Genomic DNA, 51,949 nt, shown 5'->3' on the forward strand with positions numbered 1-51,949 from the left:
CAATTCCCATGCTTCTCCTTTCTCAGCTTCCTATCTCTCTCTTTTAGCATCGTCACCATCTAATGCCCTTCCTACTTCCCATCATCCAAACCCAAAGCTGAGAGATGTTTTGATTTCTTCCTCTTTTTCACTCCTTATATCTAATAAATTCCTTCACATTTATTAAGTCCTTTCTACCCCCAAATGTCTAAATTATAGCCCCCCACCTTTATTTCTAGTCTTTAATTCAGGTCTAGTTCCTTGTTTACTCCTACTATCTCACTTGTTTTCTAAACTATTAATTGTAATTTCTTTCTTCCCTACTCAGTTCACCTCCAATGATTCTCTAATGCTTATGGATTAAAGTCCAGATGCCATGGGCATTTAAGACCCTGCATAGAGTGGTTCCAGCCTTTGTCTGTTGCCTTAAGTTAATTACACCCTGATTTAACCATGATCCATCTAGGCTATTCTGATTGGCTGTGAACACAACTAGAATGTTTCTGTTTCATCCTGTATAGGTATTGTTCCTCCTACCTGGAATGTTCTTTTTCTCTTATTATATAATTTCTACTTATTCTCTAAGATTCAACTCAAATCCCTTCTATTCCATGAGATTTCCTTATAATATCCTAGCCTTCATTGAGCTCGTTCCTATAATACTATGGAGCAATTATTTTGTGCTAGGCATTAGAGCCTTTTACTGATATTTAGTCCTTCCTGGCTATCTTATGTCACTTATCATCTCTTTTTAAATTATTTTTATTGGAATATAATTCACACATCTTTTAAAGTTTTTTTTTTAAAGACACCAATTGTACTTGAACATTTGTTACTTTTTTTTTAAATTAATTAATTAATTTATTTATTTTTGGCTGTGTTGGGTCTTCGTTTCTGTGCATGGGCTTTCTCTCGTTGTGACAAGTGGGGGCCACTCTTCATCGTGGTGCGCGGGCCTCTCACTATCACGGCCTCTCTTGTTGCGGAGCACAGGCTCCAGACGCGCAGGCTCAGTAGTTGTGGCTTATGGGCCTAGTTGCTCCGCGGCATGTGGGATCTTCCCAGACCAGGGCTCGAACCCGTGTCCCCTGCATTGGCAGGCAGATTCTCAAACACTGTGCCACCAGGGAATCCCTTAAAGTTTTTTTTAATATATTCACAAAATTATGCAACCATCATTGCACCATTATATAATTACAGAATATTTTCATCATGCCAAAGGAAACCTAATTAACAGTCACTTTCTGTTTCTCCTGCCCCCCCTGTCTCCTGCCTGTATCTATTTTTTGTTTTTATGGATTTACCTATTATGGGCATTTCATATAGATGGAATCATATAATAAACAGTTTCTTATATCTGACTTCTTGTACTTAAAATATTTTTAAGGCTCATGTATGTTATGACATGTACCGGTACATCATTCCTTTCATGGCTGAAGAATGTTTCATTATATAGATATACCACATTTTCTTTATCTATTCATCAGTTGATAGACTTCTGGATTGTTTCCACTTTTTGCCTATTATGAATAACGCTCCTATGAACATTTGTATAAAAGTTTATGTGTGATCCTGTGTTTTCACTTTTCATAGGTATATACCTAGTAGTGGACTACTGAGCCTTACCTTTTTTTTGTTTGTTTGTTTATAGCAGCTTTATTCATAATTGGTAAAACTTGGTTACAACCAAGATGGCCTTCAGTAGGTGAATGGATACATAAACAGTGGTACATCCAGACAGTGGAATACTATTCAGCACTGAAAAGAAATCCTGTATGATTTCAATTATATGACAGTTCTGGAAAAGACAAAACTATGGGGACAGGAAAAAGATCAGTGGTGGCCAGGGGTTGAGGGAAGGAAGGATGAGTAGGCAGAACATAGAGGATTTTTAGTGCGGTGAACTATTTATTCTGTGTGATATTATAATTGGTGGGTGCGTGTCATTATGCATTTATACATTTGTCAAAACCCAAAGAATGTACAACACCAAGAGTAAACGCTAATGTAATCTATGGACTTTGGGTGATTATGATGTGTCAGTTTAGGTTCATCAATTGTAACAAATGTTCCACTCTGGCAGGGGATGTTGATAATGGTGTGTGTGTGGGCACAGGGGGTTAATGGAAAATCTGTGTACCTTCTGTTCGATTTTGCTATGAAACTAAAACTGCTCTGAAAAATAAAGCCCACTGAAAAATAAATAAATAAAAGAGAAAATAGAGATGGGTACAACCCCTGCCCTAATGAAGTATAGTTGCTAGCATGTATTACATTTGAAGAGAAGAAAAAAAAATCATAAGTACTTTTAAGACATTTTTTAAAAAGTCGATTCTAGAATGAGCCTTACCTTATAGTAACTCTATGTTTAGCTTTTTGAGGAACTGCCAAACAGTTTTTCAAAGCAGCTACACCATTTTACATTACCACTAGCAATGTATGAGGGTTCTAATTTTTCCAAATCCTCACCAAGCTTGTTACTTTCGTTTTGATTATAAGCATCCCCATGGGTGTGAAGTCATATCTCATTGTGGTTTTGATTTGCATTTCCCTAGTGACTAGTGATGAGCGTCTTTTCATATGCTTATTGACCATTTGTATATTTTCTTTGGACAAATATATATTCAAATCCTTTGCCCAAGTTTAAATGTGTTATTTGTCTTTTTATTGCTGAGCTGTAAGCTTTCTTTATACGTTCTGGATACTAGACCCTTATCAGATATATAATTTGCAGATATTTTCTCCCCTTTTGTAGGTTGTTTTCACTTTCTTTACAGTGCCCTTTGAAGCACAAAAGTTTTTAATTTTGATGATGTTCACTTTTTAATTTGTTTATGCTATTGTTGAAACCATTGTCTAACCCAAGGTTATGAAGTTTATACCTATGTTTTCTTCTAAGAGTTTTGTAGTTTTAGCTCTTATATTTAGGCCTCTGATCCATTTTGAGTTAACTTTTGTATGTGATATGAGGTAAGTGTCCAATTTCATTCTTTTTTGCATGTGGCTACCCAGTTTTCCCACCACAGTTTTTTGAAAGATTATTCTTTTCCCATTGAATTTTCTTGGATCCCTACTGCTTATCTTTTAACACATATGGTTTTTATCACCTCTAGTTAGGCAGTAAGATTTTTGAGGGCAGGGGTGTTTTCTCATATTTAGGTATACCCTCTGTACTTAACAGGATGCCATACCCATAGTAGGTGCCTGATGGATATATTACTAATGTCTGTCTTTCCAACCAGATAGTAAGCTCTAAAATGAGAGGACTTTGCTTATTTTTGCTTACCGGTAGGCTGGGATCAGTAAGTACTTTTGGATGATTGAATTAATGATTTCCCAATGATGAGTTTGTGTCTTACTTTAGGATTTTTGTTCTCCCTTGCAGCAGGATGCATACTAGGTAAGAGTAATTTTCTTACAGTAAGTCACCAAGGGAAGAGGTGAGCAAGGGGCAAACATGACTCCATGGGAAAATCCTAGCTTAGCTTTGATTTTGCCACCATATGATTCTTCCATATTCATTTTATATTGCTTGGTCCTCTTTAGCTCAGAACATATAACCAGGTTTTGAATGAAAGGAAACCCCTTTAAGGTTTACAGACTTAGGAAAATTTCCGATTTGTGTTTTAGGTTATGTACCAAGAATTTAAAACAAATCAAATCCAAGCTACCATTTCTGTGTATTGGATTTTGCTCTTCTCAAAGTGTAATAAAAATGAATTCCCTGGTTTTTAACAAGTGCCAGTACTTCCTATTGGTGGACTTCGACAAGGCCTAATGTGTGAAACCACATTTTGAATAATGAGAACAGGAAATATGTTTCTTTCTTGCTCATGGTTTCTGCAGCTATATAAGTGATTTGCAAAAAAAAAAAAAAGATAAAAAGGAAATACGCTAAGTATCCAATTATAGAGGAAGGGTGAATTATTCTATATTGATTCAGTAAAGTGCTAAGTTGCAACTAAAAATAATACTTAAGAAAATTATATACCAGTAAAGAAACATATTTATGATATAAATTTAAGTATAAAAAGATTACATTGTGCAGTGATTGCAACTGGATAAAATTATATACTGTTGTGAACTAAGGTGATCAACCATCCTGGTTTGCCTCGGACTATCTGGTTTTTAGCACTAAAAGTTCTGTATCCCAGGAAATCTCTCAGTCCTGAGCAGAGTGGGGTGGTCTGTCACCCTACTATGAACAAATTGCCAAAGAGATAATTGGGAAGAAGGTCATAGCAAGGATTTTCATTCTTTTTCAACAGTAGACATCAGTGGTGTCTCGTTATAAGGAGTTAATGTGAGGTCAGAAAAAACTAATTATTTGAGATCATAAAAATGAATAAAATAAACTAAAATTCTTAAGGAAACCATGGGTTTGGAGAAGGATCCTCATATATATTTCAGAAGTGGAGAAAATGAGATAGAAATAAGATCGTCTCTTCTGAAGGTTTTTCTCAACTGAATTTTGCCTTGAGTCTGCCATTGCCACAACCTCTTCCCTTTCCCCTAGTCCAAGGCAGGCACTGGTCCTATTCTACCACCATATTTTCCAGTAACATTCTGGACCGCAGACAGCAAGGAGTGTGTTATTAATGACCTGTTCCAGGAAAATTTTCCACGGGAATATGCGTGTGTGTTAGAATATATTGACGTGAATAGTCGATGTCTTGACATCTTACAGTTCAAACCCAGATTGGGATTATGTGAATATGAGTTTAAGGCTGCTGGAGCCTCCCATGGTCAAAATGATACAAGAGTAAAGAAGATTAGGGAAACACCATGTTGGAATCATCTGCTGCAGACGAGAACACACATATAGTTTTATTCATTTAAAGCCATTTTCGAGGACATAAACAGAAATGTCCCACCTCCTTTATTTTTTTTCCTAATCACAGGAAATACCTTCCATTGGTGGTCAAAGTGGAAATAGCACTGAGAGTGGAAATTACATTGTCTATGTACCTGCCAGAGTCTGGCAGCACTCAGCATGTAGCAAATGCTCAAATGTAGTTGATAGATTATAGTGACGTCTTCCTAGTTTAACATTCTTTCTATGTAGGGTAGTAACGTCTCTGAATATGAAAAAGAATCGAGAAATAGGGTAAATATTCCCCGAGGTTTGGCATCGTAAGTAATTATGTTATTTTCAAGCATGATCTTCTTTCTCAGAATGTCTATAGCACTTAGTGTCTGCATTCTATAATCTGACAGCTAATTGTATATTAATGATTTTTCAAAGGTTGTGAATGTCTAAGTCTTTTTGTTCCCAAGGGGTAAAATCTGATTTCTGACTCTTTTGTGTCTTTCTCAACTCCTGTTTCATGCTGATCGGAGAGCAGGTGCTGATAAAACCTGTTGACTTGGCTCTAGTAGTTTATGCAGACATTGGATAGGCAATTTGGTTATTTCAAGCATTATAGCATTTGAATAAGAAGATCTAGGTATGAAACAGGCTCTCAAAATTACTTGCTGTGACCATTGACAAATTACCTTTACTTATTTATTTGCTTATTTTCTCTTTGAACATTTGTAAAATAGGGATAGGGATTTTTTTTCCCTTGATCATGGAAGCTCAATTGCAATTATTTGATCAAATACTTTGTGAACTGGAAAATATTCTACAAATACAAGTATTGATTATCCTTTGTAATTTGGGTACTCCTCGTGGCACTTTTTCTTTCATTCTTTCTTGCTTTGCCTAAAGGCTAAAAGTAGGTAGACAGTGCAACCAAGAGCCTAGAAGAGGAGTTAGGGGAAGTTAAGACAGACGGAGATGTGTAAGCGGTGCTGTTTGTACAAAGACAGGGCTGAGAACTGGCCACTTAGAGCTGCCCCAGTGGGGTGTGGAGGCCACAGTGTCAGCCTCATAGAAAGATAGATGGAATGGGTTCTTTATTGTACCTCATTATTATTTTTTGCTTTCCTGAAAACAGTGGTGCAAAAGAGACTCCACGAAAACTGTAGATGTGGAAGAAATTAAAGATAGCTTAGGGACGGCATGGAACAGTCACTTACATTTTTCATCTGGTGCGGATTCTCCCTATTGCAGAGGGAAAAAATGAAAAAACAAACGAACTACTACTGCTGTGACTACTACTACACCTTATCCAAGGAACAGGCCAGTGAGAAACCGCATTCTGCAGCCCTTATTCAGCCTATTTTTTTAACGTAAGAAAGCTGTCCTAAACAAGAAACATGATGATACAGTCTACTACAATGGCCTATGTTCATCCTCTGAATGAGGACGGGGCGAAGGGAGCTATGGTCACTCCATGCAAAGACCAGAGAGACATGGAGGCTGCATGCAGAGTGCCTTCAGAAATGGGGGTAAATAAGTCTCTTGGAAGCTGTGAACGTTAATGTCTAAAAAAAAAGAAAACAGAAAACAGAAAAAAAATAGTTTAAGGGACACTATCATTTTCTATTGGTGAGGCTTCCTGATCTTGGGGAGGTTCTGGAAAGTTTATTTCTGTTTCTTCTTCTTCTTCTTCTTCTTCTTGGACTGGAATAATTTCAATGTCCTCTTCGTTCTTTGGTTGGGAAGATATTTCAATCTGCTCAACCACTTCTTCTTTTATTTCAATTGCCTGTTCCTTTTTTTCTTCTGCTGACAGGAGAACTACATTCTGGAATACAAAATTGAACCAACTTTTCTTGACCTTTATCACTGGCACATTTCTCAACAATCTGTATGAATATCAAATGCCTCCTGGTTTTTAGTCTATTTATGTTATTTTCTATATGCTTCCCAATACCAGGATTGATTTCCCAGGTGCTCAAATCCTTATCAAATCACTTATCAAGGCTTGTCCTCAAGGCCAGCAGATACTTGCCACTTTGCCTGGAATGATCACACAGTGTTTGGGAGATAACACTGCAATAATAGGGGAATTTAGATTTTAGTTTTGATTGGCCTTTACTGGAGATAACCTTGGGAAAGTTAACTTTCTCTCTCCAATCCTGTCTTCCTCATCTGCAAAATGAAGGAATTGATGATGATTTCTAAATTCTATTCCAAAGCTAACATCCTATGGTTCTGAAGCAGTTGATAATAGATCTGTCACTGGGATATTCATATCTCCCAATTGTGGAGCCTCTTTGAACCTATTGTTTTGGAAGAGGGATTAGAAGGAAAGAGGGGAGGAGAAGGGAATACTGAGAAATGAGGTGGAAGAAATAGTGGCTTTAATCAGCCTTCAGCCATCCTGTTTTTATGCATTAAGTATGGAATTCTGAAGTCAAGAGGGATGACTTGAAGTCCAGCAAGGTTAGTAAGAGGATGCACACAGCATAGGACTGTACCCTCTGTCTAACCTTTAAACTTATTTCAGATTTCAAGACATTTTTCTCCATTACTGGTATTTTCTGCTTTCCAGAAATATGCTAGGATAACTTTTCATGATGTTCCCAGGCTCATCAGATTACACTCTCCATAAATGACTCTTTGTAGATGTGATTTTCCTACAGGGAGTTTGTGAACAGCATGGCTTCTACTTACAGCTTTGGGTCTGGAGCATATTTTTTTCCATTCATTCTCAACAGTGCCAGCTGTCACAAGTTTTTGGAGGAAGGCAAAGAGGAGCATCACTGCAAAATTGCCCTGAAGAACAGAAAAATGAGGGTGAAAATGTAATAATGAAAATATAAGAATATGGTTGGTGCTCAGTAAATGACTGTTGACTAAAAGTAAATGATTAAAAGATCAATTCTTTAGGGAAATAATGACTGACTGTGAGAACTGCTAGTATCTGCATAACCCTAACCCTTAGCACAACTCCTGGCACATAACAGATAGTGCATGTTGCTGACAGAAAGTAAAACAGTAGGGCTTCCCTGGTGGCGCAGTGGTTGAGAATCTGCCTGCCAATGCAGGGGACACGGGTTCGAGCCCTGGTCTGGGAAGATCCCACATGCCGCGTGAGCCACAACTACTGAGCCTGTGCGTCTGGAGCTTGTGGTCCACAACAAGAGAGGCCGTGATAGCGAGAGGCCCGCGCACCGCGATGAAGAGTGGCCCCCGCTTGCCGCAACTGGAGAAAGCTCTTGCACAGAAACGAAGACCCAACACAGCCAAAAATAAATAAATAAATAAAAATAAAGGAATTCCTTTAAAAAAAAAAAGAAAGTAAAGCAGTAATGATTAGGTGAAGAATCAATTCTGTGTAGGCAAGAACAATTATTGAGTCCCCAATTGAACTGTATCCAGCTTTAGGTGGTATGGTATTGCACTAAGGAAATCTCTCCACATTTGGGAGATGCATGTTTTTCCCCTTCAAACTCTACACTAAAAACTCCTTGAGGCAAATGATGTTTATTACAACTTAGGTTCTTCAATGTTCATCTTAATAATAATAATAATAATAAATATTCTGTTAATAATATAATAATAATAAATGTTAAAGCAAACACTTAAATAGCACTTTCTATGTACCAGACACTGTTCTAAGTGCTTTCCATGTATTAACTCATCCCTCAAAACAGCCCTATAAATACTGTAAACAGTAAATACTATTACCTTCCCCATTTTACAGTTGAAAAAAATGAGACAGTGTGATCAGAATTCTTTCTCAACGCCATATAGGCACTAAGTAGCAGACACAGACAGTCTGGATCTAGAGTTGATGGTCATAAGAAAAATGCCATACTTCCTCCCTGAAAATACATCCAGTTTCACACTTACCAAGAACAAAAACCGTATGCTGTCACAATATTGCATAGATAGAGAGTTTTTCTCAGTGGGGTTAGCTGGTTCACAGTTGTATATGTTAATATGTGGTGTGGGAGCCTTAGTAAGGTTCAGACTCTCCATTTTAAAAAAATGGGAAATTGTCAGATTAAATATGTCCATGATCAAAAAAATTATTCCAGAAATAGCAGCAAAGAGGCTCAATGAGTTCATTATTATTCTCCCTCTGACCTGAAATAGAGACATAAAGATTTATTAATTGAGTTTAATTACCAATTGAAGAATATAAGCTAGGAAGGAATTCCAGATTCCATTCCCCTGACTCAGAAACGTACTACACCTAAATCATACTAAGCTCTATTTCTCTCAGTTGTTTTTAGTCTCTTTGTCACTATAAAATGAAAACCTTCATGTCTGAACCTTGTCCCTTTCTCAGATTTCCCCTTCTCATTTATGCCACCACCATCCAATCAGTTCATCAAGAAAACATCCTAGGAGTGATCCTTGTACTTCCTTTCACTGCCACTGCCACCAGAACACTAGTAGGCATTCAATACACAATTGTTGAGTAAATGAAATGAATAGTATTCAGATTATATCACAGTGAAGCAGGATGGTATTGTGGGTATAGGTAGGGAAAGAGCAGCTAGACCCCTCTAGGTCTGTACCATCAAGTGGAAACAAGCAAATAGTAACACCTATTCCCTCCCTGTTGACACAGGTTGCGGTCAGCCCCAGGCAATCATCTTTCAAAATACAATTAAGGCTGATGTCTCCGGGTAACACAGGTAAGAGGATGTCAGTGTGAATGTGCTACCTTGCCGGGATGATAAAAGTTCGAAACAGGAAGATATGTGCAAAAAGTACCATAATGGTGTGGGGTTATTGATGATTATCTTAAGACACACATATTTCATCCCTGGTTGTATGACCTACAGATGGCAAGTCAGTAGGACTGACTGTATTTGGAGAATAAATACAACTTGATCTTCATAAACAGTTTTTCTTTTCCCCCAAACTGAGTTTGTCAGACCACCTCTAAAGAGGAGCCATCTCAATCTCCTCAATCTCCCATTGACTTCGGAAGTGACTCAAATTAGTAATAGCTTAGTAAGTGGAGAAAAGTTGAAGAAGGAAGCTTGCTGGTAAGCTCTTGACCTGTACAGAATCAGGGGTTCTTCCTGGGTGTAAATGTGTCCTGAGGGGTTATATGAACAGGACCACTCTAGCTCTTTATAGCCTCTGAAGCACCCTCATATATATTACTCCATTTTATCCTCAGGAGAGTTTCATACGGTAGCAAGGACTATTATCTCCATTTTATAGGTTAAAATTCAGAAGTACATAGGGGTAAACTGACTTGCTCAGGGTTATAGCTGAAGGTTAACTAGGACTTGAGTCAGTCATAGCATTGATTAGACAGTGTTCTTAAGTGCTGGTCTGAGAGAAATGACAAGATTTTCAAAGAGATCTCAGTCTCACACAGCATCTCACATTCCTAAGACCATAAGCATGCTCTTCAACGATCTGCCTTTAATTCTGTTTCCATGAATATCTCATTTCCATGTTTTTTATGAATAAAATCACAACAGCATCATAGAGGATCTTTTGCTTTTTAGGATTGAGCGATAACTCAGTGCTACTGTAACTCCAAAGGTCTTCAAGGGTCCTTGTTTTCAACTGAGAAAATAGCTACTTCTCTGATGTGTGGGAAAGAAGGACATACGATTACTTGCCAAACTCTTCATGGAGTTGTTCTCTACTGCTGCCAGGAGTGATCCAGAAATGATATACTGTAAAAAGAGAGGTGGTGGGTGGGGAAAGGCGGGGGCGAGATGGGAGAAGCAGCAGAGAGAGAGAGAGGGGCAGAGAAGGAGATCACTTTTTAACATTGAGAACTGGTTGTAAAAAAGCTATCCACACTTGCCACCACTTTCACTAAACTATTCAGTCCTTTTTAATGGACTTATTCATTTTTCAGCATATTTCTCCTTTATTCAGGCTCAATCACATTCAGTCCGTGCCTTTTATTCAATCAAATGGGGAGCTGTGACTAGGAATATAGTAAGACCAGAGGCAGAATTCACATTTCCATGTCAATTAGTACTCACACTGTGAATTTAAAAGTTTTATTTTCAGTTTTCCTTTTTTTAATTTGGGGAATTGCTCTTTGGAGTTCACAGTGTTTTAAATGGCGTTGCTGGCAATGATGAGTGAATTGATGTAGAAGAAGTACTTGGCCTGAATGTCGTAGGCACTTCATTAAAACGTGGGCTGCTACAGGAAGTGGTCATTCTTTCTCATCTTCCTTTTCTACTATTCAAGCTGTAAGATGGAGGAAACTCTTGCACTAATCCATCTCTCCTTGTTCTGAAAATTTCAATCCTGGACCTGTCTTCATAGTCGCATCTATGAAGGTGTAATGGTGGTGAAAACATCTCTGTCCCATACCACATCCAGACAGGGTTACAAGCTTGGAAAAACATGCACATGAAATAGCCATAAGGAGTACTGCTCTGCTGACAAGTGAGAGGAGATTTGTTTGGGATGGGACTAATTTCATCACGTGAGATAGTAACTAAAGAGAATTGTAGGGCAGAAGGACCAGGTGGGAGGAAGTGGGATGCTCCTGCACCCTCTTGCTTTCTGAAACACCATGCTCTGCAGTCTTAATGTCTAGTACCCAGCCCACCTCGTGCCGGACATTGACTTTGGAGAGGTCCTGCTTTGAGAATCTTTCCTCCCTGTGTAGATCCATGTCGGGCAGCTTTCTCTGAATTCCCATGAAGCATGACCACTGACTCTCAACCATGGGATTCATGCTCGGTGTAGTCAACCTCTCTTTCCACTAAATCACATCAACCAGATAACCTATTCCCTACTCCTATGCCTTCCTCAACACAGAAATAATCTGGTATATTCCTGTGGAGCTTTTTAACCTTTTTGTCTGTATCACTCCCCAAATGGTTGTTAATTTTTACTCACCATAATGCCTCCCCATAGAGGGTACCACAAAGTTACACAGATGGGTGCATAGACCTCCGCGTGGATCAACAGGAGGCCGCCCAGGGCAATGTGGAAGAGCCCATTCATAATCTGGACAGCCTGAGGAGAGAACAGGGGCACTGATGGATGAACTGAAGTCATCGTCAAGTCAGAAAGTGAAGGTGAGGCCGGAAGCCCTGGTTCCTGACCTGGATGGGGCTGTGTAAGATGTCCAAAGCAAGCGGTGAAGGTGCCAAGACCTTTGTCTCGTTCCGATTCATTTTCCCCACCACCTGGGGCATTTCCAAGGCAGGTATATGTGGTGTGCTGGTGATGAACTGGGATGGGAGACCCCTAACTATGCAAGCCTCAAGATCAAGTGGGGGCATAAGATCACCATGACAATCTCTCTGTACGTCCCTGATTTGGCCCACTGTGCCAGACATAAAGATCACCTCAGGTGGGATCAAATACCTTCCAGTCGGATTGAATTTTGTACCTGGCCTACAGCATCTGCTTCTGTAGGCCAGAGAGTCCCTAGGATGTGGAATGGAAGGCAACTGACTTACCCCCAAAGCCTTAGATTCCCTCATGAAGAAGCTCTGTGTGGCGCCCACCACTGAAGGCACCCTCCTGGGAATTAGTTTCTGAACAGGCTGCGTGGCAGTAGGGCCTGCTGGGAAAGCCCCACTCATGGAATTCCTGGGCGTCGTCATTTCACCCTCAAAGGTCCTAAAAATAAAACAAATAATAAAATGAGGAGAGAGAGAACAGGATTCTTGGCGGTCTTTTATCTCGTGTTGTGCACCTGAATACTTTCCTCTGTATTCTCTCTGTGGGTGTCACTGATGGCAGGCACGGCCTCTTCCTAGTGACTTTGGATCTACAGCAAGGCCTCCTGCCATGTTCTAAGACAGGATCCGGAGGGGGCATCTCATGCAAGGGTTTATGGGCCCGGGGACTCCCTGCCAGTATTCTTGACAGCCACATTGGGGACATGTTTTCTCTTTGTAGAGAACATCATACTCATATTCTGTATGTTCTGTGTGTCTGTCATTTCTGGATGCTTTTCTTGTGCTTCAATATTGGAAAATGTGTTTTGTGTGGGCTCGTCCTTGTCCCTTCGCTTACCTGCTTTTGTCGATTGGGATGGGCCAGAGTCACCATGATGGAGGATGGTGAAGACTGTTGGAGTCGAGAGGGGCCGACTCAGTCTCCCCCCTCCCACTAACTCTGCCACCTTGAGTAAATCACTTCAAGGAGGCTCTTGAAGGTTCTGTGGAAGACTGTGGCCTCTGAATCAGACTGCCTACGTTTAGATCATGATTCTTCTATTTGCTGTGAAACTCTGGGTAAGTTCTTTAAACTCTCTGGGCCTCAACTTCTTCAACTGTAAAATGGGGATAGTAATCATTCTTATCTCATAGGGTTGCTGTGAGACTTAAATGGGCTGATGGTGTGTGCATGGCTGGTTTCTTTCCGTTCAGGGATAGCTCAAATGTCAGCCTCTCAAAGAAGCCTTTCCTGAACCCTCAGTCCACAATGTGTCTCTCTCACAACATCCCATTTTATTTATTTGGTAGCACTTATCACTGTGAGGAATTACTGTATTTGCTTGCTTGTTTACTGTCAGTCTCTCCCCACTAGAATAGAAATTCCTTGTGTTCTCTCTTGTTGAGTATTTAAAATTATGCCTGGATTTAGTAGTTTCTTCATGAATATTATTGAAGAAGTAAATGTATGCAAAGCACCCATGTCTGAATCATTATTAGCTGCTTTTGTTCTTGTTCTTGTTCTTAATATTTTTACCTTTAGGAGCAGTAGTTTCTATTTTTCCCATCTGAAAAATGAGAACAATACCCCTTTCAGAGACATGTTGTGAGAAATAAATAAGTTAACATAAGTGAAAGTGCCTAGTACACAGGCAGGAAGTAGTAAATGCTATTTGTCCTTCGAATTCATGATCAATTTCTGAATAGAAATGTCCCTTTCCAGCTCTAACATTTTAAGACTGTTCTACCTTCTTCATCATGTGATTCCCTTCAGTATTCATTTCTTTATGTCAGTTACTTACATGAATTCTGTTGGGTCTTTCCTGGGCCCTGGAAATCTCTCTTTAGGGACACAGTTTTGGTCTTGTCTTTACTGACTGTAAGTCATGTAAGGGGCCTTGGAGGCCAAGGCTGTCTGTCCAGCTTGCTTATCTCCCTGAAGTCACGCAGGGCTGGGCACCTGCAGGTATGCTGGAAGACAGGGGCGCGGGAGTCTCCCAGGCCTCACATCTGTACCCACTTCCTAGTAACAGAGACGTTTCACATCTGGCATCTCACCTGAGCCTCACAGGGTAGACAAGGGATGAATCGTTGCATCTGTTTTGTAGAAAGGGTAACAAGGGCACCGAGAAGTTAGGTAACTTGTTCAAAGTTACACAGCCATCAGAGATTTAAAATGAGGGCTTGGACCTAGCCAACAAGGTATCTGTGGTACCAGGCTGCTTTGTCCCCCGTGGGGAATAGGAATTCAGCCTTTCACTTACGAATCTCTTCCTTTTCCTTCAAATAGATGTGCGATTTGGGTGACTATAAATCAGTTGAAAACAGAGTATCTGTCTGGGCCATGGCTGAAGGGGCAGAGGGGAGGCTGTGGGTGCTTCACACTTGATTTTGCCCCAGCCCTGGATTACCAGATGTCATGTGGTCTTAGGGATCTGCTTTGCACCACAAACCACCCCACGAGACCACCAGCAAGAGGGAATATTTTAATATAGACCACTAAGGTGTTTACAGACGGATTCAGGCAGAGTTTTTAGGGCCAGTCAGAACCTCAGAAACCATTCCGTTCATTTGATAAATGAGGAAACTGTGGCCCAAGGATGAGACATGCCTTGTTAAAGACCTTGCGCTTAGTGATGGAGCCAAACCGGAAAGGCAGCCCCTAGGGCTCGGAGGCTCGTGCTTTTTCTGCTGCACCTCGGGCTGGACCACATAGTCAGAATTGTTCACTGAGCACCCACTCTGTGCTACTTAGTTCCCACTCTCCCACACCTTCCCTACGAAGTGGGCATTTTTTTTTTCTGCAGGTGTGGAAATGGGGGTTCTGAGAGGTTAATTAATTTTCCCACAGTAAGTATGGAATGAGCTGAGGTTACCACACTTCTCTCCAGAGGGCTCATTTTAATGAGGACAACTTAAAAAGCAAAGGTCACCAATTATCTGGACAGAAGGAGATGATTGGACTCCCATTGTTTTAATTTCTCCTCACTTTTCATCTGCCAAGGCTGTGTCTGTATTATTAGTGAGATAAACCTTTTATGTAAACAAGTCCTACTTGGGCTTTGTCTGCCATGACTAATGGCAGTAATGACCATTGGAGGGGAATATTTTATTTCTCTTAAAATGATGTCTCACTATGGCAGCTATATTTCTACAAAGCCTTCAACACATACTACTGTAAAATAGTTTATAAACACAAACATACTTGTTTCTCTATGCTACTTCATTTTTTATGGCATATGTGTGTGTGTGTGTGTATATATATATATGCATGCCAGGTCATTGTAGACTGACTGGGTAATGAAAGATTTTATTCATTTTATTCTATGGGAATATATGAAACTAGACCACACACTCATCAGGTTATTGTAGATTCCTGTAGCCTTACCCTATATGTATATATTTTTTAATTGTTCACCATGACTGTTTGTCCCAACTCAAAGACTCAATGCTCAAAGACTAATTGGTACACTAGTAGTGGTTACTGATCACATTGGTCAAAATGTGGTCATAAGATTTTATTATCACTGAACTATACTAAAATCAGGACTCAGTTTATCAGACACTGCCCTGTTTTATTACAGCAATTTCTGCAAATCTTCTTGGGTTTGTAAAAGGCACCACTATTTCCGTGTCCTTCTACTGAAGAAGATCTCACAGCGTTTATGGGCTTTGGTTTGAATAATGACTTTTAGGGTCTAATAATTCCATCATTTACTCAGAAGTTCAAAGCTGCCCAGCTTTTGTTACCTCCACTTCCTCCTTTGCCGCTCAAATAGTTTTGCATTTTTATCCCTTGTGGCCTCCTGTGCGCTTGTCTCTGAGGAATAATGTTCTTAATACTTCCTTTTCCTCTGCCTTTGCTCTATAGCCCGTCTCCTTCTACCGTGACGTTAGTCCTTCAAAGAGATTGGTTGCATCTTCAACCTCTTGCTATATTTGGGGAGTATGGAGCAGAAAGAGCTAGTCCTAGCTCTGTTGCTTGCTACCTTTGTGATCTGATCTCTCTATTCAAAGTTTTGTTTTGAGAACATGCGATAATTTGCAATTTATAAACTACTAAAGGCTCAAAGAATAATTATCATCACTGGAACCTTTGTTATGATTAAAATGTGCTGCGGTGTCTCCCCAGTCCCCAAACCCCTTCCTTTAATCCAGGACTGTCCCAGCCACTGCCCAGTCTCCCCAGTCCTATACTCCCAGCTTCTTAAAAGCTTACTCTCTGCTTCCACTTCCTCACTACCCACTCACTCCTCGACACTCGGCGGCTGCTTCCTGCCAGAGCCACTCAGGTGAAACTGCCTTCTTCAAAGACTGTGTTGCAGGGACTTCCCTGGCAGTCCATTGGTTAAGACTCTGTGCTTCTACTGCAGGGGGCACAGGTCTGATCCCTGGTTGGGGAACTAAGATCCTGCAGGCCACCAAGATCCTGCATGCCACTACGACCCCGCATGCTGCGAGGTGGGGGCATAAAAGCTCCACGAGAGAAAGAACGTGCTGTGAAGCCAGGCATCATCCCTCGGATGGCTTCACATCTGTATCCCTGTCTCCCAGGCTTAAAAAGTTGGAGCCGTATTCCTCTCCAGCTCCTTCATCTCCCACATGGAACCGATGGCTAAGTCAGGCAGTTTCTACCTCTGTAAAGTATCTTATTTTGCAGGTGCCAGTGTCACCTCATGAGTTTAACTCTCATTTCCTCTCCTCTCATTTCCTCTGCTGGTTTAGCACAGAAATCTTGCTTTTCTACCTTCCGTCTCTCTCTTTTCTAACCCATCCTCCACAAGGCAGCTAGATCAGACTCCCTTAAATCCCTGCTGAAGTTACGCTCTTCCTGAACTTGAACTCATCTCCGATCTGTCATTGCCTGCCGGGGACACCCTTTACCTGGTCGCTCACAGCCTCTACGTAATTTCTTAAGCTCACATCCCACTACTCCCCGCGGAGCCACTGGTCTGGATGCAGCTCCCTCTTTCGTCCTTGAACCCTCTCAACTCTGAAATGCTTCTCCTCCCACCCCTTTCACTTTCAGTGCCACTGCCCATCAGACATTCACATCACCCGAGGCTCTTTCTGGCCAGGAATTCTCCTTCAAAGCCCACAGCTGTTTGCATTCCTTACTTGTCACCAAGGGTTTTCTTTCTCACGTCATATTGTTAGTCCCTCTAAAGGAGTGTAAATTCCTTTTGGGAACGCATTACTAGGATTACACAGGGATCCTGTTTCCTACACACTATGAGCTCAAGAAATGGTAAACTGAACATTAAACTGAACTACTTCCTCAGGACAGGTTTACGGACACTCCGGATGTCGGACCAAAAGGTGATTAATTTCATCTCACCGGTCAATCAGTGCGATCAAGCCATGTTACGGGAAACAGGGGAAGGGAATGTTATAAACTGGTTTCAGGAGACAATGATGGCAGGGTTAGAGGTCGTCTTTGTAAGCTTTCAAAAGATCTTCCTCTAGTCTCCAGTGCCCACTCTCTCGGTTTCTGTGATGGATTTGAGGCAGGGTTTTGTGCTCGATTTGGTGTCCACCAGTCCCCTCCAGAAAATGTTCTCCTGAGAGGCTTAACAACGTCTAGGGGTGTTCACATTTAGTGGGATAGCTTTGGAGACAAAAGCATTTAAAGTGAGAGGCGTGGAGTTATTTTCATTACAGCCGTGACTGTTTATTTTCTTATTTGGTTCGAGGCTGTTCTAAGAGCGTCAGGATTTTAGCTCATTTATTCTTCATAACGCAGTGGGTACTACTATTGCCCCCACTTTATAGGTGAGGAAACCGAGGAACATAGAGGTTTAGTAACTTGCCTGAGGTTATATGGCTTGTTGATGGTAGAGCTCAGGTTTGAGCCCAGCAGGTAGTAACCATGCTTTAATCTACATATGGCAATTTACTACTTTTGTAGATTGGCCAGGGTCATTCTAGAGAGAGAGAGAGAGAGAGAGTGAGTGGTTCAGGTAGTAGGTGGACAGCAGGCCTTGGTATCACCCTTCCTCAAATGATGACACTATCAGAAGACCTGACCAGGGAAGCCCTAGAATTAAAGCCAAGAATCTCCAGTCTCCCAAACCATCCTATGCCTTATCTGTCACTCCCTTTTAGTCACTTAAACAAAGCAAATGGATTCCTTACCTGAGTCTCCAAGGTCTTAAGGCTCAAGGGCTGACGTGGATGCTTGCTGCTGAGTTCACTTAGACAGCTAGATTCTCAAGTACACAGCGGGCGAGTGAGATGGGCCAGGCCTAGGATCACTGATAGATACCAGGTGACAGGAAATTAGTGGCTTCTGCTACCTTGGGTTTCGCCCCAATAACTTTAGTTTAATACACACTTATCAGAGCCGGAGAGGATATACAAAAAAGTTTCTGCCTTACCAGGAGGTTTCACTTCTTGAAAAAGATCCCAGGGGACTGCCGGGCGTACTTTACACTGCCTGAATTAGAAGAACTGTGTAGGCCCCCACCCTGTATGCAGGTGTGGATGGGGGGGTCCCCAAGGGCACGAAGGGCTCTAGAAATTCTGCAAAGATGGGCTGTTAGGACTTTTACCTTTTTCTGTTACTTGTTTAGGAGTGGGTAGGTGGGAAGGAGGCATCCATGCAGAGAGATTCAAGAATTATTAAGCCCGTACCCTTGGAAGTGTTGTGTGTATCCTCTTCAAATGTCATCCTCATTTGCCCACACTTACGGTTCGAGTGGGACCGTGTATGTCTCGTGTTGAATTTAGTAGAAATGGCCTAAAAATATATTTTGGTGCTGTGGAACATGTCCCCAGAAGCTTGAGGCAAGAGTTCCATATTTTGGGATGTACACTGAAATAGTACTTTTACCTACAAACCCACCTTTTCCCTCCATCTGTCTAGTACCCTTGTGTCCCCTGTCTTTTCAGTCGGGGCCAGAGCTGTGTGGCCATCAAGCCCAGCACTAGATCAGGTGAGGAAATGGAGGAAGCTGGTGGCCAGGAGAGTAAACATTTGGGAGGCGAATCAAAGAAAGTTTTGCCCAAAGGTACTGTATCCGCTGCCCTACCATATACAACCTTTATGTTCATATTTTGGATTTTTCTTACTTTGTAATTTTCTTATCCATTGATGTATTTCATTAGCGACCTAGGGCTGTAGTTAGGTAATCGTTTGCCTAGTCTAAAGGGCTGAAACATGGCAGCTCTGTTGCTGAATCTGAGGTTAATTCATATCTTCTCTCTCCTCTCTTCTCTATTTCTCCCTCTGCCTCTCTTTTCTTTAAGATGGTTTGGAATCAGAGGGTCGGAACCAATGGGTAAAAGTCGTTCTGGAGAGGCTGATTTGGGGGCAACATAGAAAAAAACGCCATCTCCCCACCCACCATTGGAGCAGTTTGTTAGTGGGACAGGCTAACGTTTGAATAGAGAACTTGCTGTCATCAAGTGTACACAGGTAGGAGCCAGGCGGTCACCTCTCATTAATGCTATAGAGAGAAGAGAAATGGAAACATAAGATCCGCCACCCATTTAAGGTTCCGGTTGTGGGTCTATGAATACCTGCTGAAGTGCTTGTGAATGGTTGGTGGTGTAGGGATGCTAATGACACAGGGTCTGAGTTGTGGATGATTGTGAGGCCGGAGGTTTGAGTCCTGGATGACGGGTGGCTGGAGGAGTGTGCCTTCATTTTAGTGGCTGTGGGAGCAGGTCAGAACTTGGCAAACGCATGGTGTTAATGAGGGTTGAATTGGGGTTTCACAACCGGATTTTTCACATCCTTATCTCTGTGTAGGCCCTGTGTTTTTCCCCAAGCCTGTCTTGGGGTGTTTGCTACTCTGGTTTGCTACAGTGAGATCACGTAGGTGGCTTTATGTGTGATTCTTCCTGTAATAAGCTTGAATTTGAATTTATATGAACGTTCACCTTGTTGCCAATTTGGATTAATTGACCTTTCAGGGTTTGTGTTGAAATCCTCCTATGATCTGGATTTGGATTCAGTAGGACTTTCTTTATTCCATCTTTTTTTCCCCTCTGTAATGTTTGAGCATATTTTATTAGGTCTATTACACATTTAATATTTCTCTCTCTCGGTTAAACCTCTTGTGATTGTCTAGTGGCTTTCCTGCTTCCAAAGGATGATTGCTTCCTTAAAGTCTACATCGAAGTTTATTAACTAACCTTTTATTAAGTTAATATTTGCCTCATAGGCATTGGTCTTTCTTTTATTCCCGCTGCCTCCTAACACTCCCATCTTTTTTATCCTTGAGACATTTTGCCACTCTTATTATGAGAACTACATTCTACATCATAATTGTTTGTGTCCTTGCCTTACTCAGCCATTGTCCTGTGCATCTCTGGAAAGCAGGGCTGGTTTTTCTGACTGCCATGTTGTCTGTGGTGCTGTGAGAGCCGGTGGTCCTGATGTGGTTTTTTTCTCCCATCCAGATGACTATCACAATGCTACCCAGTATCAGAAAGTAATATTATGGTGTGTTCCCAACTGTTCAACAAGGCATTGGCGCGCAGAATCATTTGGTGTTAGAGGGTTTTGGTTTCAGAGAATTGGTAAAGGAGACGCAGGGTCCCTCAGAGGTGAAACTATAAAGATCTTTTTGCAAATAGAACTTGGTTGTAAGTTGGAAAGTCCCAATGTTGTATTTATAAAAAATAATTACTACTAAGGAAAATATAATTTCGAGTACTTAAGAGCTTTGTAGTTTATGAGGCCTTCCTTCTGTTTTGAGGGACTACTTTACATTAAAAAAATAACATTAATTGAATATCTGCTTATATGCCAGGCACTGTCCGTGTAACACCTACAGTGTTGTAATTGTGGAAACCAAAGTTCAGTGGGAACTTAGGGGGAAACTGGCTCAAAGTCACATAGTAAGTGATAGTTATGTTTGGGAAGCAAGAAAACTTCAGTTATAAATTTAAAAGAAAACCTACCATTTTCTGAGTGGTTTTTTAAGTTCCAAACATTCACAGAATCAGTTCACGTGTTTCATTTAAGGCTCACAGAAAATGCATCAGGTAAGTGTTATTATTACATTTTAGTGTAGGAATATAAGGCTCACAAAGGATAAATAATTTGTTCAAGTCACTTTACTTTAAATGGCAAAACCAACATTTAAACCCAGGCCTGACTTAAAAACCCTTATTTACCATTAGGTGACCAGGCCTCTCACCCTTAAATATATCTCAAACCCAACCCGTCAGAACCTAACCGAGCTGCCAAATATTTTTCATAGGAACCCCACTGCCCCCCATCCCCTGCCTTCACTGATGCAACTGTAGGCCTTTATCCTCCCAGTTTGTAGCAGAAATGAAAGCCTGCTAGTTTATTCTTTGAGTGTGCTGAGTTTTTTCTATGCCAAAAGAGGCAGAGGATAATAGGATTTGGAGTTAGGGATCTTGAATCACATCCTTGCTCTAAATCATACTCGCTTTTGTGGTCTCAGAAAAGTTAACCACTTTGAGCTTCAGTTTCATGTCTGTGACATGGGCTAGTTATACCTCTCTAGGAGGGCGGTCATGACAAGTAACGGAGATGATGATAGAGGTAAGATCCTTAACACTTCTCAGGTATTCTGTCAGTGGAAGGCAGTATAACATCAGGCAGCTGTTCTTAAAGGGTGGTCTGGGAATCTCTGGGAGTTCTTGAGACCCTTGTAGGGGGTCTGTGACCTCAGAACAATTTTCATCATAATGCTAAGACCTTATTTCCCCTTTGCACGGGCTTACAGCAGTGTTCTCCACGGGCTACAGAACACGAGACACTAGGAGAGATTGAATGCAAAAGCAGCCAAGAGAATCAGCTGTCTTCTGTTAAGCCAGAGTGAAGCAGTGGTTTCTAAGCTTGGCTCTGCATTGGAATCACCTGGGAACCTTCAAAAATTATCGATGTCCGGCTCTCACCACATTCTGATTTAATTGGTATGTGGTGGTGTGCGGTGCACTGGGCCTTCTAAAAGTTCCCCTTGAATGTGCAGTCAAATTAAATGTGGATTTGTTTTTCAGTGGGTGTAAAGTTACACAAGATGAGTCAATTCTAGAGATCTGCTGTACAGCAGAGTATTTATAGTTAATAATACGTATTGTGCACTTGAAAATAGGTTAAGAGGCTAGATCTCATGTTAAGTGTTTTCTACCAAAAACCTAAACCAAGACCAAAGCCCCACAAAAGAACACAAGGAACATTTTGGAGGTGATGGATATGCTTAGTACCGTGGTGATGGTGATGGTACCGGGGCATATGCACACATTAAATGTGTGCAGTTTTTTTGGTGAATAAACTACAACTTAATAAAGCTAAAAAATAAAAATAAAAGAGTGTCAAGTAACCTAAAAAAAAGAGAGATTTGCAAAACTATATATCAGTGCCACTCTCCACACTAAATTTTTTTATTTTGGAAAATAAAGTTATTTTAGTAAAAATGTTACTTGTATTAATGTGTGTCGAATAATTTTTCAGAGTGTCAGGGGGTTCTGAGACCAAAAGTTTAAGAGACATTGGTATGTTGGTATAGAGAGTAAGACCTTGGGATCTGGAGCCAGACCACCTGTTGATACCATGACTTTGCCATTGCACACTTTGTGACCTTGGGTACATGACTTACCCTCTCTGTGCTTCAGCTTCATTGTCTGTAAAATGAGTATAATAATAAAATTTGCCCCTTAGATTTTTGTGAGATTAAATGAGCAATATGCCTAAAATACTTAGCATGGCACCTGGAACATCGTAGTGGCTTCCACCAATATTTGCCCTCATTATTGTTAACTATTCTAGTTGTTATAAGTGGCTAACATTGATCAATGTAAAACCTGTGGGCCAAGCCATTCTTCCAGCCAACTCATCTTTCCGCACAGCAGTGGAGCAGGAACCCCCAGGTAGAGTCTCTTGGAGAAAGCAGCAGGAGACATCTTGGACCTGGTCTCGCCACACCCTGGGTTCTGGTTCATTTCTCTGTTTGAACAGTGACAACCAACCCTACATTGCTGTCCTTTTGTTCAGTGAATGCATGACTAACAAAGGAGGTGACACCAAGGCAACCATGTGATTTGGGGAGAGGAGGAGATGGCCTTACAAAGAGGCAGGATGTGTTTTATCAGCCAAACTGTCCCCAGACCCCACTCCCTTAAGTCACTCCCCTTTGCTTCAAGGAGTTGCCAGCCTTAAGATTCTATGTTCCTCCTGGCTTTTCCTCACAAGCATAATCCATCTCTCAATAATATTGTATCACGTCTTTATTCTCACAGTGCTAGTCAACAGCATTCCTCACAATCACCACAGTCAGCGGGTCCCCTCAAAACTGAGAAAGACAGGGAAATGAATAATTCAAGAATGCTGAAGGCCATCAACATAATCAAAATTCCCTGTAACAGAAGAAGAAGAAAAAAGAGTCATGGTATTAGTACAGTAATACTAATATAATAGTAATTTCTGATGATGATGAGGTAGCAATCAGTGCCCAGGTAAGAAAAGCTCTTCCACGTGTCTCAAGTGTATCTGATGCTTAGGAATCAAATTACTGGAGGGTCATGAGAGCATGCAGCTGTTTCCGCACAGTATGGTACAGCATGGCATAGCAGAGCACAGTATAGAACAGCATGTTATTTTCTAGAGAAAGTTACACAAAATCATCTACTTTCTAAATTACATGTAGGAAATACTCCATTTCACAAATACATGCAATACAAAGAAATAATATTAAAAAAGTGGTCTGTTGAAGGAGAAAGAAAGAAGATTAAGAAACACGAAAAAGGAGCAAAAATAGAAAAGGAAAGAAAAAGGGGAGAAAAGAAAATTACAGGCTTGGAAAAAGAGGAAAATACAGAAGAAGACACATCAAAAGACGCTAATAGTAACTTCTTGTGTTCTTTTTGTTACCACTAAAGACCTTTAAAATATTTTATATTTTGATAACTAAGAGTGCCTACAGGGACACACACCTCGTTAGTAGCCCAGAGGCTGGACACACTTGTATTTCGCTGGCAAAGGTTTGTAAAGGTGAATATGGTTAACATTCTGTTCTGCAGTCATATTTGCATGTTTTGACTGTAGGTTGAAGAATTGTTTATTTTAGAGTCACATAGTATCTCTTGGTGTAGTTACCATAATTCATTTATTCTTTAGTGACAGGAAATAATTTATTTCCTCTTTCTCCTCTTCTTTTCTTTTCTGCTTTTTTTTGTTTGGGTGTTTTTGCCTTTTTTTGTTTTTACCACTCTGAACAATGCTGCAATAAGCATGCTTGCACCATATCCTTATATATAGGTGATGTAATTGCTGTGGGGATGGCTCCCTGGGTTAAAGTTGTGTGTCTCTTTCATATAAGTGAATGTCTCCTTGCTTTCCAAAAAGGTAGTAACAGTTCTCATTTCTACCACTGATATACAATACAGGAGTATCCTTTTCACCATTTCGCTGCCAGTGGTAATTTTTTATATCTCTTTAATTTTTGCCAATCGAGTGTATGTAAATCCTAGTCCATTGTTAATTTACTTGTCACTTCCCTACTATTGAATTTGAGCATCACTCTGAGTGTCTTTGGCTGCTACATTTGCATTTTTGTTCCTTCCTCATAATCTTTGCCTATTTTTTTCTTTGTGTTCTTGACTTTTTGTCACTTCTGTTTTCTCTTTGTATATAAAAACATTAAAACTTTGCTGTTATCTGCTTTAAAAATAGTTTACCAATTCTTTTACCATGCCAGAGTTTTAATGTAAATATATATATTTTTTACCCTTTTTTGCTTTCTAGATCAGATATATCATACATTTCCATCACCTCAGTAAGTTCTCTAGCGTAAGTTCTCCTTCCTAGTCAATCTCCCTACCCCCTCTAGAGGGAACCACTATTCTGATTTCAAACACCATTTGTTAAATTTGCCTGTTAATTTTTGTATCTGAATTTGCTTGTTCAGTATAATGGATTGAATTTCATCCGTGTTGCTGCATGCATCAGTATCCTATTGTTTGAAAAGTCACAGTTTGTTCAGCCACTGTGTTGCTGATAGACATTTGAATTGTTTCAAGTTTTTAATTGCTATGAATAGATTTCCCAAGAACATTCTTGTATGTATTTCTGAGACATAAAATAGGTCTATGCTTAATTTTGTTAAAAGCTACCAAATAATTTTCCAAGGTGGTTGAACCATTTTACACTCCCACCAAAAATGGATAAGAATTTCATTTGCTTCACATTCCTGCCAGCACTTGGTTTTGCCAGTTCTTTTAATTAAAGTCATTCTGGTGTGTGTGCAGTGGTATCTTAATTGTGATTTTAATTTGCATTTCTTTGGTAATTAATAATGTTGAGCACATAATTGCATGCTCACTAGCTATTGGTATGTCTTTCTTTGTGAACTGCTTCTTCAGGTCTTACTCATTTATTTTTTGGTCTTTTATTATTTATTTTCTGGAGTGCTTAATATATTCTGGATATGGGTCCTCTGTCAGATATGTGTATTGAGGAGATTATCTCCCATTCTGTGCCTTGCATTTTCACTTACTTTTTTTAAAAAATTGAGATATAATTGACATATAACATTGTGTAAGTTGAAGGTGTACATGTTGATTTGATACATTTATATAATACACCTTAGTGTTCGTTAGCCACCACTTGTCATATCACATAATTATCATTTCTTTTTTGTGATGAGAACATTTACAATCTAATCTCTTAACAACATTGAAGTATGTAATACAGTAGTGTTAACAGTAATCACTATGCTGTGCATTAGATCTCCAGAACTTATTCATCTTGTAAATGGAAGTTTATACCCTTTGACCGATGTCTCCCCAAATCCCCCACCCACCAGCCCATGGTAAATACCATTCTACTCTGTTTCTATAAATTTGACTTCTTTGGATTCCATGTATAAGTGATATCATACAGTATTTGTCTTTCAATATCTGACATATCTTACTCAGCATAATGTTCTCAAGGTCCATCCGTGTTGTTGCAAATGGTAGAATTTCTTTATTTTTCGTGGCTGAATAATATTCCTCTGTGTGTGTGTGTGTGTGTGTGTGTGTGTGTGTATCATATTTTCTTTATCCATTCATCCATCAGTGGACAGTTAGGTTGTTTCTATGTCTTGGCTATTGTAAATAATGCTGCAGTGAACATGGGGGTACACTTTTTGAGTTACTGTTTAAGTTTACTTTGGATAAATACCAGAGTGGAATTGCTAGATCATATGGTAGTTCTATTTTTAATTTTTTTTTAGCAACCTCCATACTGTTTTCTATAGTGTTGGCACTAATTTACTTTCCTACTAACAGTGCACAGGGGTTCCCTTCTCTTCACATTCTGGCTAACACTTGTTATTTCTTGTCTTTTTGATAAATAGCCATTCTGCCAGGTGTGAGATGATATCTCATTGTGGTTTTGATTTGCATTTTCCTGATTATTCATGATGCTGAGCATCTTTTCATGTACCTATTGGCCTTTTGTATGTCCTCTGGAAAAAAAAATCTATTCAGACCCTCTGCCCATTTTTTAATTGGATTTATTTTTTGCTATTGAGTTTATTGGCTTTTCAAATATATTTTCTATATTAGACCTGTGTCAGATATATTATTTGCAAATATTTTCTCCTATTCCATAGGTTGACTTTTTATCTTGTTGATGGTTTCCTTTTCTGTGCAGAAGCTTTTTAGTTTGATTTAGTTCCACTTGTTTATTTTTGCTTTTGTTGCCTTTGCTTTTGGTGTCAAATCCAAAAAATCATTACCAAGACCAATGTCAAGGAGATTACCACCTATGTTTTCCTCTAGGAGTTTTATGGTTTTAGGTCTTTCATTCAAGTCTTTAATCCATTTTGAGTTTATTTTTGTGTATGGTGTAAGATAGTGGTCCAGTTTTATTCTTTTGCATGTGACTGTCTGGTTTTTCCCAACACCATTTATTGGAGAGATTGTCCTTTCCTCATTGTATATTCTTGGCTCCTTTGTCATAAATTAATTGACCATATACGTATGGGTTTATTTCTGGGTTCTCTATTCTGTTCCACCGATCCACCTCTCTGTTTTTATGCCAATACTGTACTGTTTTGATGACTATAGCTTTGTAATATGGTTTGAAATCAGGAAGTGTAATGCCTTCAGCTTTCTCTTTCTCAAGATTGCTTTGGCTATTTGTGGTCTTTTGTCCTTCCATACAAATTTCAGGATTTTTTTCCTATATTTGTGAAAAATGCCATTGGAATTTTGGTAGGGATTGCATTGACTCTGTTGATTCCTTTGGGTAGTATGGACATTTTAATTATATTATTTCTTCTAATCCATGAGCAGGGGCTATCTTTCCATTTCTTCGTGTCTTCTTCAGTTTCTTTAATCAGTGTCATAGTTTTCAGTGTGCCAATCTTTCACCTCCTTGGTTAAATTTATTTCTGTACATTTTATCTTTTTTTGATGCAATTTTAAACGGGATTGTTTCCTTAATTTTTCTCTCTGATAGTTTGTTATTAGTGTATAGAAATGCAACTGACTTTTGTTTATTGATTCTATATCCTACAACTTTACTGAATTTGTTTATTAGTTTTAACAATTTTTTTTTTGTGGAGTATTCAGTGTTTTCTATATATAATATCATGTCATCTACAAACATGTAGTTTTATTTCTTCCTTTCTGATTTGCATGCCTCTCTCCTCCCCTCCCCTCCTCTCCTCTCCCCCCTCCCCTCCCTCCTCTCCCCTCCCCTTCCCTCCCCTCTCCTCTCCTCTCTTTTCCTTCTTTACTTCTAATTGCTCTGTTGGGTTTTTTTTGCATAAAAAACATACACTGTATGACTTCAACCTTCAGTATTAATCTGTAGTTGTTTTATTTACCAATATATAGTCATTTTTATTGGTATGTGCTATAAAATGTGTATTCTGTCATTGTTGGGTAAATATATCTATTAGCTTTAGTTTCTTACTTTTGATGATATCTTAAGCATTAAAGCATACCAAAGTCTAAAGTTCCTCAAACCTTTACCCTCTTCTCAGGTAAAACTAAAGCCCTTAGCAAACACAAATAGCAAAAACATCATTTGCTCCCATTTCTGGTTGTATGTTAATGTTGCCTGGTATTTTAAATACTTTATTTTTAACCCTAGTGTATATTATTATTACTGCATTACACAAGCAGTATTCATTTGTGAGTGTCCACATATTTATCCCATCCTTTGTTCTTTATTTCTTGTTGCATCTCATTGTGCTATCATTTTCCTTCTATTTGGAGTTCATTCTTTATTATTCCTTTAATGTGGGTCTGCAGGAGGCAAACTCAATTTTTGTATCTCTGAAAATTCTTCATACCACCTTCATTCTTGTAAGATATTTTAATGGGTAACAGTAGATTACTGGTTGGCAGTTATTTTATTCAGCATATTGAAGGTATTGTTCTGCTGTCTTCTGGCTTTTATTGATGCTTTTGGGAAGTTAGCTGTCCATCCAGTTGCTTCAACTTTCTCCTTTTTGTAATTTTCATATTCTTTGAATTTTTTATAGTTTTAGTTATGATTACTGAGAATTGAGAAATGAAAAGAAACCATGATTTGAAAAATAACTCAGCAAATTGATAAAGTGCACCAAAGCATGGTGTGCAAGACTATTATCTAAGTTCAAAGTTTTAACATAAGGTTTTTCAGAGCCTTACTATTATTCAAGATAAGACCACAGAGAACTATTTTAATGGCAATTTAATGTTAATTCATGTTTTCCAAAAATAAGACCATTGACTGTCCCTGCAACTCTTCTAGTTTGCAAATCTAGCCAGTTCCTTCCTAGACTACTGTTACTGTCCCCTAAAACCACCTTATGACTAACTCCAGCTGATGAAACCCTATTAATACCCTTCCCTACTTTCCCCTGTTGAGTCTGAGAATCTGTACTCTCCTCTGCTCAGCAAATTTAATAAATTAAGCTTTTAATTGTCATAGATTTTCCTAGTGGTCTTTGAAGGTGCCAGACAGTCATGGAGGCCCCAGAGAGGTCTAGCCAGACCCCTCACCATTATGGTCTTGGTCCTTTGACTCATCTAGTGCCTACTTCACTGGATCCCAGTGAGCCTCCCTGTCTGGGGTTTGCACATCCATGCTGGTGAGGTGAGTGTAGCACTTGTCGCTGATCAGGGTTTATTTGTCCTAGGACTCTGGTCTTCCAGGACTTTTTCATTATCTCTTCAGATTTGTTCTTGTTTTCTTTTACGTCTAGTGAAGTTCTGCCAAAACTTTGCCACTAGCCATCCTGTCCACCCATCTGCCTTTTATCTCTATTTTTGTACATCTATAAGAATAAGTCATAGGGCAGGAGTCATGATAGATTTTATAATTCTGTCTTCTTAGGCAGCTACAGGGACTAATGAGTGAAAGGTCTCTTTGACCAATATCTGTTCTAGCACCAACTATCTTTAATTACTCATTAAAATCTTAGAAGACTTTTTTTAGTCTTGTCTATGTATGAGAAATTGGCTGTCAGAGAGATTCTTTTTCACAAATTCCACCTGTCAGAGCCAGCTGATTCCTTATGTCAGCAGGCAGGGGTGGATTTCCAAGGCTCTCACTATTCCTAATATCTTCTTACTTCCTGGTTAATCATTGACTGATTCCTTAGAAATTAATTCTGTGTTATGTTTCAATGCATGATTTGACTCCCATTCTGAGAATATGGATTATGTAATAAATTTGTCAGTTTTTTCCACTAACAGATATGGACTATTTTCCCTTGACAGCTATTTATCATTCTTTGTCACCTGAGGCAGGAGATTGGCTATTTTGGATACTTCATCACAGAAAGAGTACACTTGAGCCTTGTTAGATAAGATCTTACTAACACCACCACCATCACTACCACCACATACCTTTACTGACCTAAAGCTGTAGTCCTCTAGAATTTCTCTGGAAGTAAATGGTCCAAAAGATAGGACAGCTAAAAGACAGGTGGCCCAAGCACCTCAGAATTACCAAGTAAATTGCTTTCACTCAAGACTATTGGAACAAAACCCCCCCCCCCGACCCCAACAAACGACAGATGCCATTGATGGTGATGTGCTTACCCTCTTGGCTATTTTCTCCTCTCTGTGTTAGTTCAAGGTTCTAGAATATTGATAAACAACCCTACAAACATGGTACTACCAAGATGATCTTCTTTGAAAATTAGTATTGGCATATTTCTTCATTCACGCATGCTGACAATAAGGGACAAACTCTTAGAAAGACACAAACCACTGAAACTAACTCAAGAAGAAATAGAAAATGTGAATATACCTATAACAAGTAATTTTATAACTTCCCACAAAGACAAGCCCAAGCCCAGATGACTTCACTGGTGAATTCTTCCAAACCTTTATAGAAAATTTAATACCATTACTTCACAAAATCTCCCAAAAAGTTTAAGAAGGAAAGAATATTTCCCAGCTTATTCTGTAAGGTCAGTTTTAACCAGACACAAAAATCAAAGACATCACAAAAAAGGACAACTATAGACCAATATCCCTTATAAATATAGAGGCAAAAGTCTTTAACAAAATACTAGAAAACTGAATCCAACAACATTTAAAAAGGGTCATGCACCATGATCAAGTGGGATTTATCCCAGGAATGTAAGGTCTATTTAAGATTAAAAAAAATAAATCAATGCAATACACCATATCAGTAGAATAAAGGACAGAAACCACAAGATCATCTCAATAGGCAGAGAAAAGCATTTAACTGAATTCAACACTCATTATAAAAATGTGCAATACACTAGAAAGAGAGGAGAATGTCCTCAACCTGATAAAGTCCATCTGAAAAAAGTCCTCAGCCAACATCCATCATACTTAATGGTGAAAGACTAGATGCTTTCTCCCTAACTACAGGAAAAAGATAAGGATGTCTGCTCTTGCAACTTCAATTCAACATTGTGCTGGATGTTCTAGCCAGGGCAATAAAGCAGAAAAAGAAATAAAAGCATCCAGAGAGACCTTCAAGATGGCAGAGGAGTAAGACGTGGAGATCACCTTCCTCCCCACAAATACATCAGAAATACATCTGCATGTGGAACAACTACAGAACACATACTGAACGCTGGCAGAAGACCTTAGACTTCCCAAAAGGCAAGAAACCCCCCACGTACCTGGGTAGGGCAAAGGAAAAACAAAAAAAAAAAACAGAGACAAAAGAATAGGAATGTGACCTGCACCTCTGGGAGGGAGCTGTGAAGGAGGAAAAGTTTCCACACACTAGGAAGCCCCTTCACTGGCGGAGACGGGGGATGGGCAGGGGGGAAGCTTCGGAGCTATGGAGGAGAGCTCAGCGACAGGGGTGCAGAGGGCAAAACGGAGAGATTACTGCACAGCGGATCGGTGCCAACCAGCACTCACCAGCCTCAGAGGCTTGTCTGCTCACCTGCTGGGGTGGGTGGGGGCTGGGAGCTGAGGCTCAGGCTTCAGAGGTCAGATCCCAGGGAGAGGACTGGGGTTGGCTGTGTGAACACAGCCTGAAGGAGGCTAGTGCAACACAGCTAGCCGAGAGGGAGTCCGGGAAAAAGTGTGGACCTGCCTAAGAGGCAAGAGACCATTGTTTCAGGGTGCACGAGGAGAGGGGATTCAGAGCACCGCCTAAACAAGCTCCAGAGATGGGCACGAGCCGTGGCTATCAGCGTGGACACCAGAGACGGGCATGAAACGCTAAGACTGCTGCTGCAGCCAACAAGAAGCCTGTGTGCAAGCACAGGTCACTATCCACACCTCCCCTCCCGGGAGCCTGTGCAGCGCGCCACTTCCAGGGTCCCGTGATCAGGGACACCTTCCCCAGGAGAACACATGGCGTGCCTCAGGCTGTTGAAATGTCACGCCAGCTTCTGCCGCTGCAGGCTTGCCCCACATTCCATACCCCTCCCTCCCCCGAGCCTGAGTGAGCCAGAGCCCCCTAATCAGCTGCTGCTTTACCCCATCCTGTCTTGTGTGTGGGGGGGAACAGATGCCCTCAGGCAACCTACACGCAGAGGCAGGGCCAAATCCAAAGCTGAAGCCCAGGAGCTGTGCGGACAAAGAAGACAAAGGGAAATTTCTCCCAGCAGCCTCAGGAGCAGCGGATTAAATCTCCACAATCAACCTGATGTACCCTGCATCTCTGGAATACCTGAATAGACAATGAATCATCCCAAAATTGAGGCGGTGGACTTCGGGTGCAACTGTGGACTGTGGTGGACTTGGGGTTTGCTTTCTGCATCTAATTGGTTTCTGGTTTTATGTTTATCTTACTTTAGTATTTAGAGTTTATTATCATTGGTAGATTTCTTTATGGATTTGGTTGCTCTCTTCCTTTTTTTATATATACATAGATTTTCTTTTTTCGTTTTTCTCTTTTTGTGAATGTGTATGTGTATGCTTCATTGTGATTTTGTCTGTATAGCTTTGCTTTTACCATTTGTCCTAGGGTTCTGTCTGTCTTTTTTTTTTTTAGTATACTTTTTAGCACTTGTTATCATTGGTGGATTTATTTTTTGGTTTGGTTGCTCTCTTTCTTTTTTTTTTATGACTTATTATTTTTTTATTTTTAATAATTTAAAAAAATTTTTATTTTAATAACTTTATTTTCTTTCTTTCTTTCTTTCTTTCTTTCTTTCTTTCTTTCTTTCTTTCTCTCTTTCTTTTTCTCCCTTTTCTTCTGAGCTGTGTGGCTGACAGGGTCTTGGTGTTCTGGCCGGGTGTCAGGCCTGTGCCTCTAAGGTGGGAGAGCCGAGTTCAGGATATTGGTCCACCAGAGACCTCCCAGGTCCATGTAATATCAAAGGGTGAACGGTCTCTCAGAGATATCCATCTCAACACTAAGACCCAACTCCACTCAATGACCAGCAGGCTACAGTGCTGGACACCCTATGCCAAACAACTAGCAAGACAGGAACACAACCCCACCCATTAGCAGAGAGGCTGTCTAAAATCATAATAAAGTCACAGACACCCGAAAAAACACCACCGGATGTGGTCCTGCCCACCAGAAAGACAAGATCCAGCCTCATCCACCAGAACACAGGCACTAGTCCCCTCCACCAGGAAGCGTACACAACCCACTGAACCAACCTTAGCCACTGGGGGCAGACACCAAAAGAACAGGAACTACAAACATGCAGCCTGCAAAAAGGAGACCCCAAACACAGTAAGTTAAGCAAAATGAGAAGACAGAGAAACACACAGCAGATGAAGGAGCAAGGTAAAACCCAACCAGACAACACAAATGAAGAGGAGATAGGCAGTCTACCTGAAAAAGAATTCAGAGTAATGATAGTAAACATGATCCAAAACCTTGGAAATAGAATGGAGAAAATACAAGAAACGTTTAACAAGGACCTAGAAAAACTAAAGGGAAAAGAAACAATGATGAACAACACAATAAATGCAATTAAAAATTCTCCAGAAGGAATCACTAGCAGAATAACTGAAGCAGAAGAACAGATAAGTACCCTGGAAGATAAAATAGTGGAAATAACTACCACAGAGCAGAATAAAGAAAACAGAATGAAAAGAATTGAGGACAGTCTTAGACACCTCTGAGACATTAAATGCACCAACATTCGAATTATAGGGGTCCCAGAAAAAGAAGAGTAAAAGGGACTGAGAAAATATTTGAAGAGATTATAGTTGAAAACTTCCCTAATATGGGAAAGGAAATAGTTAATCAAGTCCAGGAAGCACAGAGAGTCCCATACAGGATAAATCCAAGGAGAAACACGCTTAGACACATATTAATCAAACTATCAAAAATTAAATCAAAGAAAAAATATTAAAAGCTGCAAGAGAAAAACAACAAATAACATACAAGGGAATCCACATAAGGTTAACAGCTGATCTTTCAACAGAAACTCTGCAAGCCAGAAAGGAGTGGCAGGACATATTGAAACTGATGAAAGGGAAAACGCTCCAACCCAGATTACTCTACCCAGCAAGGATCTCATTTGGATTTGACGGAGAAATTAAAACCTTTACAGACAAGCAAAAGCTAAGAGAATTCAGCACCACCAAACCAGCTTTACAACAAATGCTAAAGGAACTTCTCTAGGCAGGAAACACAAGGAAACAGAAAGACCTACAATAACAAACCCAAAACAATTAAGAAAATGGTAATAGGAACATACATATCGATAATTACCTTAAATGTAAATGCATTAAATGCTCCAACCAAAAGACATAGACTGGCTGAATGGATACAAAAACAAGACCCATATATATGCTGTCTACAAGAGGCCCACTTCAGACCTAGGGACACATTCAGACTGAAAGTGAGGGGATAGAAAAAGATATTCCATACAAATGGAAATCAAAAGAAGGCTGGAGTAGCAATTCTCATATCAGAAAAAATAGACTTTAAAACAAAGACTATTACAAGAGACAAAGAAGGACACTACATAATGATCAAGAGATCAATCCAAGAAGAACATGTAACAATTGTAAATATTTATGCACCCAACATAGGAGCACCTCAATACATAAGGCAAATGATAACAGCCATAAAAGGGGAAATTGACAGTAACACAATCATAGTAGGGGACTTTAACACCCCACTTTCACCAATGGACAGATCATCCAAAATGAAAATAAATAAGGAAACAGAAGCTTTAAATGACACAATAGACCAGATAGATTTAATTGATATTTATAGGACATTCCATCCAAAAACAGCAGATTACACGTTCTTCTCAAGTGCGCACGGAACATTCTCCAGGATAGATCACAATTTGGGTCACAAATCAAGCCTCAGTAAATTTAAAAAAATTGAAATCATATCAAGCATCTTTTCTGACCACAACGCTATGAGATTAGAAATGAATTACAGGGAAAAAAACGTAAAAAAGACAAACACATGGAGGCTAAACAATACGTTACTAAATAACCAAGAGATCACTGAAGAAATCAAAGAGGAAATAAAAAAATACCTAGAGACAAATGACAATAAAAACACGACGACCCAAAGCCTATGGGATGCAGCGAAAGCAGTTCTAAGAGGGAAGTTTATAGCTATACAAGCCTACCTAAAGAAACAAGAAAAATCTCAAGTAAACAATCTAACCTTACACCTAAAGAAACTAGAGAAAGAAGAACAAACAAAACCCAAAGTTAGCAGAAGGAAAGAAATCATAAACATCAGGGCAGAAATAAATGAAATAGAAACAAAGAAAACAATAGCAAAGATCAATAAAACTAAAAGCTGGTTCTTTGAGAAGATAAACAAAATTGATAAGCCATTAGCCAGACTCATCAAGAAAAATAGGGAGAGGACTCAAATCAATAAAATCAGGGCTTCCCTGGTGGCGCAGTGGTTGAGAATCTGCCTGCCAATGCAGGGGACACGGGTTCGAGCCCTGGTCTGGGAAGATCCCACATGCCGCGGAGCAACTACGCCCGTGAGCCACAATTGCTGAGCCTGCGCGTCTGGAGCCTGTGCTCCACAACGGGAGAGGCCACGATGGTGAGAGGCCCGCGCACCGCGATGAAGAGTGGTCCCCACTTGCCACGGCTGGAGAAAGCCCTCGCACAGTAACGAAGACCCAACACAGCCATAAATAAAATAAATAAATAAATAAATATTAAATAAAATCAGAAATGAAAAAGGAGAAGTTACAACAGACACCACAGAAATACAAAGCATCCTAACAGACTACTACAAGCAACTTTATGCCAATAAAATGGACAACTTGGAAGAAATGGACAAATTTTTAGAAAGGTATAACCTTCCAAGACTGAACCAGGAAGAAACAGAAAATATGAACAGACCAATCACAAGTAATAACATTGAAACTGTGATTAAACATGTTCCAACAAACAAAAGTCCAGGATCAGATGGCTTCACAGGTGAATTCTATCAAACATTTAGAGAAGAGCTAACACCTATCCTTCTCAAACTCTTCCAAAAAATTGCAGAGGAAGGAACACTCCCAAACTCGTTCTATGAGGCCACCATCACCCTGATACCAAAACCAGACAAAGACACTACAAAAAAAGAAAATTACAGACCAATATCACTGATGAATATAGATGCAAAAATCCTCAACAAAATACTAGCAAACAGAATCCAACAACACATTAAAAGGATCATACACCACGATCAAGTGGGATTTATCCCAAGGATGCAAGGATTCTTCAATATACGCAAATCAATCAATGTGATACACCATATTAACAAATTGAAGAATAAAAACCATATGATCATCTCAATAGATGCAGAAAAAGCTTTTGACAAAATTCAACACCCATTTATGATAAAAACTCTCCAGAAAGTGGGCATAGAGGGAACCTACCTCAACATAATAAAGGCCATATATGACAAACCCACAGCAAACATCATTCTCAATGGTGAAAAACTGAAAGCATTTCCTCTAAGATCAGGAATGAGACAAGGATGTCCACTCTCACCACTATTATTCAACATAGTTCTGGAAGTCCTAGCCACGGCAATCAGAGAAGAAAAAGAAATAAAAGGAATCCAAATTGGAAAAGAAGAAGTAAAACTGTCACTGTTTGCGGAAGACATGATGCTATACATAGAGAATCCTAAAACTGCCACCAGAAAACTGCTAGAGCTAATTAATGAATATGGTAACGTTGCAGGATACAAAATGAATGCACAGAAATCTCTTGCATTCCTATACACTAATGATGAAAAATCTGAAAGAGAAATTATGGAAACACTCCCATTTACCATTGCAACAAAAAGAATAAAATACCTAGGAATAAACCAAAAAAAAAAAAACTGGTAAATGAAAACAACATTTAAAATTGTGTTGTCATTAGAGTATACACAAAGTAATTGAAGCTGTAGGTATAGAAGTGGTTGCCTTGAGAAGACATGTATAATAAGGAAAGGAAGAAAGGAAGGAAGGAAAGAAGGAAGGAAGGAGAGGAAGAAGGAAAGCAAGAAGGAAGGAAGAGAAGGAAGGGAAGGAAAGAAGAGGTCTTCAAAAATAGGGAGATTTAAGTGGCATTTAAGTAAACCTGCCAAAGGGAGCAGTGGCAATCAAGGGACCTGAGTATTAATTAGGAATGACTGATCACGTGAGTCCCATGAGGGTAGGGATCACATCTGCTTCTCATTTCTGGAGCAGAGCACCTAGCACAGTACCTGGCCAGTAGATGCTCCATTCGCAATTGTCCAGTGTTGTCCATGGGGCAGGAAAGCTACAAATACCATTGGCTGCGGCAACTGGGTGACTGGGGATGTGTGCAAGCTGGATGGCAGGCAGTGAGTAAAGAAATGAATAGGGAACAGAAGTGCCCTTGACCGGTGGGGAGGGTCGCGCTGTGCACCCCTCTGCTCTCGCTGCAGGGAGATGGCTTGGCGACTTCTCCTGGGGAGGTTCCTGGCCTCCATAATCTGCAGGAAGCCCTCTCAGAGTCAGTGGGCGCCCCTTGCCTCCAGGGCCCTGCAGACCCCACAGCGCAGTCCTAATAACCTGACAGTAACACCCAGCCAAGCCCAGTCAATATACACCACCAGAGTCTGTACAATGACCTTTAACATCCAGGATGGACCAGACTTTCAAGACTGAGTTGTCAGCAGTGAGACACCAGTGGTTGTGGATTTCCATGCACAGTGATGTGGTCGCTGCAAGATCCTGGGGCCAAGGTCAGAGAAGGTGGTGGCCAAGCAGCACGGAAAGGTGGTGACGGCCAAGGCGGGTATTGATGACCACACAGACCTCGCCATAGAGTATGAGGTATCAGCTGTGCCCACCGTGCTGGCCATCAAGAATGGGGATGTGGTGGACAAGTTTGTGGGCATCAAGGATGAGGACCAGCTGGAGGCCTTCCTGAAGAAGCTGATTGTCTGACAGGCAGGGAAGCGTCCTGACTGCCCCTGCCCACCTGGGCCCCGTGGTCCCGGGGGACCCAGATAGAACTCACAGCCCTTCTGTGCCGGCCCTTCCTACCTCCTCCCTCTGCCTGGCCCCTGTGGGTCCGTGCTTTGGAGACCAGGCCTCCAAACACAGGAGCCTCAAGTGCTCCCAACCTGGCTGACCGCCAGGGTGACCGCCCAAGGAGCGGTGCCGCCACCGAGCTGGGACAGCCGTCTCCTCACCCACTCTCTGCTCCTTCTAGGGCTTGTTGCCGTGCTCCCAGGATGCTGGGACAGAGTCCCGGGGCCAGCCTGCAGTAACAGCTTGGTCTCCCTGCTCCCTTCTGATCTGAACCCCGGTGCCTGGCTCATCTGCCTCCTGCATTTTTCTTTCCTGCTGCTGTTTTGTAAAAAAACAAACAAACAAACAAAAAACAGAAGAAGCAAAAAAGAAACCCAGGGCTTCCCTGGTGGCGCAGTGGTTGAGAATCTGCCTGCTAATGCAGGGGACACGGGTTTGAGCCCTGGTCTGGGAAGATCCCACATGCCGCGGAGCAACTGGGCCCGTGAGCCACAATTACTGAGCCTGCGCGTCTGGAGCCTGTGCTCCGCAACAAGAGAGGCAGCGATAGTGAGAGGCCCGCGCACCGCGATGAAGAGTGGCTCCCGCTTGCCACAACTAGAGAAAGCCCTCGCACAGAAACGAAGACCCAACACAGCCATAAATTAATTAATTAATTAATTACAAAAAAAAACAACCCATAGAATACAGTACCAACAGCGGACCCTAATACAATCCACGGTCGTTGGTGATAACGATGTGTCAATGTAGGTCCATTTATTGTAACAAATGTACCACTCTGGTGTGGGATGTTGATGATGGGGAAGGCTGTGCATGTGTGAGGGCAGGGGGAGTATATGAGAAGTCGCTGTACTTTCTACTCATTTTGCTAATGTTTTGTTATTTGTAATTTCTTCTAAAAAAAAAGAGGATATTAAAAAAAAAAAAGAAATGAGTTATCAAGCCATGAAAAGACACGAAGGAACCTTAAGTGCATATTGCTAAATAAAAGAAGCCAATCTGAAAAGGCTGCATACTGAATGACTCCAACTATATGACATTCTGGGAAAGAAAGTAAAAAGATGTGATAGTCAGGGGTCAAGGGTCAAGGCGGGGTGAGGAAGTGATGATTAGGTGAAACACAGGAGATATTTAAGGCAGTGAAACTATTCTGTAGGATACCGTATTGATGGATACATGACATTATTTGTCAAAACCTACGGAACTGTATAACACAAAGAGCGAATCCTAATGCAAACTATGGACTTTAGTTAGTAATGCTATGTGAATATTGGTTCATCAATTGTAATAAATTGTAACTGCACTAAGGCAAGAGAACTAAGAGAGAACTAAGAACCGCACTAAGGAGAAACTGTGAGTGGGAAAAGGAGAGGATATATGGATACTCTCTGTACTATCTGCTCAATTTTCTTTTTTTAAATTTTATTTTACTTTATTTCTTTATTTCTTTATTTTTGGCTGTGTTGGGTCTTCGTTGCTGCACGCGGGCTTTCTCTAGTTGTGGTGAGCGGGGCCACTCTTTGTTATGGTGCACAGGCTTCTCATTGTGGTGGCTTCTCTTGTTGTGGCTCACAGGCTCGAGGCGCACAGGCTTCAGTAGTTGTGGCATGCGGGCTCAGTAGTTGTGGCTCACGGGCTCTAGAGCGCAAGCTCAGTAGTTGTGGCACATGGGCTTAGTTGCTCTGTGGCATGTGGGATCTTCCCAGACCAGGGATCAAACCCGTGTCCCCTGCATTGGCAGGAGGATTGTTAACCACTGCACCACCAGGGAAGCCCTATCTGCTCAATTTTCTGTAAACCTAAAACTGCTTTAAAAAATTGTTTATTAATTTTGTAAAAAGTGCAACCCATGGCTTGACCAGTTCTGTATATACCACTTTCTTAGGCAGTAAATTATCTTTGCAGAGCGCCTTTGGGCAACAAGCAATGATGCAGCATAGCCCACATAGACAGAAGGGTTTTGAAGACAACAAGCCTTCAAACTCATCCCCCCACTAGAGTGTGAGCAGGAATGACAGAAGGGGGAACAGAATGTGGTGTGTGGAACCCTGGGTCCCCCTTTTAGCTACAATCAAGGAGTCACTGAGCACATGAAGGCAGCCTCGCAGGGGTAGCACCGCTCTAAGAAACAAGCGACACTTCTGACTTGTTTTACCCAAATAACTTAAACAAGCAGATAATAACCAAGTGATTCATCCTACATGATCTTCAGTTTTCCCATTGATACAACTGACAGTATTATGCATTATAGATGCTGCTGTGTTGTTTTCAAGCCTTCCTTGAAAGCCTTAACAAAAACGTCAAAACATCCTCGCATATGATACTGATGATAAGGAAGTGGATATGTGTGATCACATATGAGATATCTTATTAAGGAAAGTGTGGGAGGGTTCTTCTTTAGAATATTTTCAAAAAGCTCTTCTAAACACTAGATATATTTTTTATTACTTTTACTGCTGTTATTCTCCTACTTGTTACCTGAAGTTTTGTCTAAGGACCGCAGGGGTTTTCTTAACCTTACAAGTAAGTTTCTGTTGAGTAGAACCTCGTCATGCTACTTGTTGCTATTGATAGAGTTTGTTAAGCCAACAGTGAAAGCAATCTGTCCTCTCAATGCATGGTAGCACTTCAATACTGGAGATTCTGTAATGAATTTTAAAATCAGAGATGAGAAGCATTTCCCCCACCCACCTGGGATTGGAAAGAGAAAATTCAGTAAGACAAAACAGGATGCAGAGCTTAAGAAGTGGGTTAGAGCCCACGAAGTTCTAAGAATCACAACTGTTGAAGAAATATTAAGCAGACCAGAAAATTAGTGAAATGAGTCCAGGTTGAGTGAGACTGAATGCTTTCCCCAAGTCCCACATGGTAACTGCCTTTTTTCTTCTGTAGGGAGAGAAAGAATTGGGAAGAGATTACAGATTTCTAGAGATTCACTTGAATAGTTCCTACTGCACTGCTCACTGGGACAATATTCTTTTTCCTCCCCAAAGTGGCCATATGCAGCAGCAGTTCACCCCATCCATTCACTCTCATCACTTAGAATGGAGTTGTCCCCATGCAAACATCGAGCAATGGCACCGTGAGAATTGAGAGGCTCATGAAAGCAAGGCTGATGGGAGCCCTGGGGTGCACCCCCAAACTAAAAGGACTCAGGTTGCAAGACCTGTCACTTAACAGTCACAGCAGGATATATTTTTGGTAATTGAAGCCTAATTTGGATTGTGTTTTTGGAAAATGATAACATTAGTTTTCTAAAAACTAGAAAATTTTTTAGGGGGGAGTGGTGGTTCTCTCCAACTCCACTTTGAAGCTAAAATGGCAAACTGTTTAGAATACAAACTTTTTCTTCCCGTGGATTTATGTAGTAGATGTTTCAAAATGACTGGCAAATACATAGAATTCATACAAAGTTAGAGGCAAAAGGGTGCTCCAGAACCCTCTGGTTGAATCTCTTCACTCTATAGTTGAGGAGAATGAGGTCCAGAGAGGCTAAGTGTTATGCCCAAGGGCACACAGCTGGCTCACAAGATGAGACTTGAATCCGGATTGCCTATGTACTGGCCAATGCTCTTCCCTCTCTACTGTGCTCTACTTCCCAGCACCACAAGAGGACACCTACTGTGTCTTGCAGAATCTAGACTATTTTTTGAAAGCTTGGAACTAAACTTGTGACTAATTAGAATACAGTGTTCCACCACCTTTAAGTCACCAGCTAAAATCCACTGCTCCCCGTCGCAGCACGCCCGAGGCCTTCTGGGTAACCAAAGAAAGATTATTGTCTCAACTCAGTTCTCTGTGTCTAGGTACCCACAAAATGGAAATCACTTTACTTGGGGAAGAGCAAGAGGACAAGATGAGATGAAAAGGAAGCATGTTTAAAATGGATAAAAGGAGGCACTTTTTCCCCACTACACACAATTGAACTGGGGAACTCACTGCAGCAGGATATTAAGATCAATGGTGAAGATTTGTGTTTTAAAAGATTAGACATTTCACATGCATATCATCAACAGCGACACTCAATGGGATGAAAGTAAGATGGATGAAAGTTCTCAAGCTTCAGTGCATAAGTTGATCACCAACTGGGTCAGGTGAAAAGAAAAAAAGTTGTCTACTGGATTAAAATTTCACAGAAAGGCAGATCTGGGGGGTTCCAGTCATTGCTGCTGTGTAACAAACCACTCCAAAGTAGTGGTGTGAACCAACAGGCATTTTATTATGCACATGGATACGGTGGATCAGGAATTTGGAGAGGGCACAGCAGGGATGGCTTGTCTCTGATTCATGACATCTGGGGCCTCAGTTGGGAAGACTTGAACAACTAGGAATGACTTGAGGTTGGGGGCTGGAATCATCTGGAAGCTTCTTCACCTAACCTGGGATGACTTGAAGGCTCACTCAGCTGGGACTGTCAAGTGGAGCATCTATATGTAGGTGTCAAGAGGGAGTGTCCCAAGAGAAAGCACTTCCAAAAAACAAGTGTCCCAAGAGACCCAGGTAGAAACTACACGGCCTTTTATGACCGATCCATGGAAGTTTTAGAGCATCACTTCCAACACAGTCCATGGGTCAAAACCGTCACAAGCCCACTGAGATTCAAGAGGAGGAGACTTAGGACCTCCTACATCCCTCCCCTATGGGGAATGGCAAGGTCACATTGCAGAAAAACCTGTGGGATGGGAGAGGTTTTCGCAGCCATCTTTGGAAAATGCAATCCCCCAGGGAAGTGGTGGGTGATGTGAGGTTACAAGAACACACAATCTAGTGGAAAAAACTGACATATGAACAGAGAATCACAGTACAATAAAATAAATTTCAAGGTAGTTATTTCCCCCTCTTTTACAAGAATTCTTTTTTTTCCCTTTGATAAGAGTCATCACATTAAAATTTTTTCATTCATTGTCTGTCTTCTACTAGATTGGAATCTCCATGCATTTAGTTTCCTACTGTAACCCCTGTGCCTAAAACACTACCAAGCCCAAAATAGGCACTCAATAAATATTTGCTGAAAGAGTATATGAGTAAAGTGCTGTAATAGAGAAGTAGTGGGAGGGCTGTGGGAGTACAGGCAATAACAAAGCACTCAGCTTGACAGAAATGACATTTGAGTGGGTCTTGAATGCTCTTGAAGGATAAACAACAATTTTTCTGGTGGAAAAAAAAGGGAATAAATTTTTCTCCTTAAATCTCCTCCAGAGATTTCATTAGCCAAGTTTAAGTGGGCAGATCTCATCCTAAGTGTACAGACTGCATGTAGTAGTTACAAGGTTCTTGGTTGCAAGTGAAAGAAAACAGGGACTCAAATGTATTAAAAAATAAGCAGCGTATCGTATCACATAACAACAAGTCTGGAGGCCAACAGTTCAGGCAGCCTCAATGCCATCCTTCTTCACTGGGTCAACTTAGCTCCTTTGTGGTTGCAAGATGGTGCCCACAGTGGTAGGCATCACAGGCAGACAAAACAATACCCAGCAGGGGAGAGGACTACTTCTCCTTTGGAGTAAGATCTTTCCCGTAAGCCCCTGACAGACTTACCTCACACTGGACCCCACACCACGCCTTATTGGCTAGAACTGTGTCCCATGCATGTATGTAACCTAAACGCTGATAAGAAGAAGGGGAGAAACACGAGCAGTTAGACTAATCACGTGTTACTCCTTGGGGCTTGACCTGAAGCTCCTGCCTCTCCTGAAGCACAGGGCTATGCAGAAAAGGGTGGATTCCCCAACAAAACAGAACAAAACAAATAACGGGGGTTTTGTTAGGAAGGAAAAAGGGGAGATGACTCCTCAGCACATAATCAACAGTGTTTGCAACATTAGGCTTGGGGAAGGTTAATGTTCTGTTTTCTTTGTGGATGACTATTACCTAACAATTTTATTTATTCTTTTTCATGCTTTTTGCTCCTTTCCTTTCTCCTCTGCACTAGTAGTCAGTTGAATAAATCAAGCGCTGTATCAATAGGAAAGAGTGTCATGTATACAGTGTACATACGAATCTAATTAATCAAAAATATGTTGATTAGACGTGAGTGCACTTTCAGGTAAAAACCTTGATTCAGATGCTTCTGATAGCATAGCCATGCCCAGCTGTTCACCACTTGAATCGTGCTCTTTCATGGCCTTGTGCCCATTACTTGTGCTGATTCCTCTGTCTAGGAAGTCCTTCTCAGCTTCCTTACCTATAGTGGATACTAGTGATTGCCTCTCCAGCGTCCATTCTATCCTTCTAGTAATTTGCTTGAAGAGATGGCGAACTGCCAAACTACTTTTTTCAGACTCCCTTGCAGCTAGGGTCTTGATCTGAAATAAGTTCAGTCAATCAGGTGCACTTGTGTAAGATTTGGAGGCAGATGCAAGGAGAAGGCATCATTCTGTTGCTGTTGCTGTTGGCCAGCAAGGTTTGAGCAATAATGTTAAGAGGCATTTAATGCTGTTGGACTCAATGTCCTGTTTCAGTGTCTAGTCACCAGTTTCATGGGTGTGAAGAGCCCTTGCTGCAGCACCATCCCAACTTCTGGAACATAGCTACTGTGGTAGGCCCATGAACTCAATAGCCCAGGGGTACCCCCCTGACTTCTGCCCCTCCAGCTCATCAATTTTGTAAGCCTCTGTTTGATTCTCAGTATTAAATATTTCTCTGTTTGAAACACCTAGAGTGGTTTCTTCCTGTACTAAACCCTGACTCATAGATCACCTAGTTCATATTCAGCCTTCCAGGCACAGCCTGGGTCTTCCCTGAGCCACCAGGTTGGGCCAGGCGCTTCCTCTGTGCTCCCACCACGTCCTGCCTGGTAAGCCCATGCCTCTTCATCTTTGCACCCCTGGCACCAGTGTTTGGCTCACAGCATGTGCAGCATCAATATTTACCGAACTGAAGCTCCCTCTGCCAAGATACCAGACAGGTCCTGAAATCTAGTCTAAAGGGTGCCCCACCTCATGCCTGGTCTGCAAAGCCCAAAGAACAAGTGGCTCTAGACTTATACTGGATTCTAGATGAATCCAGAGCCCTCAGCTTTTCCGTACTTTAGTCCCCCACACAAGAGGCCACACCAGAATTGAAAATTTGACCTGGTCCCCAGGAAAAGGATGATAAGGAACAAGGGGAGTTGCTTATCTCAAGAGTTACCATCTGGTGGTTTTCAGGACCCTCTACTGCTGGGCCTACAACGAGGCCTGCAATCAATGGCAGCATAGTCTTTGGAGCGAGGAAAACCCAAGTTGGAAGGTGTGTGCCGTTGTGTAGCAAGTTACTTTCTGAACCTCAGATTCTTAATCTATAAAATGGGGTTGATAATATCAACCTCACAGGATTCTTGGGGGTAAAAGAGATTATATATGTAAAATGCTTAGCACAGTGCATGCACATTGGAAATGCCCAATACCCATCAGTTACTGTTGCGGCCACCATTGTTGTTGACTGTGCCAGCCCTGTACCACAATTCTGTTACATATTTTTTACTTCATATACATACACTTTCCTTCAGCCCAGACTCACATGCAGTTAGACTAGAACGTACTTCTCTATACTTTCTCCCGAGGTGTTCCATTTTACATCATGATGTGATTAACCCTTTTCTGCAGAAGATCCAGCTAGGCCCAAGTTTGGGGCTGTGCTGAGGAAATAACAAAACCATCTATGTCAGTGGCTCTCGATCCTAGCTGAAAATCAGGATCACCTGGAGAGCTAAAAACAAAACGGCAACAAAAATAAACAAATAAAACGAAACCAAGAAACAGTGTCTGGGTCCGTCAACCAGAGATTCTGATTCAGTAGGGCCCAAGCATCAGTATATCTTAAGGCTCCCCAGGTGATTGTAATGTGCAGCTGAGAGCCATTGCTGAGAGTGGGAAAGATTAGCGCTTCCATCGCCTCTGGGAAAGAAGAAAGAAGCTCTTACTTTTCTATAATCGCCACCACAGTGGAGGAGGGGAGAGGACTAAAGATTACAGTTGAATGATTCCACTTATAATGTGAACAAGGCATTCTTATTATGAACCTGGATAAATGACTCATCATGTTAATCCTCTGATTAGTGTCTGGGTTTCTCCTCTAGAGGTGTCTGATCTGATGAGAAGAGGAGTTATCAGAAATGCTCTAGGACATGGAAAAAGCTAGTCTGGAAATACCTGTGAGGGATTTCAAGTTGGCTTGTGGGTGTCTGTCCTGTGCCAGCCCTGTGCACACTCGCACACTTGTGGGCTGGTTGCTGATGTCAGGTGTACGCACTTTGATCCAGGGCAAGTGAAATGATCCCTGCTTTGGCATAAAATCTAGCTAATATCTAAATGCTAGAGATAGCTGGTGACAGCTGGGAGTGCGCTCAGACATAAAGTACAGGCATACCTCATTTGATTGCGCTTTGCAGACTTTGCTTTTTCACAAATTGAAGGTTTGTGACAACCCTGAGTTGTCAGATGATGGTTAGCATTTTTCAGAAATAAAGTATTTTTAAATTAAAATATGTACTTTTTTTTAAAGACAGAATGCTCTTGCACACTTAATAGACTGAAGAATAGTGTAAACATAAGTTTTATAGACATTACTGGAAAACCAAAAAATCCATGTGACTCACTTTATTGTGATATTTCCTTTATTGCAGTGGTCTGGAAGCAAACCCACAATATCTCTGAGGTATGCCTGTACATCTAAAAAATGTAACTTTTTTCCCATTATTAAAGTGATACACAAAAGAAAATAGAGTGAGAAAACAGAAAAATAGCATGAACCCAGTAGAAACTAATAACAGACTTACATAGAGTTACGAGGTGCTAGACATGGTTTTAAGCTCTTCACCATATAAATTCATTTACCCCTCACTACAACTCTATGAGGGGTAACTCCACTTTACAGATGAGGAAAGAGGACCTGGAGCTGTTGTGTGACTTGTCCAAAGTGGCAGCTAGTAAAGGAAGAGCCAAGGTTTGGACTCATGCTGCATTTAACAGGGTAGGGTCAACCTCAGAGATATATATAGCTCATAAGGTAAGCTTTATCCAAGGATTCAGTGCCACTTGCTAAAGTTTAAAAAGTTAATCTCAGTTGCCATTTATTCATCCATTTATTTCACAAATATTTACCAAAGGCATCTATGGGCAGCACACTGTTCCAGGCTTGATTATCAAGATACTGAAGAGTATACAGAGGCTACCTGTCCAGTCATTCCTATAGCATTGAACTCTCAAGTGTCTCAATATGTATAATCAATACAAGTATAGTAAGATTAGAAATGCAATAACTATTCTCTGATTACAAAATCCAAAACCAATACTTCAAAACTTTCAAAATGTCACAGTCTTACTAGATGGAATGTTTGGCATGATCCTCCGTATTTTCATCAATTAATAAGTACACCTTGGACAATAATTTAAGTTGAACCTCATGAATTCCACTTTGTAGCAACACGTTTAATATAACAGTAGTGTCTTCAAGTCAGAAATTTGGTGTTTTTGGATGGATGGATGGATGGATGGATGGCTAGATGGAAGGATAGATGAGTGAATTAATAGCTAAGAATGCCTGGCAATGTTCTAGTTGCTTAAAAATTGCATCTTTAAAAATAATTCAGTGTTTTCCAGTTTGTTAAACAATAACTATGACTCAGAAGAAAATTGTGATTTCTGTCCTTTCCATGGACTAAATATGTAACTTCAAGGAAGCCATTATGATGCCAGTTCCATCTGATTGTTGTGAGGATCAAATGCGCTAACTGAAATGAATTATGTAGCACCCTGCCTAATACATGTTAAACAGCATATTTTAAACTGCCTTTAAAGTGAAATACTATATGCAGAAAAGCAAAAATTCAAATGATACAAAAAGCTATACAATGCAAAATACGTTTCTTTTGGCCAAGTTTTCCCGCTATTATTACTACTATTATTAGAGATCTCCAAGCAAAAATAACATCTCCCTGTTGATTAAGAAGGGAGAGGTTTACAGACTAGGAGATAACATCCTTTGAGTCAGAACCAAGTGAAATAACACATGTATTCTGGTTAAATTCCAGCATGAGTGATTAACATTCTCCAACTTCAAATAATTTTTATTATTAGCCAACACTTGTCCATCCCCAATAATACACATGTTGCATACAGGCCACAGAATGAGGCAGCCTCTCTTGGCATGTTCACAATCTGTGCATACTTTCCACTGAGGGTTTCCCTTTCTTTTTGATTGCTATTCCATAGCTTTTCAACTCCCACTACTTTCAACCCTGGGATGTTTGCCGACACTGAGTGCCAAGTAGTTCCAAAAAAACCAAAAAAAATAAGCACCTGTAGAATCCCAGGGAATGAAAGAGGTAAAGTACATTTTAAACATATTTATTAACGGTTTTAATGTTTGTGAAGAGATTTATATTTATTTCTTTTAACTTTGAGGCTGGGATTAATACACGTATTCCTCATTATTTCTCACAAAGTCTTGTTGATAAGCAGGAGGAAGAGGGCTATTCTGCAATTTTGTCTCCCAGTCTGTGTAAGTGGGATCCAGGACACAAGAACGACTCAGCCCTAAAGTGCAGTCCTGAGTCCCTCAAGAACTCAGGCCCTCCTGCCTTTTTCCCGCCTTCTTCCAGTAGAAGGAAGGGGTGGGGGGAGCGGGAAACAATTCAAACCCTCTTTGTAAGCGTGTGAATGAATTTCAAGAATGTTAAACACCTCAGTCTTCCAACCTAATTAGAACATGTAGAAAAGAGGCATTTTTAGGACATTTAAAACTTGCAGCATAATAACCCATCTGGAGAGCGCCACAGTGCGTCCCAGTGGTCGAGGCGCCCAGCAGGTCTTCGCGCGGGCTCCCGCAGCTCCGTGCGCCCCGGATCCCCGGCGGCGCGCGGGTGCGCAGCTAAGCAGCGGGTAGCCCCCGGCGGGGTGGGGGGGGGGCGGCCCCTGCCCATCACAGAGCCCGGAGCCAGTGTTGCTTTTCTCTGCGGGCGACTTCGAACTGCCTGGATTTTTAACCCGATAAACTGATAAAGGACTAACATGTCTGGAGTCTTCCAAAGACAGAAAGAAAATCACTTTCTTGTCGCAACAGTAAGATTTTGTTACGAAATGCAAAAGTAAAGGTTAAAGCCTGGGAGATAACCGGTCGCATATGGGGGGAGGGGGGAGGAGGTGGTAAAAACTGTGGCTGTCGCGTCCCAACTATCTCGGTTCGAATCCCGGGTTTGCCATTTGAGAGCCTACTCTGTGCTAGGCGGTCGGAATACCGCGCTGAACAAGATTATCTAGGTTGTGGCTTTCTTGGGGGAACTATCATTAGCTCGGTTCCCTTGGTATGCTTCTAAACTCTGTTTCTTCACCTATAAGAATTGTTGTAAGGATCTGAGACATCCTGTATTAAGATGAGAACGATTAACGCGCCGTCTGACACACAGTAGGGGCTCAGTAAGCATTTGTACTTCTCTCAATTTGAGCTCACCTGGTGAGGGCAGCGCAGAGAGGAGACAGGTGCCACGGTTAAGAATGATTCTTTGAGCAGTTCTTTTAAACAAGCGCTGGACTCTAAGGATGCTGCAGATAGGAGACCTGGTAGGTGCCCTGGAAGCTAGGGTTCATAAGCTAGAACATTACGGGAAAGTGAGCCCCGCACCAGTGGACGCCAGCAGAGAACTCAGGAGGGACTTCTAGCTAGGGTTTCCCGCTCCGGGTCTCAAGAAGGCGTGATTAGCATTCGCCCCGCCCCCCATAGCTTCCCGGCCGGCGATTGGCCCACGCTCCTCGGCTGCCAGCTCCAGGCGGGGCCGGAGGGCGCCTGGGGAGAGGCTGAGCCCGCGGGGCAGTGGGCGGGAACGCGCGGAGAGCGTGGCGGGGCGGCCCACCAACCGAGCCCCAGCGCGAAGGGGCGGGGCCGGGGCGGAGCCTCCCGGCGGGCATTAGAAGCAGGTGACCCAGGCTGGGTGGGAGAGGCCAGTCAGTCCGAGGTCGTGACTCCACTGCGGCCAGCGCCGCCGCCGCCGCCGCGCGCAGTTCAATACCCGCCGGAGGTGGGCCAAAGGGTGCTAGAGCGCGGGGGAGGAGCGGAGCCCGGCGCGTCCCGGGAGAACCGCCACCGCCCCCAGGAGTCCGCTGGAGCGCGGATCCCCCTGCAGGGGAGGAGAAGAGCGGCGGGCGGGAAGCGGCGGCGGGCGCGCACCATGCAGTCCTGTGAACAAACACTGGCAGCGATGGGGGAAAATAAGTGTCCCTGGACTTTGGACTAGATTACAGCCAGATATTCCAAAAGCATCGAGACACTGCTCTCTGCGGCCTCTGAAAACAAATGAGACCCATTAACACCCTTGCATAAGCTTTTAAAACATGGATCAGTGTAGCAAAAGGAAAGCTGTTCCCCCCCACCCCTCACCTCAATATATTTTTCTCTTCCTCCTCTTCTGAGAAAGCCTATATAGTGATGAGCACACACTTTACTGTTAGAGAATTCTGTTTGCTTTTCTAATCTGTTGAACCATTCCCTCATTTATATATGAAAGCCTATGTATTGATGAATACACACGTACACACACCACGCATACATACTTTACTGTTAAAAATTCTGTTTGCTTTCCTAATCTATTTAACCATTCATTCAAGAAGAGTGTGAGGCCATTACTGGGGAAGGGGGTGACAGTGCATTGGCCAGCAGAATACCAGTGACCAGGACTGAGTGGGGACTAAATTTAAGAAGCTAAAATGGCAAAAACAATTAAAATTTGAGGATGTCTCCCTAGAAAAACAGCAAGTGTAGGGATTTGCGCTTCATTTATACCAAAGTTGGAAAAGTCAGATTTAAGCCCAGGTCAGTTTTTACATTATGGATATTAAGTAAACAAGTGTATAGTTTCCATAGTGTATTTAAGCACTTTGCTGGTGGAAAGAAGCCTGGTGTTATAGTTTTCATGGACTTTCAGAAGCTATTCACGTTTATAAAAATGCACTGCTCTTACACACTCATCCTCTGAATCAAAATTTCAGTATATTCGACAAAACCTTGTACACAGAGCTACAGAACTTTTTGCACATCTAATTCCTCTACTTGTTCAGAAGCTTCTTAGAACCTTGAAATAGATCCCCTGCCTGAGGGCCAGTTCCTCTCTTGTTTTTCAAATGAGGAACTTTTCTGATCACCTTGACCTCTTCCCTCAGTTAACATGTCTTCCCAGAAAGTACATAGATTTTTCTGCTGCCTTAGGTCATTGTGCCTAATTTGGGTTTTTCCTCTTCCTTTTTTTTTTTTTTGTGGAGGAGTGTAAAGATGATGCAGAATGTATCTAAAAGTTGTGGGATGATGTGGTTGAAGTGATTTAATTCTTCCTGTTAAAACAACTATTTTTCATTTTGGCAACATACCAAACCTAAAAAGAACAACCAATTTACTTTAAAAAAAAAAAAAAAAGACAGTTAAGACAAAGGATACTAAGCCAAGGAGAGGCAATACAGGTAATGCATTTGGAGGTCTAGGTCCAGGCCAACTCTCAGAGCTGCCTCTGTTTTCAGCCTCTGTTCTCACCGCTGCTCTCCCCCTCCCTTCCCTCAAAGATGAAGCCCACCTGCTTCCCTCAAGTCTTACCTCAGCCACCCCTCCCGCTACCCAGGGCAGAGAAGCCCATCTATTTATGGTCGCCCCCTATTTCCATCTCATATGCTGTTTTCTTCTGATTTTTATTTTTATTAGGCAAACAATCCACACTCATGAAAACAATTATAAAATGGAAGGTTGTGGGGTGGTTTAGCAGCTTCTTCACAGCCAGCTCTGTGATTTTAGTGAGGATTTAAGGCCCAGTTTAGTTTCACATGTACAGCTTTTGGGCTGTCCCTTTCATGGTTCAATTGTAAGCAACGTCTCCCATCACAGATTAGGGGGTAAAGATTTAGAAGGAACTAATATGTGACCTCTCAGTAAATCAGTTGATAAGACTTAGGAAGTCATTTTAATTTCTATTATTAACCTCACACTTTGAAGTTGTCTAAATTGGCTGAAAATAAGTATTCTTGGTGCCTTATTGGTTTATCCTTGCAAACCTTTGTCTTGTTTTCTCGTAGTCGTTTCCAGTGATAAGCCTGTGTGTGTGTTGTGTGTAATTGTGAGCAATGTACAAGCTTAAATAACGTGCTGACACCACTGTTTCCAAGTTGGTATTCATTAGGCCGTTTCCTCCTGGGCTAGGGCTGCACTAGTCCTGACACCGG

The 51,949-nt window shown here is 41.3% G+C and overlaps 1 protein-coding gene and 1 pseudogene across 1 annotated transcript; one reads left to right on the top strand and one right to left on the bottom strand.

The window, feature by feature from the left end:
• Nucleotides 1-4,778: 4,778 nt before the first annotated feature.
• MS4A1 (membrane spanning 4-domains A1) lies at nt 4,779-49,403 on the bottom strand. The gene is made up of 8 exons (XM_057553841.1): nt 49,203-49,403; nt 18,064-18,182; nt 12,226-12,388; nt 11,657-11,776; nt 10,408-10,464; nt 8,666-8,902; nt 7,484-7,585; nt 4,779-6,611 (listed from the first exon to the last, which is right to left on the bottom strand). Exons 3-8 carry the CDS (start codon nt 12,370-12,372, stop codon nt 6,387-6,389), a joined length of 888 nt encoding a protein of 295 aa, XP_057409824.1. The 5' UTR covers nt 12,373-12,388; nt 18,064-18,182; nt 49,203-49,403; the 3' UTR covers nt 4,779-6,386.
• On the top strand, nt 37,143-37,685 carry LOC130708820 (thioredoxin, mitochondrial-like; annotated as a pseudogene).
• Nucleotides 49,404-51,949: the final 2,546 nt, after the last annotated feature.

This window comes from Balaenoptera acutorostrata, chromosome 9 (assembly GCF_949987535.1).
Source record: "Balaenoptera acutorostrata chromosome 9, mBalAcu1.1, whole genome shotgun sequence".
Lineage (NCBI taxonomy): Eukaryota > Metazoa > Chordata > Mammalia > Artiodactyla > Balaenopteridae > Balaenoptera > Balaenoptera acutorostrata.

What these genes read in the sequence shown, in the direction of transcription:
- MS4A1 (XM_057553841.1), bottom strand. Translation starts at nt 12,372, where the DNA reads ATGACGACGCCCAGGAATTCCATGAGTGGGGCTTTCCCAGCAGGCCCT. An exon ending in GGGAATCTAAGGCTTTGGGG is followed by an intron (nt 11,777 to 12,225) that starts GTAAGTCAGTTG and finishes TTCTCTCCTCAG; the next exon opens with GCTGTCCAGATTATGAATGG. An exon ending in GCATACGGTTTTTGTTCTTG is followed by an intron (nt 7,586 to 8,665) that starts GTAAGTGTGAAA and finishes TCTGTTCTTCAG; the next exon opens with GGCAATTTTGCAGTGATGCT.